The sequence below is a fragment of the Pleurodeles waltl genome, chromosome 9, assembly GCF_031143425.1.
Source record: "Pleurodeles waltl isolate 20211129_DDA chromosome 9, aPleWal1.hap1.20221129, whole genome shotgun sequence".
Lineage (NCBI taxonomy): Eukaryota > Metazoa > Chordata > Amphibia > Caudata > Salamandridae > Pleurodeles > Pleurodeles waltl.
In genome coordinates this window covers 354,113,086-354,185,174 of record NC_090448.1, presented here as the reverse complement: position 1 = coordinate 354,185,174, position 72,089 = coordinate 354,113,086, and positions in this window count along the sequence as shown.

Here is a 72,089-nt window from a genome sequence, read left to right as displayed (position 1 = left end):
CTGGGCATGGTCATTGGGCATAGTGGCATGTAGGGGGGCACAAATCAGGCCCCCCTATGCCACAAAAAAAAAAAAAAATACCTACCTGGACTTACCTTAATGTCCCTGGGGTGGGTCCCTCCAGCCTTGGGTGTCCTCCTGGGGTGGGCAAGGGTGGCAGGGGGTCTCCCTGGGGGCAGGGGAGGGCACCTCTGGGCTCATTCTGAGTCCACAGGTCCCTTAACGCCTGCCCTTACCCAGGCGCTAAAATCCGGCGCAAATGCAGGTTTTTTAGACCCGCCCACTCCCGGGCGTCATTTTTGCCCGGGAGTATAAATCCGACGCAATAGCATCGGAGTCATTTTTTAAGACGGGAACGCCTACCTTGCATATCATTAACGCAAGGAAGGTGTTCACGCAAAAAAATGACGCTAACTCCATGAACTTTGGCGCTAGACGCGTCTAACGCCAAAGTATAAATATGGAGTTAGTTTTGTGTCGAATTTGCGTCGAAAAAAACAACGCAAATTCGGCGCAAACGGAGTATAAATATGCCCCTTAGAACTTTGAATGGAGATTTAATTTTTAAGAAGGAGAACAGGAGTTTCTTTATGGAACATTTGTTTCTAACTCTCAGCTTCTGTATTGCTGTATTGTAACTGCGCTGTATCTAAATCTGTTGAAACTGAATCACTTGTGATATTTCACCCTGCCAGCTGCAGTTCTGTGTCTTTTCAATATTCTAATGGCACACATATATATTCGATTATTGATTGCAAACAAATCAACTTAATATAAATTTCCAACCCTGGTCCTTATTGTAGGGCCAAATAGGCTTCACTGTAAATTAAATTGTCTGTTATTGTAACTCTTATGTGTGTCTCGACCAACAAAAAAGGTCCATTGGACGAGAGTGTAAATTCATGCTCCTGCGCACTCTCACCCTGTAACTGGTTCCCAACCCAGAGATGGTAGATGTTTACTCTAACATAGATCTAGCTTAACAATCCTTCCGGAATGCAAAGTATACACCCACACATTTGGTGGGGAGTAGGGAAAGTCTTTTGCATGTAAAAACCAATAAAGAAAGTTCAATTGCACGACAGAATCCATTCCCTTATACTAAGTTTTTTTTTATCCTGGAGACTTCGGTATGGATGGAATAGGAACAAAAGTTCCCAATGGAAACCACATTTAAAGCTGCACCTGGTGCATCTGCCCATGATGATTCCGATCAGATTTGGTGAATTCCAAAATGTAGCATATCTTCACTGGCACGTAGAAGTAAATTGCAGACCTAATACTTTTGTTCATGAATAGGCCCTAGATTATATTCTTACTTTTGATATGTGATGTGGAATTTCATGCAAAGTACTACGTGCCCTGTTCTTCCAATTGTAAATATGTGATATGCAAAAAAAGTACGTAATGTACAAATTAAATGAACAGTGTGCTGATTAGTAATATTAAAATTATATGTTGCTGTTTTCAACCCACTCATCACACCACATTCTGTTTTCGCATTCAAGTTTCAACCAAATCCATCACGTATAATTTTCAGTACTTTCAGTACCTTACATTTGAGATGCAACTGCTCCCATGAAAAAAGGTCTCCATGAATATTTAACAAAATAAAACAAGCTTTGGCAAAGCCACTAGGTGTCACCATTGAGACCTATTGGCTTAGTCAGTGGTCTCTAGTCACGCTACACAGCATACCCAGTGCTGTTCAAAATGGCTAAATAAGAATAGAATGGCCATTGTCAAGAGCGCTTAAGTCATTTTTTAAGCTTGTGCACCACGCATGCGTGCTACTACAATATGATGCAGACATTTTATTTTTATTTATACTTAGTGATCCAAGTTGGATAGGCAAAAAAAGAAAAATAATGTGCAAATGTGTTTTTTTAAGGCATGAGCTGAAGGGGGCAAAATGGCGAACTTGGGTGAGGGAGCAACAACAACAACATGGTGGGTGCATTTGGGGGTAGAAATATGGGGGCACGAGTGCTGGAGCAAAACAGGGGGTAGTGAAGAGAAGCAACAGGAAGAGATAATGAGGAAGTGGGAATTGGAAAGCATCACAGAGTTCAATGGCAGAAAAAACACAGTGGGTGGGAATGCGAAACAATGAGCAAGATGGCGAAGGGGAGAAAGCAAAGTGGGAGGACACAAGAGTGAATGCAACATGGAATGGACAGGGAGAAGCAAATGGGAGACAGTGAGCAACATGGAGTGCAGAGGAAGAAAAGTACAAGAGGGAAACCGCTGGTAACCACATGCACTCTTGTGGAGTACTTAAACAAAAAGGTTAAAGTAGCAGTTGAAACACAAGCAGTGGAAGCATAGTAGCTAGTAAATCAAAAGAGATTATGTTCCATGGCAGAGACAAAAACAAGCTTAACAAGCTGGTACTGGCATAAGAAGCACACAAATTAAAGTGACAGGAAAGCCAACCAATGGTAAGCAATGGATGTGCTTTGAGTCCCTATATGTTCATTGTAAGCCCTCGAGGGATCTTTCACAACCAGACAGCTGCGCTAAAACCAGGCTTGACCTAAATAGAAACAAAGGTATTGACATATAATGCACCTCACTCTTTGTGCAAAAGGTTGATTAGCCTACCAATCTATTTTACCAGTGTTGTATACTATTCCAGCAGAAGGCACCAAGGGCCTGATTTAGAATTCAGCGGACGGGTTACTCCATCACAACAGTGACAGATGTCCCATCTGCTGAAATCTGAATCTCATCCTATCCTGTGGGATTTAAATTTTGGCGGATAGGATATCCATCTCCATTGTGACGGATTAACCCATCTGCTGAGTTCTAAATCAGGCCCTAAATCTCCTAAAGTATCTCCTGGGGCTGGAGTCTGTGCCAAGCAGACGAACCATGAAGACAGGAAGAAAGGGAATCAGTGGAGACAAATCAAAGAGATGATATGCACCCCCAGTCTCAAGTCAGTGATGAGCTATTTTGCCTGGATTGAGATGCTGTCAATTGCCCACCTGATAATCTTCCTCGATTCATTCAATTATCTTAATGTTGCTCAAACAAGATCATACTCCCTGCTTGCCTTTCAGAAACACGGGGACAATTTTAGGTGTATTTATTAATTTGTCTGCTATTAACATTGCTCTGGATATTATTATGCGTGAATTATAACAGCAAACCAATAATAATTATGCTATTCAATAATTTAGGTCATCTACGGAAGATCTATGGCATTGCCTTTTATTTCAAGTAAAGTTCAAAAAGGCTTTAGTGCTTATCAAACATATTTCTCAGTAATACCTAAAAAGAAAATGTCAGTGGGAGAGTGCCCTCACTGAGTTCATTAAAAAAATATGAATCGACTACATTGGTTTCAGACAATCAGTACTTGTATTTTAATTTTTTTAAATTGATGCAGTATTTGTTTCTGGTTACCAGTGGGTGTTTTTCCCTTGGCACCTATCCTGATATCATCTTAGGCAGTATCTTTGAGAGGGACTGCAAGTATTTGTCAGCCCCTTTGTTACCCTTTACGTTCTCAGTTAGAAGAGAATCTAAGTTAAAAAGTGATAGGTACTGAGGCCCTCATTATGACCCTGGTGGTGAGTGATAAGGTGGCGGTAAACCGCCAAGAGGCTGGCAGTAATTACTGCCAAATTATGACCATGGCGGTGATAACTCCCATAGACAGCCAATGTATCACACCAACTGCCAGGGTGGAAACAACACTCACGCGGTGTTAGTCGTCAACAGGCAGGAGGAAGACTAAGTACTTCCCACCATATTTTGACTCTTCAATCCGCAATTTTTTCTGGGGCATTTCCAACGCCATCAAAAGCTTGGCGGAAACGCATCACAGAAGAGCAAAGACTCACCATCAGAGACACAAGGAGGAACTGCGTCGCCATAGAACTGGAACTGCTAGTCTTCCCAATGCTCATCTATGGCATGCTCCACCTGGAACACCAGTGCCAATGAAGACGACGAAGGTGAGTAGAGCTGCCTAGCACACAAGGGAGGGAGGGAGAAAAACGAGAGTGACACACACACGCACGACACACACCCGACACACACACACACCATACACACAACCAGCTGCAGACAAAAAACAATGGCAACACGATACACGGCAGAATAATGCAAGGACAACAAGAATGCAGTAATGAGAATGCATTGATATAAACAGCTACAAAATAAACCAATTGTACGGGAAACAGATATGTATAAATGTACACAAAGGCCCATTGCCCAGTCCAATGTACTAAGGGCCCACATGGCACAGTCCAAGGCCCAACTTGAATCCTGACTTTTTCTGGATAGAACTCTGCAGGAGCATCAGTTTGCAAGTGGACAGGCACCTCAGGGGCATGGGGGACACATCAGCAGAAGTCGGGAACAAGCCCACTAGTGCACAGCCACAGTCTCTGGAGTGGGAGTCTTTCCCACTGGTTCTGGAGGGGGCTCCATGCCCATTACTCTGAGCTGGGGAGTGCAAGGCCACAGTCTGTGAGTGGGTGTCTTTCCCACTGGTTCTGGAGGGGGCTCCATGCCCATTACTCTGTGCTGGGGAGTGCAAGGCCATAGTCTCTCAGGTGGGGAACATGTCTACTGCTCCTGGAGGGGGGCCCATTGTACAGCAGTCCCTGGAGGGTGGCCTACATGCCCTCCGCTGGTGGTGATGGCTGCACTGAGTCATCTGGAGGTGAGGGCTGAACTGTGGTGGCGGGTGAAGGTGCCTCCTGGGCAGCCTCAGCTGGTAGTGAGGGCTGAACTGTGGTGGTATGGGGAGGTGCCTTCTGGGCAGCCTCTGCTGGTGGTGAGGGCCAAACTGTGGTGGCAGGTGGAGGTGCCTCCTGAGCAGCCTCTGCTGGTGGTGAGGGCTGAACTGTGGTGGCAGGTGGAGGTGCCTCCTGGTCAGCCTCTGCTGTGGTGAGGGATGCACTTTCTCATCTGGTGGTGGGTGCCCCGTGACCGCTGGTAGTGGTGGAGGTGTCACCCTGACAGCCTCCACTGGAGTCGAGGGCTTCTTCCCCTTCATGGCAGGAGGTGTGGGATCCTTACCCTTCCTGGTAGGGGTTGAGGGCTTCTTCCCCTTCATGGCAGGTTGTGCGTGTTCCTTAACCTTCCGGGCAGGAGCCGACAGCTTCTTCCCCTTCATGGCAGGAGGTGTGGGATCCTTAACCTTCCTGGCTGGTGGAGTGGGATCCTTCACTGACTTGCCACCACGGCTAGGTGGTGCCACCACTGTCCGTGTGGACTGTTTGGCTGAGGTGCTGGACTGGGTCGTTGGGACCCTGCTCTTAAGGGCAGGAAGGGGGGGAGGGGAAGGGAGAGGTCAAGTTGGGCAAGGAAAAGCTTCTTAGGGACGGTCAGGCGGGAGGAGTGAGTAGCTGTAGGAGGAGTTTGTTTGTGGGATTTGGGTGCAGGTGCATGGGCAGTGTCCTAATGTGAGGTGGATGGCTGTTGGGTGTGTGAGTGCTTGCGTTTGGGTCCTTTAGGAGGGGGGACATACAGGGTGGGAGAGGACACAGGGCACGCGTGCATGGATGGTGTGGAGGTGTCTGCTAGTGAGGTGTGTGTGCTGATTGGTGTGGTTATGCTGATGGTGGATGTTAATGCAGTACATGCAGGTGTGAGTGTCGATGAGATTGTGAGGTAGGTGGAGGAGGAGGGGGAGACAGTGGAGGCAGTGGATGTGGTTGTGCCTGAAACTGTCTGGTGTTTGCGTGAGTGCTTGTGGATGAAATGTGGTGCCTGTGTTTGACTGTGCCACTCTTGGGTGTTGTCTTGTGTGCATGCTCGTCTGTAGGTGTGCATGGGATGGGTTGGGGTTGAGGATACTGGGACTGGGGAGTAGTAGTTGGAGGGGGGCTGTAGGAACAGGGAAAATGGCTGCCATCAGAGAGGAGGCCAGAGCCTGAATCGATCTATGTTGGGCAGCCAATCCACCGTGGATGCTCTCCAGCAATGCATTGCATTGCTGCATCTGGGATGCCAGCCCCTGGATGGCATTCACAATGGTTAACTGCCCTACAGAAATTGATCTCAGGAGGTCAATAGCCTCCTCATTCGGGGCAGCAGGGCTCACTGAGGCAGGGCCTGAGGTGCCTGGGGTGAAGGAGATGCCCACAATCCTGGGTGAGTGGGCATGGGCAACTCGCTGTGGGGCTACTGGGAGGGCAGTGCTGGTATGGGGTGGCGGCTCTACCTGCAGCTGGGGTGGTCACAGAGGTGTCCTCCACCACAAGAGAGCTTCCATCGGAGGAGGTATCTGAGTCTGTGTTGTCATCTCCTGTATCCGCCGTAGTGCTACCCTTACCCTCCGTCCCACTGGTTCCCTCGGCGTCGGTGGACTCTGCCTCCTGGGACCTGGTGGATGAAGCTTCCTCTGTCACTGGTGCCCCTGCTCCTCCGCCAAAATATGCTAATGCACACATGGACAGGATGACAGAAGAAATAAGGTGGAGAGAGAGAAAAAGGAAACACTGGGTCAATTACTGCACCAACACCACAGTTGGCATACACAGCACCGTCACACACAGTGATCAGGCTTGAGCACTATTGTACGGCCAGTGATTTGGCTAGATGCCATGGCAAGATGAGGGCAACACACTACAAACTGCACCCCTCCTGGGACCCACAAAGCCCTGACTGACATGGAATGCTAACAAGCTAGGTTACCTGCATTTGCTGTACACACATTACCCTAGAGTTGACTCACGCTGCAATCTCTGACCTGGCTTTAGGGTCACCCACTAACTCACATCCACCACCCGGATCCCATGCCACCTGCCAATTATTTTAATAATGCCCACTGTACTCACCCCCTTGTGGCTGCTGTGATTTCCTCAAGCGCCCATCCAGCTCTGGGTAGGCCACCGGCAGTATGCGGGCCATCAGTGGGGTCAAGTTACAACGGGCATCCATTCCTTGTTGGGAGGCCGTCCCCAGTTGGGCCTCTGCGGTCTTCTGTGCCCAGCGTCTCAGGTCCTTCCACAGTTTCCGACAGTGGGTGCTCTGCCTGCCATAGACCCCCAGGTCCGCATGTCGTTGGCGATGGCATGCCATAATCCCTTCTTTTGATGGGCGCTGACCTGCAGAACACCATTAACGAAAAAATCAAGCCTGTCACACTTATGGGCCACCAATCCCATTTCCATCACCATTGGCACACACTTTGGCCGGCGCACACCATGTACACCACCACAAGACATTCCCCCCGATGACACGATGCTTGCACACACATCTCCATGAATCCTTCCCACATGAATCGTGCCAAAAGTGTACTCACCTGTTGGTCTGGAGGCCCATACAGCAGTCCGTACTTAGGTAGGACCCCATCCACCAATCGCTCCAACTCCTCCAAAGTGAAGGCAGGGGGCCCTTTCCCCAGTCACACGGGCCATGGTAGGTTCCAGACACAGGTCACAGCAGCACACGCAGTGTAAGTGTTCTCCTGTTGAAGGTCAGGAAACAAGTGAGGAATCAGATAGAATATGGCGGTCACGCCCGTGGTGGTGTACACCGTCAATACCGCCTTCTGCCATGACGCCCAACGTCTGTGGAGTTACCTCCCTTCTATCTATCCCTACATACAGGACAGGCAGTCGCCATTTCATGGTGGCGGACAATGGTCATATCAACCTTAACTGCGTCACAGCCTAGATTAGCACATACCTCACCACTCCCACTGTGCCATCACATAAATGCACTATGTGCACTGACGTTGTGGTTCCATTGTTCAAGGTGTGACAGCCTACACACTCTTGTGTCCCTTAGATACCTACTGCTGCATATGAATAGGAGGAGGAGACATACCCGTGTACAGACCCGTTGTGGACTTGGCTACACTGGAGGACAGGCACATGATACTCACTATAGACTGGACAGGGCCACTGAGCTGTGTGCCCAATTGAAGCCAGACCTGATATTTGCTATCCGTCATCCCACTGGGATCCCCCCTCTTGTGCAAGTGCTCTCAGTGTTCCATTTCAAAGTGACAGTGGGGTTGACAGCAGGAATGTCACCGCCAATGTTCTCAATCATGCTGGAAAGAGTTTTGTCTGCCCTGGTGAAACACATGTGCAGCTACATATCTTTCCCCCGGTGGAAGATTTGGCCACAGTGAAGGCCAGATTCTAGGCAATGGGACATATCCCCAATATTATTGGGGCAATTGACGGAACACATATTGCGTTTGTCCCTCCCACCAGAATGAACAGGTGTTCAGGAATCGGAAGAGTTTCCACAAATGGCGTGCCTGGCGGACCAGTACATCTCCCACATCAATGCTAAATATCCTGGGTTGGTGCATGATGCCTTTGTCCTGAGGAATAGCAGCATCCCAAATGTGACGGTCCAACTACTGAGGCACAGGGTGTGGCTAATAGGTGTGCCATGGTCCCCACCCACTGTATGTTAGTGTATGCCTTCAGGTGTCATCCCTATAGCATTGTATGAGGCTAAATGGTGTCCCTCAAAACTTGCAGGTTACTCTGGCTACCCAAACCTATCATGGCTGCTGACCCCTCTGAGGAATCCCAGTGCAGGGGCTGAGGAACGTTATAATGAGGCACATGGGCGAACCAGAAGGATCATCGAGAGGACCTTTGGCCTCCTGAAGGCCAGGTTCAGATACCTCCATCTAACAGGTGTGCTACTCACCCGGGAAGGTCTGCCAGATAGTAGTGGCATGCTGCATGTTGCACAACCTGGCACTCAGATGGCATGTACCCTTTCTGCAGGAGGAAGAGACTGGACATACCCCTGCAACAGCAGTAGACACTGAGGACAGTGATGATGAAGAGGCTGAGGATGAGGCCAACAGAATATCAGTTTTCTGTCAATACTTGCAATGACTCACAGGTGAGACAGTGCAACTGACCATTCCTCTAACTATTGGTCGATTCTGTGTGGCTTTAGCATGATGCCATTAACTTCCTTTGTATCTCAACTTATCGTCACCTATGGCTTGTCATTTTAAATATGCTAGTGATATCACAACTGTGTACTGATGTGCTGACTACAGACAGCAACAGGTCATTATTTCTATGCTCTCACAGTGTTTAGATCATTTGCACTAGATTTTACCGTTTCCATAAATGCACATTTTCAAAACTGAAAATACTAGTTGTCAAGTTGTGTTCAAGGGTGTTTATTGTAGAGCTAAGAAATTGAGGGAAAAGTGCAAAGGAATGGGGTGATGATGGAGAAAGGTCCAGGGTATTGTTCCAGTCTGTTTGTAGCACAGGTCCAGTGTCCAATGGGCCATAGGAAGGGGAGCAAAGGCAGTTTAAAGTGGACAAGGTGACAGGGTGGGACACAAGGGGGGCAATCATGTGAGTCTCAATTCCTGGTGGGGGTCTTGGCAGGTGTCTCTGGCTTTTTTCGGGGTCACAGAGAACATTTGTGGGGTGGTTCACCTTCTGCAAGGGGAGGGGTGCTGGTGGCCTGTGAGTCCTGTGGCAGGGCCTCCTGCCCACTAGCTGCAGCGGAGGTGGAGGGCTGGTCAATGGACGGGCTAGTGGTAGGGGCCCGCTGCTGTGCTGTTGCTTCCCTCATGATGTTGGCCATGTCTGCCAGCTCCCCTGCTATGGAGATCAAGGTGCTGCTAATAGCCTGCAAGTCCCCCCTGATCCCCTCATACTGTCCCTCCTGCTGCCTGTTCTCCTGCACGTTGTCAAGGATCTGGCCCATCGTGTCCTGGGAATGTTGATAGGCTCCCAGGATCTCGGTTAGTGCCTCCTGGAGAGTCGGTTCCCTGGGTGTGTCCTCCCCCTGATGCACAGTGGTCCTCCCAGTGTCCCTGTTGGCCTGTGCCTCTGTCCCCTGGATGGTGTGCCCACTGTCACTGACCCCAGGTCCCTGATTGTCTTGGGTATGAGGTGTGGCCTGGGGTCCCTGTACAGGTGGGCACACTGCTGATTGACGTGTCCTGGGGACACAGGTGTGGATACGCTGGGTGGGTGCTGTGGTGTTGGATAGTGGTGGGGGAGACTCTGTGGTTGACTGTGAGTGGGCTTGAGGGACCGACTGTCCAGTGGTCAGGTTGTTGGTCCAGATCCAGAGGTCCAGACTTACTGTCATCACTCGGGGCATCTTCTGTTGGGGGACTGATTTGTTGTGGCACCTCCTCTCCGCTGATATTGGCTTGAGCACCGGTGGGGATGTAAGTGATGTATTATGCTTCATGTCTGTGACATATTGTACATCCCTAGCTTCCCCTCTATCGTTGGTGTTGCCCTGCCACCTTTTGCTTGTGTATGGTGATGTATTGTGTATGCTGTGTATGCTTTGGTGATGGGTGTCCATGCAGGGCTGGGAGGGGTGTCCATACATTGGTATGGCATGCAGGATTTGGCATTGGGGTTAGTCATCTGCGTAGGTGCAGTGTGTGGGGTGGAGTGGAGTGATGGGATTGCGGATAGGGGGGTGTGATGGCATGCAGGTATGTGGGGTGGTAAATCTTGACTTAAAAGTGTTCAGTCCTCCGGCTACTCCAGCGTGTCCCCCAGGATGCAGTAGTGCCAAGACTTGCTCCTCCCATGCTGTGAGCTGTGGGGGAGGAGGTGGGGGTCCACCGCTAGTCCTTTGTATGGCGAGCGGGTGCCTTGCTGCCATGGAACGTTCCTTCCCCCATAGGTCGTTTCACCTCTTCCTGATGTCGTCCCTTGTTCTTGGGTGCTGTCCCACTACGTTCACCCTGTCCACGATTCTCTTCCATAGCTCCATCTGCCTTGCAATGGATATCTGCTGTACCTGTGCTCCAAACAGCTGTGGCTCTACCCTGACAATTTCTTCCATCATGACCCTTAACTCCTCATCAGTGAAACAGGGGTGCCTTTGTGGGGACATGGGTGTTGTGTGGTGTGTGTTGGTGAAAGTGTGTTGAGTAATGTGATGGTCTGTGTGATCTGGGGTGCGTGAGGGATGTATGGTTGTATGTGCTGTGTGTGTCTAGTTGTCTCTGTGCTGTTCGTGTCAATCTCCTGGCAGTCATTTTTGTTCGTAAAGGGTTGTGGGTAATGTGGGTGTGTGTTTTATAGCGCTGTGGGTGAGTGTGGTGTGAGTATGAATGTCAGGTGTGTGCTTTTAGTATTGGCCAATGTAGTGTTGTTTTGTATGTGGGTGTCCATTCTGAGCGCCATTATGTACCGCCAATGGTTTACCGCCGGTGAATGTCCGCCATGGCGATTCGTGCGTCATAATGTGGTGGCCATTGTTTTGTTGGCGTAACGGTATGGGTGTTGGGACCGCCACTTTAGCACTGACCTTTTGGCTGGTGGATTTGTGTATGTGGCAGTATTCTGTGCATTGGTGTGAGTGTGCCCTAATATGGCGAACGGATATTCACCACTGTGGTGGTATGTTGGCGGCTGTCACTGCGGTGGTAAGCAGGATTTACTGCCAATGTCATAATGAGGGCCTAAGTGTGATTACAGCTACTGCCTTTCATTTTTCTGGCCAGGTCATTCCATACTTGCATGGTTCCCTGGCATCTCTGACAGTTTCATTTGGCTTTAGCCCTCAGATGCAATATAAGTACTCGTGCCTCCTTGGCATGCCTACCTCTCTGTAAACTTTCTCCAACATCTCAGTTATCTTGAAGGCCCCCTGCTTAGATTAGTGGTATTGACACATATTGGTTATGGTGGACTGTACAACACAAAAAGATAAAGATTAAACAAATAAGCATACTTTGCAGCAGATTTTGAAATAAAAAATACATATATCACTTGTGTTTGGACATATCTTTGGAGTAAGGCATACGTATGGGGTGTTTTCACCTCAGATGGAGCTTCATTCAATGGAGACCTAAATAGGGGTTGGACAATGCCCATGTCAGGTCCGGGTTGGCTACCATGCGTTTCTTTCTTAAATAAACAATGCAAAAACAAATGGTGTTAAAGTAGCTTTATGCACCCTTTGAAAACCATTTATTTTTGCATTGTTTATTTAGAAGTGTGCTCTGACAAAGGAGCCTTTGCCTGCCACCACTGCCACTTCTCCTGCCCCATGGGACCACCTACCCACACAGGACCAACACCTCTATCTCCCAGAAGACCACCACCAACCCAAGAGTATCCACATCACTCCTCACCCCAGGAAACTCAACTGGCTCCCTATACAGAAAAGATGCCAGTACAGGACACTCACACATGCCTACAAAGCCCTGCACAAACTGGGACTATCCTACATCAACCACCGGCTGAACTTCCATCTTCCCTCAAGACACCTGCACTCTTCTTCACTCACCGTCGCACAAGTCCCCTGCATCCATCGCATTGCACCATGGTGCAAGTGTGCCTGCTTTTGCGCTAGGCTGCCAAAAGTGTGCCAGTGTAGGGGGAAAGGACAGGAATGCACTGTATTGGATAAAAAAAAAAGGTTAAGACAGAGAAAAAAGAAAAAAAGGAATAGATTAGATATTGCTATGTGTGAAAAATATAATATAAATGTGCTGCCACACCATGCATCACATGCCCTAAAGATTCACCATGCAGGGTCTCATGCTGTACCGAAACTTGGAGCAGGTTGATAATTGAAGCTAGTAAAGCACTGAATGTGTCCCAGAATACTAAGAAATCAGGACCAATGCATACAGTCAATAGTGTCACAAAAATGATGAGCCCAATCAATGCTTACACAAACCGTTTTTCTCTCTCTTCACTTTTTTTTTTCTTTTCTCCTTTTTTTCTTCCATTGTTTTTAACGGGTCTTGATTATATAGTCATTGACTACATATGTGCACCTCAGGCATAATTTTTCTTTCCTGATGATGATCCCAACAATCAAATAAGGGATCGAAACTTCGTTGACATTTAGTACTTGGACTATGTACAATAATATATGTTTTGACATGAGCAAGAATAATGTACAATTGTGACTTTAACTGTGCTTTCTGTCACATGGGTTATTCCTGAGCCATTAGGATTTATGGTTTTTGTTTCCCCAATATACTGTTTTCTTACTTAGAGTGGACAAATTACATAATGGCTGCAGTGGTCTATGTGGAAATCGGGGGCCAGGAGGTTATTGAGTGGCTGGTGTTCTCTGTTTCAGAGATGTTGTCTAGGCTGGGGGTGGATGGTTGGGGGGGGTCGAAATTGTTGTAGATGGTGGTGATCTTGCTGTAGACGTAGTGTGCGAGGGTGTCGCAGAGTTCCTGAGATGGGTGGATGGTGGTGTCTGTGACTATCGAGTAAGAGAATTCCTTGATGATTGTGAAGAGTTTTTTCATGTGGTTGGCTGCTGTGCTGATGCAGGCATTGATTGCTGCTCTTTTTGCTGCCTTGATGTGGTGGTGGTAATTGTTGAGGGTTGCCTTGGCGGCAGCTCTGTTGAAGGGGTCCTTGGTCACGTGCCATTGTTTCTCGAGTTGGTGTCAGTCACATTTGGAGTTTCTGAGCTACCGAGTGTACCATCTCGCTGGCTTGGAGTTGTTGTTGGTTTTAGCTGGTTTCAGTGAGGTGACTCTGTCAGCGGATTTGGTGATCCAGCTGGTGAAGGTTTGGACGGCCTGGTTGAGGTTGAGGTCCACAGGGTCTCGGGTTGTGTAGTGCCTAGGGTCTATGGCCATAGGGTCTTAGCTGTCTTGCCCCAGCTTCAGTGAGGAGTGCTGAGGGGCTTGGAGGTGGTGTGCTCGGAATTGGAGATGGTAAAGTGCATGATGACATGGTCGGTCCAGGTGAGTTTCGTCACATGGGTGAAATTGATTCTGTTGCTAGAAGTGAAGATGGCATCCAGTGTGTGTTCTACTTTGATTGTGGGTTTGGTGACCAGTTGGGTGAGTCGGATGTCGCAGAGTAGGACGTAGTGGAGGGAGTGGATGGCCAGGGTGGCAATGAGGTTGGTGATGGCATCGCAGAAGGCTGAGCATGGTCCAGAGGATCTGTACGGTAGGGTGCCTCGCATCTTGGTGTTGGCATCAGTCTGGAGTTGGAAGTTGAGGTTCTCCATGAAGGGCATTGGGTCGTTGTCAGTGATGGCCCATTCAATGGTGCCCTTAACGATGATGGTGATACACTGTCGTGTTTGTTGGTGTAGTCTTGGTGTATCATCTTGAAGGCATCAGGGCTAGCTGTGGCAATGTCTGAGTTTGAGAAGGATATTGCAGGAGAAATGGCAGTGTAGGAAGGTGAAGGGTCCTTTGGTTGATTGTGGGAAGGCTGTGAAGAAGCTGATGAAGGGGTGCCTGATGTTCCGGGCCAGGAGCTCCTTGGTGGTATAACGGTGCGGGTGGGAGGACCAAGGGTTCTGGAGCTGGGCACGGTCCAGGCACTGACTGGCGCAGGTGGGCTTGCCTTTAGTGCACCTTCATTGTGCCGGTGGTGCACCTGCTGTGTGTGTTCACTGTGCGGCCATGCTGCAGACTCCAGTATATGTCCTGGGAGGTGGAAGGGGCTGGGGTGGGAGGCGGGAAGGCGGGAGGGCAGAAGAAGCAGTGGCGTGAAGGAGGCATCAGCAGGGGCATCAGCAGATGCAATCAGGTTCACGAATGCAGGTGGAGCTGTCACAATCAGGCTAAGGAATGTGGGTGGAACTGTCACAATTAGGCCCAGGAATGTGGGCAAAGCTGTTGAAGTCAGGCTCAGGAATGCAAGTGAAGTTGTCCCAATCAGTCCCAGGAATGCAGGCTGAGCTGTCGCAATCAGGTCAAGGAATGGAGGCACAGCTGTCAGTGGCAGGCAGGAGGGCCATGGAGTGATGGGGAGCTGTGACTGGCCCATTGGGTCAGGCACTGCCATGTCAACTTGGAATTTAAAACCCCTTTCCAAGCCTTAAACTCTCTTTTTATTACATATAATGTCACACCAAGGGTAGGCCCTAGGTAGACCATAGGGCAGGGTGCTGTGTAATTAAAAAGAAGGACATGTACTTTTAAGTTTTATATGTCCTGGTTGTGAAAAAACTCCCAATTCTGTTTTTCACCACTGTGAGGCCTACTCCTCCTCTCATAGGTTAACATTGATGATTCCTTATTTCATGTAATACGCTGTAATTCCTGTTTGGGCGGAAGTAGATCTGACATGTTTAGCACCTATGGAATTGTAATGATAAATCCTCTTTAATGTTAAAGTCAGATTTATTGTTACTGTTTTGAAAACGTTTAGAGAGGCGACATTTTTCTGCTTTTAGCTCTATGTGCCTGCAGACTCTCTCCAATACAAGTTAGGGTGGGTGAAAGCTGTGCTTTGTGCATTCCCTCTAGATAGCCACATACAAAGGGAGCTTAGGTGAGACTTGATGGGCAAATCCACATCCTGATGAGATATGGTATAAGAAATGGACTTCTCACCCTCCCACTTCAGGACACTTTTGGACCTGTGAAGACTCTGCCAGGAAGAAGGACGGCCGTACTGCTAAAAGACTGACACTCTGCTGGATTGCTGATCTGAAGGAGTTGCTTTCATGCTGTGACGACCTGCTGCCTGCTCCGCTCCTTTCCTGGGTGAGAAGGACTGGACCCACATCACTTGAACCCAGAACCAGAGTGACTCCAAGGGCTTGCTAGCTTGCCTCCTAATTGAAGTATCAGGGACATCAAATATTTCTAAGTCACTTGTTACCACACCTGGACACTGCCATCTGTGAGTCTTGACCTGCCAAGTGGTGCCAATTCAGTATTGGGTCACCTGAAGTGGTTAAAAGCACTGCTCCGGTAATTATCCATGCATCAAAGCCATTGCACTGCTCAGAACAGTTGCATTTCCATGGATGCCATTGCATCCTCACTGTAGCAAGGATTGAGTGCATTACTGATGGATTGGCCAAAAGCCTTGATCTCCGACACATCTCCGACTTTGCGCTGTTCAGGGCCAATGTATTGCCTCCATCCTAAGGATCAACAACGACACACCATTTCCCTGCTTGTATCTACTTGAATGTCATCTCAAATTAGGCACTTTACAGTAGGCCAAGGCTGGTCTCTGTATCCAACCTGTGCTCCATCGCAACACCCCCGAACGTTTGGAATTGTCCTGGTCTAGTGCACCCATATAGCCCTGGTTAGCCCTTTAGACTTTCAAAGACCAAATTTCAGTTTATTTGTTAAAAATTCATAACACTAGTTCTACTTATTGGATTTTTGTTGTTTTGATCCTATTTTGTTCATTAAATTATTATATATTACCAGGTTTGGTATCTTTATGTGTGGTGTTTTCACTGTTTTACTGTTTGAAGTGTTGCACAAATTCATTACACATGACCTCTTAATTTAAGCCTGACTGCTTTTTGCCAAGCTACCAGGAGGTGAGCACAGAACAATTTAGGGTGTATTTGTGACTTACCTTGACTAGGAATGTGGTTCCTGCTTGGACAGGGGGCTACCTATGCCAACCAGGAACCCAATGTCTAACAATGAACATATTCAATGGTCCTCCAGTGTGGAATAGACTGTTCAGTGTTTTAGCCCTGGAAACTGCTGCTTGGGCCATAATCAGGACTGGGCTCTGGTTATCTTCTCTGTGTGTCCAAATTTCAATTCTCTTGTAAAAAAAGAAATGTCTTAATCACACAGAAGTGTATCTGAAGGTTGTTCTGTGTTTTTGTAGCTCCTATTAGTATCACTTCAGCTTTTCTTTCTTTGAATAAACTATTTAGAAGCCTTGTGTGGCATGTTGACCCTGGTGATGTTTTCACTGCACTATTCATCTCAATATCATACGTTGAGGCAGAGTGGTGGGATATGTCCTAGAAAGATCTACAGCAGATGAATTCCCAGGTGCTATGCTGTGATGCTTTCTTGCTGTGCATTGCTTCTGTAAAATCTACATCCTGAAATGCTGTTTGTGTACTGGGCCTATACTGCACAGTTAACTTTTTCAAGCTGTGTGACGTAACGTAGATGATAGACAGAATTGCCCTTAAAATGAATGCACTCCCCTCCTCATTTTGCAGATACATCCTTTTGTGACATGGGCTTCTGCATGGAGCACCAAAGAACTTCAAGAGATGAATGTAGGCTCATTTTACACCCATCCTGCTTTCTCAATTTGGAGCTGCTCCATGCAGCTATGCCTTGAATGACAGATGTCAATTGTGTGCTATCCAAACACATCTATCATCAATTGTGTTAATTTCATAGCAAGCCTTAGATGAAATGCCACAGTATTTACTGTCTGCCTCAATTACCTAGACATGCATCTTAGTACCTGTGCACCAACATCTCCCACTTTCAATGTGTATCTCGATCAAGTTCCTGAATATATACAATATTTGCCCCAGCCATTGCTGCTGCCTCCTCCTTTTATCCCATTTCCATTTTGTAACCTTATGCTCCCTACCTGCCTACAACATTTGGAGGGGGCCCTTCTTTGCCACAATTCTCCTATCCGGTGGCCTGCTTGCCATAGTAGTGTGTTTCTCTGGCTTGCACTCTCATTCCCTGTCCCTCCACTTTTACTGCTGTCAATCTGCCCTGGTGCCTAAAACTCTTCCTACCACTACGCTGCAGTGGTTTAAAGCAGCTTAACAGTGTAATCCTTATCTACATCTGAAATCAATAAAATGATAGCAATTCACCTTTCCTTCATGAACAACTTGCTAATTTATAGCATTTCGGGTGCCCAAGGCCGAGACACGGGCACTGTTTCTCTTGCTAAGCATCTATCTCATCCCCTTCTCTCTGCTTGCTTGCATGAAACTCAATCATCACAGCAGCAAGGCCAACCCTCTAGCAACTTGTCACTCTCCACATTGCACATACATTCTGTCCAGTCAAGGTCTACACTCTTCCCCTGTAGCTCATACGCCCATGGAGATATCCTTGTATAATCTCACCCATACCTTGTAATCTGTGTAACACCATCTGACTTTACTGAATATCCAAGAAGTAGCACCTTGTACAATCAGCCACATTCACCAAAATGTTTATGTACCCCATAAAACGCTTAGGAATATAATCTAAATTTAAGATGAACTACACCAACAAGACACACCCGTAAGCATGAATGTTATCCCTGAAATCTCTACACACAAACAACATATGAAATGCATGGAATAGCACTTTAAGGATCATGTTCTATACTCAACAAAAGAACACAACACAACACAAAACACACTCAAACCCAGATTCCCCTACAGAGAGGAATACGCACATTAGATGTTTGTTGACTATTCCACATTTCCACACAGACCAGGAGAACGAGGGAAACTGCGGAGAACTAGTCAGTTGCACATTAAGCATTTAACTAGACTAGAACATGTACCATGTGTTAGAAGGATAGCACTTGGGGGTAATATGGCTCACTTTCACGTGGAATCTTGGCTGGTTCCCCCATTGACAATGCAGCTAGACAACAGCCTGCTTACTATTTCTCAAAAATCTCACAAAAAACCTAATTTCTTCAGCCATGTCACAACACACATTCCAGATGGCCCAGAGACAGGTATTGATGGTCATTTAGGACATCCACATTGCTAAGGGGCCACAGCAGTGAGGAACAGAGTCTATACCGCACCCCAACACAAGATAAGAGCAGCTCACTCGTCACACACGCATGCCACCAAAATGTTTCCCACGTAGAGTCACAATACAGCACTCGGACAACCTGGCATTCCCCCACAATGTAGCATGCTACAAATCTGAATATGCATTTTGGCTTCCACATAAGGGTATGGAGCCCTTTATAGATGCTGTATACACAAAAGTAATACTTATTAGGTCCGGGAAAGGGGGAAACATCAACTGAGAGCTCAAGAGAAATGATCCTTTTCTTTGCTGTTTCAAAAGTACTGTGATCTGGGAGCCCATTAGACTTGTACATAAAGAGTCCATGAAAGTGTTGTATGAATGAGAGAGAGTGTGTTGTATTGTATCGTCTTGTACACGCTGAACTTTGTCTGGGGGACTACACATCCCAGATTGCTCTTGGACTCTGGAGGTGGCCATCTTACTTGCCCAGCTGCTCACACTTGCACCAACAATGAGCACTACAAAGTGCTACCAAGATCACGGCTGCGCGGGACGAGCTGAACTTTGCCTGGGGGACTACACATCCCAGACTGCTCTTGGCCCCTGGAGGTGGCCATCTTACTTGCCCAACTGCTCACACTTGCACCAACAACGAGCGCTATGAAGCACTACCAAGACCACCGCTGCGCAGGACCCGCTGAACTTTGCTTGGGGGACTACACATCCCAGATTGCTCTTGGCCCCTGGGGCGGCCATCTTACTTGCCCAGCTGCTCACACTTGCACCAATGATGAGCACTATAAAGCGCAACCAAGATCACTGTTTGTGAAATTAATTGTTAATTAGTGTGTCTTTTCATAATACTACTGTGCTTTTGGGCCAAAGAAGCTGAGTATTGACTATAATGGATCTGTAGCCTAAAATCGTGAAATCTTGCAATTGACTCTGTGGATCATCTAGGAAAGTGTTCTTCTCTTATTATTGTATTTGGCGTTGATCGCTGAACAAACTATTGCCTTTTGCACAGATTTATACATTTTAATATTTTTTTATGTATATGGTGCCTGAGTATTCGTGCACAAATTTTATGTTTACGTCCTGGGCCCAGTGGTATTAATTATTGTATCGATTTTATCCTTGTCTTAACTTATTTTTAATGTATATGAAATGTGATTTTTTTTTTGTGTATGTTTGTGCATTTATGGTACTAGCTTCCGAAATAAAGCTTATTTGAAGTGAAGTGTTGCATTGTATCGTATTTCATATTGTATTTAATGTAGTTTTGATTGTGACATTTATGTATACATTTTAAATATTGTATTTTGCATGATTAGTAAAAATGTAATTTTTGAAAGCGTACAAGCAGTGAAACTGAGACATAAATATGCTGTGTAACTTGACAGATGTCAGTGTTTTAAAACTGATGCACCCCACGTGATAGCTCAATATTAAAATGTTTTCTTCTACTGGGTTTGATATTCCACTTGTTTATCTTTCTCAATGGGGGGCATAGTAATTACAGTTTGATTCTATCATGGTTTATTGTATTAAGATGTTTTTTATCTTGTTTTTATTGTGAAGTTATTGTGTTTTTACTGTCGAATGACTGAATAAAGTTGATGAACTGTATTGTATTGTGTTATTTCACATTGTATTTAATGTAGTTTTGATTGTGACATAAATGCACACATTTTAAATACTATATTTGTCATGATTAATTAGTAGAAATGTAATTTATGAACATTTTGTAAAGAATCAAATACGAAAAAAAGTAGTAAAATGTACAGAAAAGTAATTATGTTTCAGGTCACTTCCATTAAGATTGAGTCCTTATAGTAATGTAGGTAGATTGAGTGGGTAGATTATTACTGTTTTGCTCTGTGTAAATGCTCCATTACATTACAATACATCACCTGAAAGACCTGTGTGACGTAAGTGATAGCTCTGCAGTCTTTAAACTCTATTTGTGTTTGGAGCACTAGCTGTCCTGTCCGTACGCTAATCTGCAATACCTGTTATAGAGCCTGGGGCCCTTTCACTAATTTTGGGGCCCAATAAATCTTTTCTTCTCAGTTATGAGGGGAGAAGAGTAACACATTTCAATTTCATAAAACAGTTTCTTTATAACTCATGATAGCATTTTGAGTCACTTCATAGGGTTAAGTGGGTTTTACTACAGACTCATAGTCAACGTTACATAAATGAGTCTCAATCCCATAGTATAAATATATAATATTATTAAAAGAGAATTAAAGCGTAACACAGTGTTAAACCTAGTTAGCATATACAAAACTAAAACTCCTCTTGCAACAATACAAAAGATCAGGAAAAGCATATGATTCTTGGTTACGAGAACTATACTCTCCCGCCTAACCATTTAAACTGAACTCTAACCAGCCTAATGCTAAAAATATTTGAGAAAGGTCTGCAAAACATAAATTCAGTAGAATATTCTGTTAAGAGAGGTGTGATGGCATGAAGCAACATGGAATATGAGCTCTATCCCTCAGAAGAGTCCCCTGAGCTCTAAAAATAGGGAATGGTCTGAATCTTCACTAACTAAGCCCTCCTTAAATCACAATTTCCCAGAACAAGGACATCACAGTCAAAGCTTCTCAAATTAAACCCTAATTAAAATGAATTGGAAGTTTCAGTTTCCAACCCCTGATGCATTCCATCTTGATACTCTTCTGTCTCAGAAAATTCAAAAGAGTTAGAACTGCCAAGCGTCCAGAACACTCCTCGATTCATCCTTGCATAGTTTGTCCCAGGCTTTCTTATCTTTCATGCACAATGAGCTTCTTGTTGACTCCGTCTCCACTCCTAACACCTGTATCTCAAAATAAACATTTAAAAAAACAACTCCACAAAGAATGTTAAGGGAAAAAGAAAATGATATGTGTAGACCTTCACTCCAGCCAAGTAAATATAATATAAATGTATTTTCAGATAATATAAATTCTAAACATTATATATAAAATCATATTAGACGAATATGCAAAATAATGCTGTTAAAATATTAGTTTCGAAAAGAGAATTATAATATGTTGGTTATATGTCATAACCGAAGATGCATACACTCACCTGCTTTGCAGTGCAAGAATTAAATGAACCTTATTAAATGTTACACAAAATGTGACCAACAATCTTGTGACCACGAGCAAATGATCACCCCTTCGTGATCTTTTTCCCAGAGATGCAGTGGCACAGCCAAGCTACGGTCTTTCACCTGTGTCACCCGAGCGATAATTCTGCAGCCATAACAGCCTTTCTATTTAGAAAGACAGCTCTACTGTCTTTACATGCTACCTGCAAGATCGGTGTGAATTAAACTGAATGTCTGCTATCTTTACCTACTCACTCCTTCAAGACTAGTGTTATATGAGCAATTGCTTTGCTGCATTTATACCCTTCTTTTAAGGCCAGGGTTGAACTGGTCATAGGGCAAACAGGTAGTCTCCAAGAGGCTGGGCTGTCTTTCTGGATGCTTGTGAGTATGTTTTATTGTCTATTGTGACGGTTAAGACAAACATTTCCTGCAGCAGGCACATATCCATGCAGACTTCCATACCTTGCAAAACACACAGCATGTCTTCACAAATTCAAAACTACCTCAATTCTCAAACGTGGGCCCCTTTGTGGTTATATAATCCACTAAGGGCCTCCTTTATTTTAGTGTCGGGGACTATTTTCTGTCCCAGTCCGACCATGTGTAAGGCCTCAGTGACCCAAATAATTCCTGGCCTATCTTTACACTCTAAATGGAAGACATTTGGGACTTGAGTGACACTGCATTAGACTTTATCTGCAAGACCTCCATGATCTGAGCAATTGCTCTGCGTGTAAATTGAGCAATAAGCCTGCTGTTTTTACACTATAGGATCACAAATATATAGCACTCATCCCATCTCGCCCTCCACCACCAAATGTTACACATTCAATAATGCACTTTGTGGCCCACAACAGGATACGTATTGTATTGTATAAAAGATACAGTACAGTACGGTTCTACAAGTGAGCAAAAAGCAGGCTGAAGCATGCATCCAGAGAGGTCTTAGTAGGAGCCTTCTAGAAAAGAAAATAGCACTTGCTGGCTTTTGTTTTTGATCAAAAGCCTCTTTCTAGAGATGAGAATAGAGTTAACTAGTGGGTAAGGTGTGAGAGAGCAGGGTTAATGGGTGGGTGAGGATTGAGAGTGAAGAGGATCAAGCAGAGGAGAGTAGAAGTAAAATTAACTTATGGAATCATGTGTAAAAGCTGCTTTTTGCAAGCAGCTTGGGCCAGATGTATCAAGACATTTTGCATTCGCACACATGGCCCAAGGGCATGTGTGTGCTTTACATGAACACATTGTTTGGGGGGGTGCATCAAAGAAGGCCTTAGGCCCCCAGAACCCTTGGATTTCCATTACCCAAGTTGCAAATTCCTAAAGGAAACTAGCAAATTAGGAAATGTAAAACTATTCACACCTATGGGCATTCAGGCCCGTAGGTATGAATGGAGCCCCATTCCCTAATAGCGATTCCCTAATAGTGATTGTGAATTTTAAGAAATCGCTACTAGGGAATTGCTCATTTCTTACATACCATTTTGCATTTCTCAAACAGTAATTTCATAAAAATTGCTATTTAGGAAATGCTAAACTGTACTTTGACACATCTGGACCCTTATACATAGGCAAAGCGAACAGGTGAGGGAAGGGCTAGGATAATGTTGAGCACAATGAGGACTACTGAATCGGTGCCATTCTGAGGTCTTAGCTGAAACAGTGGAAACAAGGCAAGTCTCCTTTCACCACATTGTCTTTTTTAGCCTGAAAAGCCATTCCCTACTAATAATGAAAGTGGAAGAGTTCTTGGAGGAGGTTCTAGAAGTACAGAGGTTTACCTTCTCACATAAATCAGAAAGAGCAAAGGTCTTTGGGGCCTAGCAAAAAGTATTGGTCTAGCATAAGAGTGAGGATAAAAAGGTAATGAGAGGCGGGCCGATTCACTCTTGTGCTGACAGGGCAGCAACTTAGCACTTCGCCTCTCATCCTTACATGTTCAGGGCACTATTCTGTCTAGAGTCTTACAGCCAGATGTGTCATGTATTTTTTCGTTTGCAAACGGCCCAACAAGCCATTTGCAATCGCAAAAATGCATCTTGGTATCTATCAATCCCAATTTGTGATTCAGTAACTTGTTACCGAATCGCAAACTGGAATTGTGACTACATACTGATTTGGTATTAAGAAGGGGAGTGTCAGGTGCGTCCCTTCCTAAAACCGAATGACAGAGGTAAGTAGGAATGTTTTTTGACCGAAATGCGGTTGCAGAACATTCACATTTTACCACCTACTTCAGGTAGGTGGTAACCCATTCGCAAATGGGAAGTGGTCCCAAAGGGACTCCTTCCCCTCTGTGAATGCATGTGAAAACATTTTTTAAGAGCAGGCACTGGTCCCATTAAGGAAAGTGAGCTGCATTAAAAAAAAAAAAAAGATTTCTTTATTTAAAAGCAATAACAAACATGGTGGTCTGCTGAGCCCAGCAGGCCACCAACCCTGTGATTGTAGCCATTCACAATGGGTCACAAATTGTAACCACCTCATGAATATTAATAAGGTAGGTTGAATTGCGAGCCATTGGGAATCGCTATATGAAACTCCTGAGTTCCATGCATTCAAATAGCGATTACCTAATTGCGATTCACAGAAAATCGCAATTAGGTAAGCGCTATTAGGGAAAACGATCCATCTGGCCCTTTGTCAGAAAATTATTATGGTGCACCCAGCTACTGCTCGTCCATCTTGGGAACTTTCAAAAGCATGAGAGGGGCCTAGGAAGTGAACAGCTGCTCAAAATTATTGCCCCTTCTGGCTTAGCAGGATTAGATGGAATCTGTTAATTTGAGAGATTGTGAAGTTTCTGCTCAGGTTCCCAACCTTGATTGCTCTTTTACTTCTTTCCTCTTTCATGTACCCTGTCTTTAAAAAAGGTGTATGACTATTGCTTGTGTCACCAGCTCCCACCGTTGCCCATTTGGCTTCATTTTATTATTTTGACAGCATCACTGCCTTGCTCACCTTCCCATAAGGATTACTGAGTCTTTTTCTGATTACACCCCATTTTTGTATACATGCACACAACACTGCTCTTCTGTCTAAACCTATACCACCAGTAATTTGTGAACCTATCTGTCACACCTTCTAGGCAGGAACCTCTATGTGAATGCTAAAGTGCAAAAAAATCAATAACTTGTAACCATACTCAATAATAACACAGTTATTCTTTCCACGAACAGACCATGCTAAATAGTGGTTCAAACATGGTGAGCTAATGATGGTCATTTTTAACCTTATTTTTGTGCATTTGAACAGGCTAATATACATTTATTATTGGATTTGGGCTATGCCAGGGCACTATATGCAGAGTGGTCTCCTGCACACCTAATTTATCTATAGCTGACACAGGAACACTTCTGATAGTTTAAGCACTTCTCTCTCAATTTCAATTTTATATTTACAGTTTGGATCTTGCAGAGAATCGAGCCTTATTCTTTGCAGTTGATTTTACTAGATTAAAAAAAACATGTCCTGCAAGATGCAGAAAAATCTTTGCAGTGGTGAAGGCCAAACTAAAATGAGAAACTTGGTGAACTTGGTGAATAGTGAAAAAAATCAAAAAATTGGTAAAGGATGGGAATAAATGGACATTTGCACACCTCTACAATGTATGCTGTGATTCTCAAGGCAGAATTTGGCCCACAACAGTTCAGTTTTCGAAGTAGCAGAAATTACACTTTTACTTCTTCATTACAGAAACAGTGGCATAACAAGGGTGCCATAGTCTTCAGTACAATCAATAAATTAGCCTTGACATAGCCAATAGGTCTCGTCTTTTGGACTTTATAAGTATTTAGGCATGCAGCTGTTAGCGCGTCTGACCTTATTTGGGTTCTTATCTTTAATTCATAAGGGGATGCATTAGAGGTTCAATGGACCTTTTGACTGCACTTAGAGTAAATCCCACAGTAGGACTCAAATTCAATACAAATCAGTAATGCTACCAATCAACAGTATTAATAATCTTTGGAGTCACTAATTCCACACACTATGACCCCTTCGGCCAGGAAAAACTACACCTTTCTTGTAAAAGTTAGAATGTTTATTTCCTTATATTAACAATGCTAATATCATGTTATTTAGTCTCAAAATCATATGGTATATATACAGAACAACGCTAGTTGACCAAATCTTCTAAAGAATCTCAATTTAACCAAATTGTGTATTATTATGCACTCTAGAGTCACCGTACAAATCAATAGTAGGACCAATTGTGCAATAGATATAGCATACATTTAGATTCAGCAACTGAGTTGCATCAATTATCTATTAATAGCAACCTTCTAACCTTTAGGGTCATCCCTCACTAATCTTCTGATTAGAATTGCATGTTGGGACTTCATGCAAAACAATTTTGTCAACATAAATTTGGAAAAACATCTAACTTTTCCTATATCAAAATAGCAGTTGGTACCTGGAAAGAAAAGACAAATTTTAAATCAAACACAATAACATTTGATTATACCTCTACTCAGTATGGATCAGCAGGCTGCGACAGTCTTCTTCAATTGGACATCAGTTCAGTCAGCATCTGCAACGGACCACGAAAGGGAATGGTTCAGAATCAGGGGACTCTAAGCTATCTGAACCGTTTGCACAGCAAAGACTAAGGATCAGCCTTCAGCATCAAAAGTTAAGCAATAAAGTTAAAGATAGAATTCTCTAAGATGCAGAATCAAATCGAGTACACCTCATCGGTGTAGAAGGAAAACAGGAATAATCTCATACCTCTCAGTGCAGTCAGGCTAATTTAAAATCATCTAAAACACTTCCCACGTTGCTATTGGTCAGAAGAATTGTATGTTTACATTTAGTTCAATGAAAGTTGAATTTTAAATCTAAGATATAAATAAACTGTCTTTCACATGTTGATGATTGGCTCCTCTTCTCCTGTTCCCTTCGTCGAACTCGTCAGGTAACAATTTTGTATCTCTCAGTCCTTCAGTCAGTGCATACATTGTTAGGTCCTGGGAACATTGCTTTCTCACACACTAAACTTTACATTGTTGCTTCTACTAGTACAAGATTTTCTAATAAGCAGTTTCTCATGAGAACGTTAAACATCTGCTAGCGTTTAATCAACTCAGTGAAACAATACAAGTATTCATTTTTCTAATCATCCATTTTATGTGAATTATTTAAACTTAACATGAGACTGTGCAACTAGGCCCAAGACCCTGCTAACCTCAGGCCTACAATTAATAAAGGAAATACATAATACAAACTCATCAGTATAACACATTACTAAATTAGTCTAAATGTGAGCACATCAATCCATTTTAATAAGCAATTAATAAGGACACTTCGTGATTACTGGCAGCCACTCAAGTGGGCACATTTTCCAAGTTTTCTGAATTCAATAAAAATTCTATACAGATTCAACATTCAGAATACATGGAACTTACCTACGAAAGACGAGCATTTTAGTAAAAATGGAGTTTAAAGTCCCGGTATCTGTAGATTTGACTTCTACTCAAAGGTGTAGTATTGCAGGGGTGCTCAGTTATGCCCAACCTTGGGTCAGTTTTTGATCTGGTGTCCTGCAAATGAAGGCTGTTTTTTAAAACAGCTTAAGTATAATCAACTAGTTTGTATAACGCACAATAGCCCTGCTTACTTGGTGCCATGCCAAGCAAATGTGCTGCTACTAACAGTTTAAAGTGCTTTGTAAGCTGACCAGGGTAAAGGCACTATGGAGCAGATACTTCTTTGGGACAGTCATGCTGGATGTTATTTATATTCAATTTCTCACAGGTAAAAAGGATATTTGCAAGGCCACCTGAGGACAATAATAATTGTGAAGAAAGGCCTAAAAAAGGACTGCCTGATCTCTTTCTCAGACACAGGGGCTAATTCTCAATTTAATGCCTCAGTGATTTCTAACAATGGACTTGGTTTGGCAACGTTAGCCCTTCATTGATTTACTATTTGAAGTCCAAGTTCTGTTTTTATTTGTGTGACATTTAAGTGTACAATGTCTGTCAAAACAGCTCTGATAGATTGAGAAGTCTGACACATAGTAAGAGATAAAATCTACTCTCTTTCGTGTTCTTTCTGCCACCTTTTTAGGTAGATGCAGCTTAATGAGCAAATACTCTTTTTACTGCATGTGCTATGTAAATGAAATAAACAAATAAATTCACCAAAACAGGAAAAATGGAAAAGACCTAAAATCTCAGAAAGGGGACATTCTCCTCATAAACAGGGCTAGTCCACTCGCAAGACAATATTGAGTCGTAACATTTGGCACCAACAAGTGCTCTAACTATGGGAATCTACATATTCCATTGCCTAGGGAGCCAAAGGCCTTGCACCAGCCCTGTATATATAAATATATTTATGTAGACTCTCAGCCACAGCCATGACTATGATGTTCTATGCGTTGTATTAATGCTTGCAAATGGGCATATTTTTAAAAAGGAATGCAAGCTAAAATGAGTAACACAATCTGGTCAACGAGGCAAATTCGATTCATTTTGTTTCAACAAACTGTCATCCATAACTCCCCCAAGCAACAGTTGCCAAAAGTAGTGCTGCCAATATGTGTCACATGACTGAACCACTCTAAGGGGAGTCATGTTTATTTTATTGCGCAACTGAAATCAAATGTTCTCTCCTCTCACGAGAAAAGTTGATACAGCTATGCACATAAATGACATGGCATGCATCAGTTCTGGAAAGGTTTGAAAAATCGTAACAGGGAGCCTTGAAGTAAATGCGAGACAAGCACACAAGCACAAACGACCTAATACAGAGTAGACAAACAAGTTAAAACTCCACAAAACAACCTGATAACCCAGCAGCCATTCTAGTGAAGTGGCCATGTGACCACTCATCATGCCAGGACTGCCCGGCTCGCCAAAGCCCACTTACTGACAAGATTGTCATCCAATTTGGAACAAACTGATTTTAATTAGAATGCTTGGTTTGAGGACTAGTTGTTCTTAATTTGTAAATAGAGCGGTGAAACGGTGATCACGCATATATTTGTGTGCGTAATATCACAGGTGGCTAGTGAATCTGTAATCCTCATTAGAGTTGGAGTTCGAAAATATCAAGTAATTTAAAGATTATATTATAATTAAAACAGTCATCGCTCACATTGGGGAACAAAAGGAATGTCTTTTGACCTTTTGTCTTCCTCTGCATTGCTCTCAGAGCCTGGGCTGCGCTTGTACCAACAGAGCATGCAGTGATGTATATCATAACAGGGTACAGGTCGGGTGGCTCAACTGCTTTGAAAGCACCAAGCACTGTAAAATTACATGGGCAGCCAGTTTCAAGTCTCGGCATTATCTCAAAATCCTAAAAGTATGAAACAATCTCTAAATTAATGTAAGGTAACTTGAGATCATGTTATGTGCTCCAATACCTTCAGGTCAAGGCTTGTTTTGAAGTAAGAGGTCCGAGCACTAAAAACAGTGAGAACGATCTCGATCTTTAAAGGCACAGCAAATATGACCAGATAACAAGGTTTACAGCCCTGTTTACAGCAGAGCTCGGAAATGACAAGTACTCAAGATGAAAGATAAAAGTAGTCCCTTAACAGATCTTAAAATGGCGACCAATTTATTTACAAAGTACTTGGTCAGTGCTCCATGCGATGAAACAAAAAAGAAAAGGGCAGAGCAAAGAGGAAGGATTGTCCTTTAGCAAGCAAGGATTTTTAAAGGACACTGCCTCAGAAAATTAAAATCAGTGGGCAGAGTTCAATCCCCACAAAGCTTATCACAACAGGGCACTAAGCGACAGCGCAAACACTGTCAAGGCTTGACCCAAAAAGGACCCCCTCACTGCTGTTTATGTAGTGAAATTCAGTAATAAACATTGTTTGGTGGTCTCAGATCAGTGGGCCCTGGTGCCACTTCACCTGCTGCATCATCAATTGTTTTTCTCCTCCACAGAGAGTCCACCTGATTAGAAACCAATTGCATGTGCAATTTCTGTCAACATTATAATGATAACAAATATAATTCTAATTAGAAAGTATGCAGTCGCCAATCACCTCTCTTGTCTCATGGATCTGATGTGGAGGTGTTGTTACGTTAAAGGGGACGTAAAGGAATGGCATCACAATCCTTCGAAATATAGCAGTGTTGCATTTAATCCATAGTGTAATGAATAGATTATCACAGCAGAGTGTCCAGCGTTGGTTAATGAGGGCAAGAGGCATGATAGCTTCTCAGACTATCCGTAGGAGATTTATTTACATGACATGAATCTAAAACGTAATCAGTTATTGTCAATGGTTATTGGTAATATCTAGTATAGCTGGGGCACTTGTGGACCAACATTGAACATTCCTCCTATTACACAAAGCCAAAGCATAGGATGCCCGCTCCCTCCCACTATATAGCTAATTTGTAAATAGGTACAGAAGTTGTGTACGGTCTACACACGTTTTTATCTTTTGTGGCATTTTCCGGTTGCTTTTGTGTATTGGTGGATTTTCTGTTGAACTTGTCAAAGGCTTTCCCAGTGAGTCTCCCACTTTTGTGAGAAGAAATTAGTAAAATAGAAATTCCAATGAGTGGTGAAACTATAAACCTACAAACTATAAATCAATGTTTTTCTATGGCAGAAATTATGTACCCATTTATTTTTGGGCTGGCCATATTTTAGTTATTCTCTTAACTCAATTCCCAAGACTTTATTTTTTATTTTTAACCATTTTCTCCATTTTTATTATTTAAAAAAACTATTACTCCTATCCTCCAATAAGGATCAAAGTTTTACTGTGAATAGGCTCAAATGAACAAACATATACGGCACTAGTTTTGGTCATGTTTTCTCTAAGTAGGATTTTGAAGAAGGGGGCCGAACCACTGTTTTCTCCACTATTAAAATTTGAGCTTGATGCAATTCAGTTTGCTTTGATTCCTATTGTGAATAGGAAAATGTAAGAATTAAGGGCTAGATGTATCAAGATTTCGGTTAGCGATTTCCAAATTGCGATTTTTAAGAAATCGCAATTTCAGAAATGCAAAAAGCGATGTATCAGTTTAGAAATTCGCAAATAGCGATTTCTTAAAATTCACAAAACGCAATTTGCGAGATGCAACTACTGAATCGCAAAAGAAATTGCGATTCGGTAAATGAAATTCGCAAACAGCGAAAACGGCAAACCGGAACAGCCTGATGACATCACAACCAGGAAGGGAGTCAGCCCATGCTGTTTCCAGGAGCCACACCCAAAGGAGCAGTGAGAGAGACACAGCCCAGCACCAGGGAGTCAGCATTGTGAGGAAGCCAGAATCAAACTGCAACATGGCCAATGCTGGCAATGGGAAGGAGAAGGGAGACAGGAAGAGGAAGCTGAAATTCAGAGAGAAAGAATTGGAGGTGCTCATTGAGGAGGTTGTTGGGAGCCATGACAGACTCTTTAGCAAGAGCTCACTCCAAGTACCTGAGAGTGAGAAGCGGAAACTCTGGTTTACATACAGACAAAAATATGCGCAGTGGGTGTTGTGCAGCGCTCTGTGGAGGAGATACACAAGCAATGGTACGACTTGCGGTCCCGTGACAAGGAGAGGGTGACCAGCAGGCTTAGGGAGGCAAGGAGCACCGGAGGCGGACCATCCACCCACACACCCTCCACCCCTATGGAAGACCTGGTGGAGTCCACATTGCTGCCATAATCTGTCAGTGGCGTAACTGACATTGACACCTCAGGGACACCCAGCACCAGCAAAGCTAAGGCCAGTGATTATGCGTATCCTCACATCTGCATGTACACATGCTCCTTAGGAAATAGAACCTAGCTTGATGCACAATGAAAAGTAGTCCATGTCACATCTTTCATGCAACACAACAATGCATTCTGGGAGTGGTAGTACACAACCCTAAGGTAACATAAATAGAAAGATAGTGGGCAGCCACATAGAGAAACCCCACAAATGACTCAGGGTGACACAATTTATTTGTACATATACAGCAACACTGTGGAAATCTGTGACAAATGCTAGAACTGACATGCTGCACATTATCCTTGCAGATGACTCAGTCCCTGCTGTTGCAGGATCAGAAAAAGTGGGGGAAGCAGAAGCACAGCCACAGTCATACTCAAATACAAGTGAGTCCTACAGTATTGTTCCGACTAGACACAGGGCAAGGGTGTTACCACTGCCAGAGTACAACCTGGACTCAGATGAGATGCCAGAACATGACTCCACACCACCACCAGAGCCGAGTCCCACAGGAAGATAGCAATCCATGCACCAGCGCCAGCACCAGTCTACTCCCCTCAGGAGGTGTCACAATGCAGGCAGACAGGGCACAGAAGAAGGAGTGGGCCCATCAATCTTTGGCGGCCTGGAAGCTTCCATGCTGAAGGTGCAGCGCCTGCAATGCAAACATTTGAAGTCACTGCACAGACCGTTTGTGTCTCACAATAACAATCTGGTGTTACAAAACAAGCACTTGGAGACCCTGATTGAAGGACCCCAAAGAGTTGCTGAAAACACCAAGGAGTTGACACAGGCCATTGGGGAACTATGCACAGAGATACGGGAGGAGCATGTCAGCCAGCGCAGGCACCATCACCAATATTTGGCTACGTTTGACAGCTTCTGTAGATCAGTCAATCGGCTTGCAAGTTCAACACCCTGATATCACGGCGTGCCGTTGCCACACAGGTAGAGATGGCACATTTCAGTAAGAATATTGCACAGGGACTGGTGCAAATTACCAACGTAGTGGGTGCAATGCAAACAGCACGCAGTGCCACAACCAGCGAACTGGGTGTTGGTGACAATGAGGAATCCTCTAGCCTCAGCAGTCTGACAGTTCCTGTGATTGATCTGAGGCGTCGCAGTGCCAGACACAGTACTGCAGGTGAACCTGCTACTAGAGGTACCAGCGAGGGCACTGAGCACTCAAGTGGAGTGCGTGTCGCGCCGCGCGGTGCGGCGCGAGCCGAGAGCTCGACTTCGGCCGGGCGTTCGGCTCGGGCCGCGCACCGCGTTATTAAGACGCGGCGCGCCCCCAGCCTCTCCTGCGCGTTTCGAGGCCCCAGATTTGCTTGGGGCCTCGTTCTTCCTTCTGCCTTTCACTGTCCCAGGGGTCTCTGAACCCTCTTACCTGTTTTTCTTCGTTTCCTTGTCCTTTCTTCTGTTTGCAGTCTGTTGTGTGCCTTTCTTTATGTCTTTTCCTCCTTCCCAGATTCCTGTGCTTTCCCAGCATTCCTTGTTCCCTATTCTCTATGGTTCCTCTACTATTCTGTTCTATATATTGTTTCCCTATCTAAGATGGTGTCCTTTTACTTCCTGTGGGTCACTTCCTGTTTGTTGGTATATAAGGGCTGTGTTTTTCCTCTTTCCTTGCGCTGCAACACTTTCTGCTCAGTTGGTGTCTTCGCTCCTGATTTCCTTGCCTTTTGGTTTTGGACTCAGCATTCTGTGTTTTCTGAATTTTGCTCCTTTTGGATTCCTGTTTGTTTGTTCTTGTTTTTCTCCAGGACTTTTCCTGTTTGGAGGTTTTTCCCCTTTGGAAGGGGTTTTTCCCTCTGGCGCTACTTTCTGAAGGGCACGGTCTGTTCTTGGTGTCTCCATTGCCTACAGCACCGTGGCTACCAGAAAGAGTCGCCCCTTTTTGGGCCAAAGCCGAACATTGAAGATTCACGCCACCAGATCTGCAAATTCCAGGCGCAAGCAGCACGTGAGTCGTGACAGATTGCAGCGCCTAACCATTCCGACGTCCTCAAACACCATGGATAATACAGTGGCGGCTGCTGCAGATCCGGAGCAATCTCTGTTAACCACGATTCAGCAACAAGCCCAGGAGTTGCAACAACTGCGTAATGAAAATGCTGCGTTACGACAGGCTTTGGCCCTCCGCACCAGTGATGTTCCGACAATCTCCGCTTCTACCCCTTGTTTCTCTGGTGAACCAACCAAGCTTCGCGAGTTCTTGGATGCTTTAACGGTGTATTTCGCCTTCCGACCTACTCAATTCTCCCACGACAAGACCAAGGTGGGTTACCTTATCAGTGCCTTATCCGGCCCAGCCTTGGCCTGGGCAACCCCGATGGTGTCCTCCGACGACCCTGTATTGTCAGACTATTCCGCCTTTGTGAGTCGCTTCAAACAAATGTTTAGCCGTCCTGGATTGGAAGCCTCCGCTGAAGAAGCCTTGTGCGACATCCAACAAGGCTCCCAAGACGTCCTGCAATATATAACCCGTTTTCGTCAGCTGGCGGCAGAGACCACTTGGGTGGAACGTACTCTGGTAACATTATTTCGTAGAGGACTCAAAGAAGAAATAAAGGATGAACTAGTGCATTCTACCAGAGCGGAAGATCTTCGTGGCCTGATGGATCAAGCACTGTCCATCGAATATCGTCTTCAGGAACGGAGATCGGAAAAGAAAAGGAGTAGAGGGTTTACCCAGCCAAGTAGCTCACGTGCATACCTGCAGCGTTCCGAGGAACCTCGCACTCCTGCTAGAGACATCGAAGGGGAACCCATGCAGGTGGATACTACCCGAGGTCCGCTCTCTGCTAGTGAACGAGAAGACAGACGCAAGAGAGGGTTGTGCCTGTATTGTGGTTCTGCTGGTCACATACTCCGTACCTGTCCAGTACGTCCGTCCAGACCTTCGGGAAACGCCACCTCCCGTCCTCTGTAAGAAGGGAGGGGACGGGATCTACAGCTATACCTTCCATCAGCTCCTTTAATGACAATACAACTGCCTTGTTCATCTTTCCTGTCCTGTTACAACTTCCTGACGGTCGTCAAGAAAAGACTATGGCATTACTAGACTGTGGTGCTAGTGGTATATACATGGACAAGACATGGGCTGCTGCTAACCTAGTTCCTACTCAAGCAAAAGAAGTACCCGAACAGGTACACACTGTGGATGGATCTTTGATATCCTCTGGTCCTGTAGACACCACTACCCTGATGTTAAGTCTACAGGTGGGAAACCATCAAGAACACATCTCCTTCGATCTTATTACGTCCCCTAACCATACCATCATTCTTGGAATTCCGTGGCTCATTAGACATAACCCATATATAAATTGGGTTACCCGGACAGTCTCTTTGTCTTCGCAATTTTGTCACGAGAACTGTTTTACTTCCGACAAGTATTGGTCTCCGAAAAGATCCTTAGCTACTGAAGGTGCCACTGGTATGTCCATTAATACGGTCCAAGGGGTCCCAGACCACTATTTGGAGTTTCAGGATATTTTCCAAAAACCGTCAAAACCTGTGCTACCTCCACATCGAGAATATGATTGTGCAATTCCATTAGAACCCGGCACAATTGTTCCTTTTGGGAGGATGTACTCCCTCACGGAACCCGAAAGGGAAGTTCTAAAGGAGTATCTGGACGAAAATATACAGAGTGGTCTTATTGTTCCATCGTCGTCTCCGGCTGGGGCCCCTCTCTTTTTTGTGCCCAAGAAGACTAAGGATCTTCGTCCGTGCCTGGATTTTCGAGGTCTGAATAAAATCACCATTAAGGATCGTTATCCTTTGCCTCTCATCAGGGACATACTGGAAGCAATCAGAGGGGCCCAACGTTTTACTAAATTGGATTTACGAGGAGCCTACCACCTTTTACGCATAAGAGAAGGCGACGAATGGAAGACAGCATTCAGGACCCCATTTGGCCATTTTGAATATAGGGTTATGCCGTTTGGTCTTACTAACGCCCCGGCAATCTTCCAGAGATTTATGGACTCAGTGTTTTCAGACCTACTTAATCAGACAGTCGTGATCTACCTAGATGACATTCTTATTTATTCTAGAAATCCTGAACTCCATACTTCCCATGTGAAACAAGTTCTTCAAAGACTTCGTGATCATCAACTATTTTGCAAACCAGAGAAATGTGAGTTCGACATAACGGAAGTCAAATATCTGGGCTATCATTTAAGTCCCACCGGCATAGCTATGGATCAAGAAAAGGTACAAGCTATCCTAGAGTGGCCTTCTCCTTCTACCATAAAAGAAACACAATGTTTCCTAGGTTTAGCAAACTTCTATCGACAATTCATTCTAGACTTTGCCAGTCAGACTAGCCACATAACTCACACCTTAAAGAAGGACAATTTAAAGAAGGGGTTTGTCTGGACTGAGGCTGCTGAAGCAGCCTTTCAAAGCTTAAAGAGAGCCTTCACCCAAGCCCCCATCTTAAGACATCCAGATACCACCAAGCAATTTATAGTAGTAACTGATGCTTCTGAGAGAGCCATCAGAGCTGTCTTACTCCAACGACAAGAGGATGATGGCCTTGAACATCCTGTTTTCTATTTGTCTCATATCCTTTCCACAGCTGAACAACATTATTCCGTACTTGAAAGGGAATTATTGGCTCTGAAAACAGCCTGCCTTGAGTGGAGGCAGTTTCTGATGGGTTCCAAGGAACCATTTGAGGTGAGGACAGACCACCGTAATTTACAATGTTTAAGAAATTTTGTATGCCAGAATAGTCGTCAGGCCCGCTGGGCCTTTTTCTTCAGTCAGTACGATTTTTATATTACATATATTCCAGGATCTCAAAACATTCTGGCTGATGCTCTGTCTCGCCGATATCCAGAGTGTTCTCCTTCCTCATCCCAGTATCTTCTAGAACCCAGTAAGATCATTGGAGTGGCTCAGTCTTTCCTGGAAGAAGTACAACAAGAATACGCCAACCTATCGGACCATGACATAGAAGAACTAAGACCATTATTGTACAAAAGACAAGGATATTTTTATTACCAAGACCTGATATTCCTCCCTACAAACAAGGTGCAAAAGAAAGCATTACAAATGTGCCATGATTCCCCTGTAGCTGGTCACAGAGGCATCAAGGCCACACAAGAATTACTTTCACGATTTTTTTGGTGGCCTACCTGGAAACTGGATGTGGAAAGATACGTTCAGGCCTGTCCCATATGTGCCCAAGTCAAAATACCTCACACCAGACCGGCAGGATTACTACAACCTTTGCCTGTTCCATCGGCCCCATGGCATACTATCTCTACTGATTTTATGTGTTCGCTCCCACCATCAGCAGGAAACCGGGTTATCATGGTCACAGTGGATTCTTTCACAAAGATGGCTCATTTCACTGGCCTAAAAAAGCTGCCTACTTCCCAAGAACTAGGTCAAATATTCATAGATCATGTCTTCCGTCTCCATGGACTTCCACATACCATAATCTCTGATAGAGGTCCTCAGTACATCTCCCGATTTTGGAAGCATTTTTGTAAAACACTGAATATGAATAGAGCCCTGTCTTCAGGGTTCCATCCTCAGACCAACGGACAGACTGAGCGTCTGAACCAAGGACTAGAGCAATATCTTCGATGCTTTTGCAATTCTACCCAAAGTAACTGGAGCACTTACCTCTCTTTAGCTGAATTTTCCTACAATAACTCAGTCCATAGTGCCTCCAAGGTCACTCCCTTTTTCTGTTCCTATGGTTTTCATCCTACCTCTTTCCCTACTTCTCCACAATCCAACTCTCCTCTACCTGCTATTAACTATTTCTCCAAACGCCTTCTCCAACTCCATAAACTAATTCGATCTAATTTGTTACATACCAAGAGGTATATGAAGAAGGCTGCAGACAAGAGACGTACAACCAATCCAAATTATCATCTGCAAGATAAAGTCTGGCTCTCCTCCAAATTCTTGCCCTCACGTCTCTCTCAAAACAAGTTCACACCTCGTTACTATGGGCCTTTCCGTATTCTCCAGTTGGTCAATCCTGTCACTGTCCGTCTTCACTTACCCCATACATGGAAGATCCATCCGGTTTTTCATGTTTCTCAGCTTAAACCTTATGTGCCTGATCCTTACTCACGTCAGTTTCCTTGTCCACCTCCTGTCCTTGTGAATGATGCTCCTGAATATGAAGTGCAGGAAATCTGTGACTCTCGTCTTTTTCATAAACGACTTCAGTATCTGATTCATTGGAAGGGTTATCCTCTCAGTGAATGTTCATGGGAAGATGCCTCTTCCGTTCACGCTCCTCTCCTGACTCAACGCTTTCACTGTTTATTCCCTCTTAAACCTGGGCCTTCGGGAGGGGGACCTACTGTCGCGCCGCGCGGTGCGGCGCGAGCCGAGAGCTCGACTTCGGCCGGGCGTTCGGCTCGGGCCGCGCACCGCGTTATTAAGACGCGGCGCGCCCCCAGCCTCTCCTGCGCGTTTCGAGGCCCCAGATTTGCTTGGGGCCTCGTTCTTCCTTCTGCCTTTCACTGTCCCAGGGGTCTCTGAACCCTCTTACCTGTTTTTCTTCGTTTCCTTGTCCTTTCTTCTGTTTGCAGTCTGTTGTGTGCCTTTCTTTATGTCTTTTCCTCCTTCCCAGATTCCTGTGCTTTCCCAGCATTCCTTGTTCCCTATTCTCTATGGTTCCTCTACTATTCTGTTCTATATATTGTTTCCCTATCTAAGATGGTGTCCTTTTACTTCCTGTGGGTCACTTCCTGTTTGTTGGTATATAAGGGCTGTGTTTTTCCTCTTTCCTTGCGCTGCAACACTTTCTGCTCAGTTGGTGTCTTCGCTCCTGATTTCCTTGCCTTTTGGTTTTGGACTCAGCATTCTGTGTTTTCTGAATTTTGCTCCTTTTGGATTCCTGTTTGTTTGTTCTTGTTTTTCTCCAGGACTTTTCCTGTTTGGAGGTTTTTCCCCTTTGGAAGGGGTTTTTCCCTCTGGCGCTACTTTCTGAAGGGCACGGTCTGTTCTTGGTGTCTCCATTGCCTACAGCACCGTGGCTACCAGAAAGAGTCGCCCCTTTTTGGGCCAAAGCCGAACATTGAAGATTCACGCCACCAGATCTGCAAATTCCAGGCGCAAGCAGCACGTGAGTCGTGACAGTGCGTGGATGAAAGAAGTGATGTTGAGGGCTACAGGGGACCACCTCCACATGTGTAATTAAGCCATGCTATGATGCGAATAGTGTGACACTGTTAATAGATCATGTCTGCCCATTATGAATAGCTATGTCCCACTGACACAATGTTTACCTGAAGTCAAGGTAATAAAGATGCTAACTACTGAGAAACATAATATTGAAGTGGATTTGTCATAACTTATGTTAAAAATGGTTGCGTGGGATGTCAGCACGTCTTTGCCTGCCTTCTGCTGCACTGGTCCTGTCGACGGGTAGAAGGCGTGGTAAGGGATCATCATCCTCATCTGAGTCTGGGTCCGTGAGTTCCACTGGTATACCCCTGGTGGTTGCTATGTTCTGCAGGACAGCACATGTGGCCACAATTTTGCATGTCATCTCAGGGCTGTACTGTAGTGCACCTCCACTCCTATGGATGCACCTGAAACGGCTCTTCAGCAGCCCAAAAGTGCGCTCCACCACGTTGCGGGTAGCCCTATGTGCAGCATTGTACTTTCTCTCTGCTGGGGTGGCAGGGCTCAGATAGGGTGTTAGCATTTAGGTGCACACTGCATAGGCACTGCCTCCTGAATGCACAGAGAGTACGATGAGTACATTTGCAGTATGACGTTATGCTTACATCAATGCATTATTGTGAACTATCAAATTACCTAGTAGATATCCTTCCACAAACTCCCCAGCTAGCAGTCTTGTGTGTATCCCGCTATTGCGAACGATGTAGGAGTCATGTGTGCTCCCTGGGTATCTGGCCACGAGATCGGTAATGATGTAGGAGGCATTGCATATCACCTGTATGTTCATGGAATTATAATTTTTTCGGTTGCAATACACATTCTCGCTGGCCGATGGTGGACAGATTGCTACATGTGTCCCATCAATGGCACCAAGCACATGTGGGAACTGTGCTATCTGGTAAAAATTAACTTTGGTTTGTTGTACTGCCTGTGGGGTGTTGGGGAATCTGATGTGCAGTTGTATTCTGCTCACCATGGCATTGAGAAATGCATTGAAAAATCTAGAAAGGGCACTCTGTGATACCCCTCCAGCTGCTGCTATGACCCCTTGATAGCTCCCTGAGGCTAGTAGGTGAAGGGAGCATAATTCCTGTACATGGGTGGGTATGCTATTGGTCCTGTGTGTTGTGCGCTGCAGCATGGGTTGTAGCTCAACTATCAGGTCAAGTATAATGGTTGAGCTTAACCTGTACTTGTCAAAAATGTCCTCCTCAGTCTGGTCAAAAAAGGTTATGCCTACTCTGAAAATGCACTCCTGTCTCCTCCTCTCTCTGCTCAAACCTGCCAAGATTCTCATTCTCCTCGCCATGACATAGAGTGCAGCCATTGTGGAAGAGGGGCTGAGGCATTCTGGGCCTGTTTATATAGGTTGCACCTGGTTACTACCTGGTTTCAGTTTGTGGTAATTTGCATGTGCAAACGGCCATTCTGCGAATAATCGCAAATTGCGTTTTTTGCTACATCGCATTGCGAAACCATTTTTGCGTGTCGCACTCTGTATCTCGCAAATAGCTGCACGATTTTGGAAATCGTTATCTGTGATTTGCTAATCTGTATCGCAATTAGTGCTTCGCTAACAGCGATTCGGCCTTCTTTTATTTATTTTTGATACTTCTCAGTCACCTGTCTAATGATGGGCTGAATGTGGCCTGTAGAGCCAATAGAGATTATTAGATTGACTATGAGATAAGCAGGAGTGCAGGTCATGATGGCTTTGTAAATGGTTTTGGTTTGGAAGATGGTGCAGGCTGACAAGGGTAGCATATGGAATTCCATCAGAATTGGGGTGATGTGATCATATTTCTTCAGGCCCTGGATGAGATGTGCAGATATGTGAATGATGCCCTTATGAGGTTCCAATGTAGAGACTAGGAGGCCATGGAGCAGAGTATTACCACCATCCCGCTGCAACAATATGAGAGCTTAAACAACAATTATGAAGTTACTTTCTGGAAGAAATGCTTTCACTTTCTTTAGAAGAGAGAGCTGGCACAAGGCCATCTTTGTTTTTGGCAATATATTCCTTAAGTGTGAGATTAGTGTCCACTGTGAATTCAGGTGACTTGGCATTCAGTGAAAGATAAGGTTCACAGTCATCAAGGTTCATGTCACTCAGCCAGGTTTACAGTATTTCTTGCATGTTGTACTTGTCAAATAACAGAAATTATGTCTCGGTTTGGTTGAGTTCCAGGTAGGCTCTGGACTTCCAGGTCTGAATGATGTGCAAGCAGTGTTGGAGGCATTGAATGTCTGGAGCAGAGGAGACTTTCATGTAGAGTTGTGTGTCCTCAATAAATTGGTGAATCTTGATGCTAATATTTGTGATTGAAGCCCCAAGGGCCTCCAGAATGAGGTTGAAGATGACAGGAACCAGTACTGAACAGAGGAGAACTCCGCAGGTGACAGGAAAAATTGGGATCTGGTTATAGTGACTTGGACATGACAGCCTGAAGCTTCTGCAAGAATACTGGCATGATTGAAGATCGTATTAGGGTTCACACATGATGTAAAAAGTGCTTTATATGAGGCGATTCGTATACAAGTTGAGAATAGTCTGGAGTCCATGATCATTTCCATTGTTTTCCAATTATATTGACATTGCTGGAGGTTCACTTAGTTCCTGAGGTCTGGTGGTTGTAGGCTGGTGTATGTTACAATCTCTAGGTGTTATGGTCTGTTTTACATTATCTGAGTTTAAGCTTCTTTCTCAGCATCTATTGGTCAACAAGCCAGAGGCAGTGTCTTAAACCTGAGGGGTTTTGGCCACTTAGGTGTTCAAGGTTCAAAATGTTCTGAGTGTCATTGGTCTAGTCCTTGCATGGTAGCTTGATCAACTTGATAAGATCTGGTAGTGGACCGATACAGAGGCTGAAAAGGAGTGGCAAAATGATTTTTATGGACATTATTATACCATCATTGTATAACTTACTGCAGTACTAAATTTGTGAAAATATAAATGCCAGGGCCAGAGGTATTTTCAGGTCAACTCATGCTGTTCGTATGGCTGGCTCTGCATTTTTATTATTTTTGTAGAGTATATGGAACCCTTTTTCTTATTTATGAGCTCAGCTCAAAAATAGGCAGAATCACTGTGTGGTGGACTGTCATAAATACGTTCCAGTATATAGAAATAATGCTGATGTCAAGAACTGTCTTAATCCCAGTGGCCCAAAATTTTGTTTGAGATACACCACAGAAAGAACCCTGTGGAATCATGGAATCTCTGAATGAGAATAATCATTGTTCTGAGTTAAGAAAGGAGAGCAAAGTAAATTTGAGACTGTCAAGAAACGAGGTGCACAAAGGTGCCAATTAACCATATTTGATGTTTGATAACAGAGAAACCATAGACCTCTATGACAAAATGTATCTCCGATGAACAGTCCCCATAAGGCAAAAATCTGACCATGAACTTGCAAAATTTAAAATGTGGATCTGGTTATGGAGAGAACTCTCTAAATCTTCCATTATCTCCTGAGTGGAACATTCAGGTTTCTTTATCAGTACCTGTGTATTTGGGAGAGTGGGTGCACATGAGGTTTTGTTGGACAGAATGTATGAGAGATAGATTTTTTGGGGCTGGTGGCTCAGCAGGATCTGGTGATTCAGTGGACTAATGATTACACTACATGACCTCATGGGCACAGGCTTGAATTATGGAGGGTCTTCTCCGTCTTTCATTCTCCCAAGTTAGATAAAATGAGAACTCTTGGGTTGGACGACAATACCATTTTGTTATACTGCGCCAAGAGGGCCAAAGAGGAGAATGTTCTCCTTACATTTGACATTTTATCTGTGGAAAGAATTATGGACACTCAAGACAGTATATGAAACTCTGTTGAGTATGTGGTTGTGTGGAACTACCTACATTTGGAAGTGAAGATTTGTGTGTGTACATTTTGTATCAGTCTCAGTGCACCAGAATATATGCCACACATATAACTGCACACATCTATTTTCAATTATTTGATTATTTATAGGATTTGAAAAATACTCCCTTTCCATACAGCATATGAGAGACATTTCCAGGTAAGAGGATCCCTGGATAGGGTTCTGATAAAATTTCAGGAGAGCTGGAATTTCCTGATCCAGTTTGACATGATGTTAGAGAGATGAGGTGGAGGGATTTTGTTCAAGTGGGCTAAATATTGTTAGCAATCACTATTGCAAGGCAGCAAATAACACATGAAGGTGCTCAGTCAGATGCCCTGTTCATGTGTACCACTATGAGACAAGGTGTTCTTATTTTTGGGACATGAGTTCACACTTTGGTCCTGGGCAACCTCAGTAATTGTTAAGAGTGGCATGTTGTAACTTTTTCATCTGATAATATAATATAATACACTGTTTGGAACAGTGTATTATATTATATTATCAGGTTAACTGGAGGGCATACACTGGACCTTAAATCCTCCTATCCCCACCTTCAGATGTAGTAACTTTTTCATCACCTGTTATGTCTGTCTCTGCTCCACTGTTGTATGATTCTGCATGAAATGTTGCTGTTTCACTTGGGTTGTTGGACCTGAGACTGAGCAGGGTAGCATTCTTCAGATGGGATATTCTGTAAAGATACACACATAACCAGCATCTGAACCTGATGTGTTAATAAAGATGATACCTGTTTGCTCAGTACAGTCCAGATTGCTTACTGATACAGGGACTGTGTTACAAGGCCCAAAGTGGGAATGCACTCTCTTACCACCTAGAGCAGCAGATAAAAAACAAATCTTTCAAGGACATAGTGAAACCACCTATATCAGGCCCTGATAATGCTCAAAGCTCCATAATTTCTCTTCTAAACAAGCAGGACACTGTTTCTTTAATCATAATTAATATCTAAAGAATCTTTCTGGCAGAAATTCCTAGAGGTCTAGAGAAGCATGGGCTACTTCCAGGTTTTGATGACCAAAACCATTATGTTAGCTTGATCAAATGCCAAACATAACTGGTCTAAATCTGAGGACTGCATTGGCCACGAGGTACACACTAAAGTTTCTTTGTGTCCCACACTCTGGTACCCTCAGAAAATGTCTGCATTTAAAGTTAGCTGTTGTTGTGGAATTTATTATTCACTCTTCCTTAACTACTTACATCAAGTCTGTTTTCATGTTTGAATAAAGCTAATTTTAGTTTTTACTGAACTGAGTCACACATTTTTAGTTTAGCTTGGCATAATATATTTACATCACTTGCATCAAGTTCTCTGGAATGGTCATAAGAAAACTTAGACACATATTTGTGGGCTTTTGGCTCAGGGTAGGCCAACAAGTCACCTTGATGAGCTGACCTGCATCAAAGGGAAAGGGCAGGAATGCACTGTATCTATGCAATGTGGTGTCTTCCTGCCGTTTCCCACCGCACAGGTGCAGTTTTGGCAGTCTAGGGCTAATGCAGACACCCTTTCACCATGGTGCAAAGGTGCCTGCATTTTAGGCAGGATTGTTTATGTGCAGGAACCGGCGCTTGGAGTGCAGAGTTATCCAAAGAACTCTGCTAGCCCCCCCAGCAGAGCGCACTCACCCAGTGCGCACTGCAGCCTAGTATGGGCTGCAAAGCGCAAGCGCAGACAGTCTGAGCTTGTGCTGTGCATCCCATAACTGGGCTGCAGTGCGCACCGGAGCAGAGGAGGGAGGCAGCTGCTGGAGAGGACTCGTTGTTGCAGTCGGACAACAAGGAGAGGGGGACTCCCGGGAAGACCCAGGTAAGTCCTTGTCTCTTTCTTTGCTTTGTTGTTGTTTGTGCACACTGGTGGACAAACAAGGACTGAAATGGCAGCTTTAGCTGCCTAAGTCCCTGGCTTGAATTCAGGCCAGGGCCGTAGGCAGCAAAGGAAAACTGCAGTTTCAGGCCTCTTGTGCACTGGCCTGCCCCGTGTGCACTGCACACAGGACAGACTGGTGCACAAAAGGCCTGAAATGGCAGCTTTTACTGCCTACGGCCCTCCTGAATGCACCTATCTCGGAAGCGCTAAGCAGGGTTGGGCTGACCCTGCTTAGAGCCTCTGAGATGGGCGCATTCAGGAGTACTCCATGGGCTACAGAACTCCGGATTTGAACTCTGCAGAATTCCGCTAAGTCAGCACATCACTCATGTACAGCTGCAATGCATCCGGTGCTCTTCTGGTACACATAATACCATGACTCCTGTTTATGTTTAACAGTAGGCGGCGTGTATCAATGCCTGTAATTTTGTAGGTCTACAATCATGTGTGCCTGTATATTGTTTGGAATTTAAGAAAATTAGTGTCCTTGAATGTGTAAGTTTGTTTGCTAGTGGTAGTTTGCGGTGTGCGCTTGCACTAATTTTTATGTACATGGACTTGGTTGACATGGAAAAGTCCCTTGCATTTTGATGTACGTTTACCCCTGCCCTGAGTGCACCAACTGTAATGATGTCTGGCTGTGTTATGGTGATTTATGTTGTCATAGTTGAACACACATGTGCACCATGACATAGGCCTGTCTCGTAGATCACTGTCTTTTGGGACTTGGAGATGTGACCAAAGCTCTACCCTCATGTGGTGAAAAGCTACTGCCTTAACCTTGAGCTAAACAACACATCCAAGATGGTGGCAGCATATCTTGCAGTAGAAGTGAACAGTCCCTTTTTACCTGTGTCACTGGAATGAGGTCTACAGGTTCACGCATTTAAACTTTGAATGCTGTGTGCTTAACTCAGCCTTGGCCTACGCCGGTTTGGTGTGCAGTGCTGCGCAACACGTGTGTGCTATACATGTGCTGGGTATATGTGTGCCTGTGAATGGCACAATACATGGATGGTGCAGTGCTTTGCAGTGTCTGTATGTTATATGCATAGGCTGGGTGTATGTGTGCCCTTTAATGGTACAATATATGAAGGATGTTGTGATTTTCAGTACTTGTGATTTATGCTGTGTTGGGTGTATGTGGGCCTCTCAATGGTACGATACATGGAAGATACTAGGTCCAATTTGGGAGATTCAGGGCTAACTGAATGAGAAGTATAGGAATCCCCCCAGACAAATTTGTAGATTGCTGTACTCATGAGCTGGGTTGGACACACAGTGGAGAGGGGAGAGCCAGGCTCCGCAATACACCTGCTCTTTGATTCAGAGAAAGGTCCCTTGGAAGGGGCCTAGGCATATTTCAGGAAGGAAATTAAGCTAATAAAAGAATCAAAAACAGCAGGGCTGAGGCTCATGGGTAACCTTTGATACACTTAGTAATTTGGCTGGCATCCAGGTGTGAACCTCTAGTCACTCTCATGGCTTCTGTTGTTTGGCTTTGGAGTCACTCCTATTCTGACAGACTGCTTTCTGGAGAAAGGTCTGGGCAGAAGAAAGGACACTTCAAAAGGAAGCAGTCCCAAAGGAGCTTGAAACCCCAAAAAGTGTCAATATTTAAGCTGCCAGTCAGTGTGTTTGAGGAGGAGGCTCTGCAAGATTTCTGCCTATGACCAGGACTCAGCCAAGGCCTGCCAGTCTCCCAGCTGTGTGACGGGTGTCACCCAGGCACCCCAAAACCATCTTCCCCTGGAGCATCAGTGCCTGGCTGCTTGCCAGGACCAGTGTGCATGTGAGGAAGAAGAGAGCTCTGAAGGGAGAAGGGAGTGAGGTCCAATGGAGGATCCCAGCTATTGGATCCTTTTAGCAAGGTGTGAGGAGACAGCTGCTGCACTGATCAGGCCATAGCCCATGCACAGGGAAAGGTCAAGGACCCCTGCATGCCAGAGGATGGCCACTGTGAAAAGAGCTGAGATGGCTGCTGTATGTATTGTGACATTGTCCCGTGCAGAGAAAAGATGAAAACCTCTTATGCCAGAGGATGGCCGCCGTGAAGTGAACCAAGATGACTGTTGCACCAACCTAGTTGTTGACCACGATCAGGTATAAGTAGGTGACCCATGTATGCCAGAAATGAGCTGTGACAATTGCTACACCGATTGGGTCATTGCCCATGTGCAGACTGTAATTCTGGCAACCCTGTATGCCATGGAGGGCTGCCATGAAGAGTGCTGCCATCCTGATCTGGCCACCATTTGTGTGCTTATCTATGTCTGTGACCCCATATGCCAAGTGGGGCCACCTTGAACATTGCTTCAGTGCCCATCAGGCCATTGCCTATGTATAGAGTGGAGTTAGTGACGCAGTATGGAAGAGGGGACTACTGCAACAAAGCAATGAGGGTGGCTTGGTAGAGACCTTCACTGTGTGGAGGAGGCTGCCATTGTAACCTGAGCAAGTCCAAGCACTGACTGAGGACCAGTAGCATTGCAATACCCCCTCCTCCCATCTGTTGGGAGGATCCCAAGAGATTTAACAAGCTTTGGAGGAGCATCAAGATCCCTCCAGCCACTGCCTTAGCAGGATCAAGTGTGAGAAACTCTAGGACAACTGACTGCTGCACCTCCAAGACCGCGTGTGAGGAACTTACCAGAGACAGCTTTAGTATCTGGGAAAGGGGCATGCTTGGAGACTTACAGTTGCTCCAATCCTGCTTGTGTGGGTACAACTGATTTACAAGCCAGGCAGCCCTAGGGGTACTTTCCTATCATATAGCGCTTCACCACTGGATGTTTTTGACTTTAATAGAGTCCAAGTGGTATGCATGAGACTCAGACTACTAGTGAGGTTTAACCTGAATGTCCTCTTTAGTGAATGGGGAATAACTGTCCCCACTACGAGAAGGAAGTGGGACTCATGGACCTGTCTACAAACTACTAGATCCCTGACCTAGGGTGACTGTGTGTATTGTTTGTGAATTTCTTATTGTATTCTGTGCTTGTAAATAAATACTCCTTTTCATTAATGCAAGTCTTTGCCTTAACTATCAATTATTGCTGCTGACATGATGTGAGCCTGTGTTCTCTCCCTGTGTCTACCACCACCCAAGGAGACTTGGACTGCTCAACCCGGGCTACCCCTAAGAGTCAAATGCTGAAGGGGTACTTGGCCCAATTTCTCAGGATCCATAGTATGTCAGCATAGTAAGACAACAGGAGGAAAATGCCTTAACCCCCTTGGTTGGGCCACGTAGCTCCTGCTTGTCCCATGGCCCCCTGAACAGGTTTCTGGCAGACTCTTTTTTATCATGAACACCTTGACACAAAGCCAGAGAGAGACAGGCAGAAAAGAGAACTAAAAAGAGGAAAATACAAAAAGTGTGACAAAGAAAGAAACCAGGAATTAAAAACCTGTGGGGTTGTGAAGAAACAGGTATGAAGTATAATCAAGCCTACAAAGCTTGGGTATTTTGTGGCCCCCACATTTGACAGCACTGGTGGTGGGCTTCTAAGAAACACTTTGGGAGCCTGCAAGTTTTTCTTCAAATTAAACACTCACTTTTGGGCAGGAGACATGAAAGCTGACAGCTTCAGTTAAGCAGAACAGTACATAGTAGGTAGGGTCCTCCTGCACAGCGGTGGTACAGTGGAAGTGAACTAGTAGTTCCAAATATCGAGAATGAATGTTCACAAAGTAACAATGCTTTGGTAAGTGGTGAAACCACAATAGTACAGGAAAAAGAATAGCAGAATTTGAGCTGCTTTCTGGTAAATCTAGGGGAGTCAATTAAGGAACAAGTGAAAATCTTTTCTTTTTACTCGGTCCCTAAGGCTTAATCAATGTGGAATAAGGGAACAACAATATGTCCCTTTCACAATGGCCTCAAGCAGCACATAAAAAGGAATGTGTGGACTCAGAGACAAATGCCAAAACAGAATGTAGTGAAACAGGTGCTCCACAGAACCAAACCACCCTCTCAGGACTGGATCTTTGCAGAAATGAGCACTATCATAAGTAAATAAAGAACATTACCTTGGAGCAAAAACTGAATACGATGCATTGGCAAACATTCAAGATATCTCAGAAGCAACAGAGAAAGAAAAGAAGATTATCACATTGATTGAGACAACAGTGATATACACTCTGATAGAAGGTGCCCCCACAAGGGCTGAAGCAGATGACATAAAATACTCAGCTTCCACCAGGATATCAAAATTGCTAGAGGTGTGCATAAAGAGGATCTCATATATGCATATTTTTATTTCCTTATTTGTAAGCATTTATAGAGCTCAGTCTTTGCCCTGAAGGACGCCAGGGAGCTGAACAACATGCAGGCGTTGACAATAGCTAATATTGAGTGCAGGTAATCTTAGCAATAGCAGAAAGAGAAATAAAAGGGTTAAACATAGGCCTGGGTGGAGTTCCAATTATGGCGGAGTCATTTTGGCAATTCTGCATTATTACTTGGTGTGAAATTACTAATAACACAATTACGCCTTCCCCGTAGAGTAATTTGGGGGTAAATATCCTACTGCAAAAGCACATCTAGCGAGTGGAAGTAGCTGCTTGTACTGCTATTTATTTTCTGTTGCATTTAGCGATATGTTCTTAGCACAAAATGCATCCTAACATCCATTTTGGATGCAAGGATGCATTTTGCATTAGGAAACAAGCACTACATGCTGGAATAAATTAGCAAAAATCCTACTCCCAATGCACATTTAGCATGTGCAAGCATTTGCTTGCGCTCGTTAATTATGTTCTGTTCCATTTAGCATTATTTCGTAGGGCAAAATGCATCCTCACATCCATTTTGGACACGATTGGTATTATTTTGCATAAAGAAATAGTGCTAAATGCAGAATTACACTTCATGTATAATTCTGCATAAATTAGCCGAATTTCGAAGTAATTCCGACTGATTACTCTACACGTAATCATGTAAATTAAATACACCGCCAGCTAAACATTGCTTGTACGATCAACAAATATAAAGAGTTACTCATTGGTCCTACAAGGGAGCCAATGAACAGTGTAAATCTAAGACACAAAGTTACCTTAGGAGAGATTATTTTGGAGAGATAATTTCTCCTAAAGAAGACCACCTTATACGTTTCAATGTTTTGTGGAAAACATAAGTCAGAGGAAAGATTTAGATAACCAGATGGAGGAGGTACATGGTAATATTTGATAAATGGGGGCGTGGTCTGGCCGGCCTGCAAGATGTCCGTCACCGAGTGAGGCTACTCGAGGCAGGAGAATAAATCCTATATTTATCTGGGCCACGGAGGCCACCCATAGCGGAATCCTATTGGGAAGCAGCCCATAATCTCATGGGCGACCCAGTGGAGTGAATTTTGCTGCCGGATGAACGCCAGAACACAGTAGCGCTGCCACGGCTGCGGGCGGACTGTGCCACGTGGTGGTGGGACGCTCTGATATGTCGGTTGAGGGGCCAGGGGAGCACCAAGGAGTAGAGGGAGGTCCTACCAGATGTGGAGAAGAGAGAAGCCCATGACAGACCCAGCACCAGGGGGGGAGAGAAGGCTGGTAAGTCCGGGCTCAGGCTGTGCTGGGCTCAGTAGGAGCAACGGCTCACTGGGCTCCCCTGGCCGAGGGTGGGGCTGGAGTGCCTGGGCCTGCCGGTGGACACGCTGGAGGATTGGTGCATCCTGGAGGCAGTGGGTTGGACATGTGATTCCGAGTGAGCAGCAGAGCCTGCCCGATCCTGCAGGATCGATGACGGTGACACCAACACAGCGGCCCGGACAGGAGGAGAGGATCAGCAGGCGGGAGAATCGGCCTGTTACAGGCCAAAAAAAGTGCAGAAATGATGGTGGAGTGGCGTAGCCATTGCCAGCGGAGGAAGGAGGGGAGCGGACCTGTGGCATTGGATCGGCTGTGTGGGGCGGATCTCTGCTGGCCGGTGAGGAGTCTCCTGCGTCCCTGGGGGGCCTGCCCTTTGGGGCACAAAGTGGGGGGCCTCCCAGATGACTGTGAGGCCTTCATTGCAAAAAACAGGATAATGGACAATATAAAGTGGCTGCACCTTGCATTTGATCTGTGACTGGCCAGGTGCAGGAAAGCAACTATGAGACACTAGGCCAAGGGAGGCTACTACCAACTCAAACATGGGGAAGTCAGACATAAGCAAACTAAACTCTCATTTGAAAACAAGAAGAAAACTGGGCACGCGAGTAGGACGGCAGAGGAGATGGACTTGGAGCAGTCTAAAGAGAGTGAGGCCCAGCTGACCATGATAAAAGCCATGTTTATGGACCTCAAACAAAGCCTGGTGGGCATTGATGCCAGTACTTGACCACCTCACGAATCAAATGGACCATTTGAAAGACAGAGTGGATGACTAAGATACCCGCTTAGAACAGGTGGAGTCCCGAACCTCAGATCTGGAGGATGGACGGCCCAGCCAGGAGGATCGCCTTCTCCAGATGGAGCGTGTGCTGGAAAAAATTTGCAACATGAATGAGCATATGGAGGCCCGCTCATGTAGAACCAACATCCACGTCTTGGGAGTCCTGGAGTCAATGGCTGTGGGCAGAATAGAGGACTACATACGGAGTATGCTAACTATGTTTTTTCTGGACGTGCTCATGATACGGTCAGCAGTGTTTTGCTGGAGTGGCGCTGCTGCTGACAGCACTGCCACCTTACCGCTGTCCGCTGCCATGACCGTCAAAGGTATTCCACCAGCCTTCTGGCGGAATTCCGTCAACGGTCATAATGCAGGTGGGCGGCTGGTAGCCACGGCGACAGTATGTTGGCGGCCGTAGCCGTGGCGGTAGGTGGCAGTTACGGCCAAAGTTGAAATGAGGGCCTCAGTGTCATAACGCAGCGGACTGCTGAGGCTAATGGCGCATACAGTTCTTGATGACAGGCATCACCTGGCCCATGGACACATCAGGCTGCAGGATCTCCTGCTGATCCATCCTTCAATGAGTGGGCTATACGGTCATACCAACACCTTGCTGGATGAGTCCTATTGACTGTTTGTACTTTGGGGTCTGGGTTTGTTTATGGGTATGGTTAGGGTGGGCAAGGGAGGTAAGGCCTGTTTGGGGGCCGACGTGGGTGGTGGCTGGGTTGCGAGCTGTTGTGCACAACTGTTTCTAATTGTTTCCCTGAAAACTTTCCTTCTCCCATCCCCGTGTGCGCACAAGATGCTGTTACCTGCTGTGCCTATCAGCGTTGCTGCAGGGATGAGACAGGGAGGAATATATGACGAAATCACATGTTTTCCCCTTAGTGAGATGCTTATCATGCAATGTGAGGGGCCTGAATAATGCTTGTAAAATGAGGCCAGTCTCTGCATATTAACAGCGCCATGCGATTGATGTGTGCATGTTACAAGAAATTCATTTAGCTCCTGAAACTAAAACGCGGCTGGATGGGGGAGTGTCAAACAGCTACCTATTCAAGCTATGTGCGAGGGTGGCCATAATTTTACGTAGGGGTCTACCATGGCGCACGGAGAGAGTGATCTGCCATCTGAATGGTCACTATGTAATGCTGCAGGGGCTGCTTCATCACAGGCCTTTTCGGCTCATTTTGATTTATGGTCCCAACACCGATGACCGAGAGTTTTTTACGGAGACTTGGCATATGATGAGTGCGCTGGGTCCTGGGACATAGTTGTGGGGTGGAGACTTTAATGTGACCCTCAACCCTGCAGTAGACCGAGATAGCCGCGCACGTCCCCCACACCAGGCAGCAACAAAAGTTCTGTTGAATATTATGGCAGCGCACGCCCTGGTGGATATATGGAGATCCAGGAATGGCCCACGCAGGGAAGGCACTTGCATTAACTCCATAAACAATAGTTGGTCACGCATAGATATGTGGCTCGGGATAAGGGATGAAGAGCTCTGAACTGGGAAGGTGGCACACTTGCCCCGAACGCTATCAGACCATTTCCCGGTGCTTATAGTACTGAGGATTCCGGAGGAGCTTGCTGGGAATTCCCCTGGTGTCTGCCAGGTGGGCCACTGCGTGATAAGGTTTTTAGGGAGGAAGTGCACACAGCGATAGTGGATTATTTTGATCACAACCGGGGCTCTGTCACGGCCGCCAGAGCGCTCTACCTCCTTGGGCCCGCGCCTGAAGTAGGGCACCCACGGTCTCTGTGGACACCCCAGGGCCACAACCGGCCCCCCTGGGTAGAGCAGAGCAACAACAAAGGCGCCAAGCGTTGCAGGGGGCCTCCGTTGAGGCTTTTTCCCCACCTGCGACATCTGTCAAAATAAGAACCAGTGGGGTGGGGGAGCCTCCAATGAGGCTTCCAGCCTGCCTGTATTCCTCACAGTGCGAGGGGGGGCAGCGGTACCTCTGTCGAGGTTTCCCACCCACCCGTGAGCCTTGCAACAAAGAGCAGGGGGCCTCCGATGAGGCCTACTCCCCACTCAGACAATTACTTCTGCACCTGACGCAGTGCTCGAGCCTCCGACAGTGCTCCCAGGTCGCAGCCGTGAAGGCACCAAAGTGGATGCCTGCCTGTGCCCTGGGGGCTCCTCTCTCAGCGCACCTTGCCCTAGGAGCACCACCAGGAGCAGGGTCGCTCCACTCCTCAGCTCCCGGTGCCCCGGGGACATACAGCACAGTGCACTTCAGACGCGCTTCGTCCGTGCTTTGTCCGACAGGCTGCCCATGTGCTCAACGGAGCGACAGAAGCGATTTCAAGGTGCTCAACCAATAAAACAAAAAGCACTCTCAAGGCACTTTAGCAAATTCAAAGAAGGTGCTCTCAAGGCCCTATGTAAGGAATGAAGCACTCCTCCTGTGCTTCAGTCCGGCAATTGCAGGGGGCAGGGGCGACAGCACCCAGCCCCTGAGGACACAAAGGGGGAGTACAGGGTGGCAGGACCCAGCAACAAACCAGCACAAAGGGGATACAGACAGTGGCAGTTCCTCCAAGAGACCCAGCAGGTCACCACAGCAGCAGCAGTCCAATGCAGTGCCTGGTGAGACACGCCCAGCAGCATTCTGTGTCCAGTTCCATGTATGTTTCAGTATCTCCTTTTTATGAGGAAACCCCCCTGTACTTATACTCAGTTTTGCAAAGGTTTAACAAAGAGGGGGACAGGAGGTTCCAGCCAGTTACAACTGGTTCTGCGAGTGTCCCCTCTCTCCTCCAGCACAGGCTCCAGACATTAGTTGGGGTTAAACAAGTCCTTGGTGTGAGACCAGGGTATAGCCTTTACAAATCATGTGTGCCCGGCCTTCTCTTCTCTCAGCCCAGGAAGACTATTCAAAATGCAGATACACCTCTGTGACACCTCCACCCTCCCTGTGTACAGGCTGTCTGAATAAAAAGGCCAACTGTCACTCTGCCCAGATGTGGATTGGAGTCAAGCTGCAAACACCAGAGTCATTAGCACAGGGAAATGCTCACTTTCTAGAAGTGGCATTTCTGTAATGATAATACAAAATCCACCTACACCAGTAAGCAGCATTTCTCACTACCATTACAACCATAACAAGCATGCCTACGCTACCCCTCATAAATTAGACAATACCCCCTAAACATAAGACAGGGCATTTCCAATGCAATCCTATGAGAAGGTAGCACTCACAGCAGTGAGACACCAAATAGGCTGTTTTGCATTATCAGGACAGGCCAGGCAGTAAAGGCACATGTCCTGCCTTCCACATACATAGCAGCCTGCCCATAGGGCTAGCTAGGGCCTACCTTAGGGGTGACTTATATGTAGCAAAAGGGGAGTTCTGGGCCTGGCAAGTAAATTTAGATTCAAGGTCCCTATGGTAGTAAACTGCGCACACAGACCCTGCGGTACCAGGCCCAAGACAGGTTGGAAAGGCTACTTCTGTGGGTGGCGCAAGCAGCGCTGCAGGCCCACTAGTAGCATTTAATTTACAGGCCCTGGGTATAGAGATACCAATGTACAAGGGACTTACATTGTGTCGAATAGGTATAAGCCAATCATACCAACTTTTAGAATGGAGAGCACCTGCACTTTAGCACTGATCAGCATTGATAGAGTCCTCAGAGTCCTAGAGTCAACAGCAAGAGGTCAGAAAAAATAGTAGGAAGGAGGCAAAAAGTCTGGGGATGAACCCACAAAAAGGGCCTGGTCCAACACATAATTAGCCCAAATGGAGCATTATGGGGTGTTACTCTGCCCACTTTCTTTCACTCCCCGCACACATATACTTGCAGGAGTGTTTGGAGGCCCAAAGAGCCACCGGCACCCAGCATGAGTCTGGAATCCTCTGTGCTCTGCCTTTGCTATCTCTAGTGGATGGGAGCAGTACATAGTGTACCTCCCACGGCAAAGTAGGCTCAGAGTGTAGTGAAGTACATTAGGGCCCGTGCTGAGTCTCCATTTTACATTTCACGTTTTAGCTTGATATCTTTTTCTAATGGTGACTTTTCACATGTTTTTACATTAACATGATAATGTACTGAGAAGCTACTGTATGTGCAGCTTATTCCTAATAACATTGCTGCCATGCTGTCTGCATGCTTTGTCCAAGGCTAGGCACATAGAATGCCATATCTAAGGCTCCAGATAAATCATTGGAAATCATCAACACAGTATCTTTGACACAGTGCAATATGAACGGTGCTTTTATTATATAAAAAACATCTGTGCCTATAAGAAATGGGCCTTTTCTGCAGAGACATCCCAAAACGTTTTGTCTTACTCCTCCTTTTTTTCTGACCCTGTTTTTGTTGGCTTTAGGGCTCTGTGCACTTTGTCACTGCTGACCAGTGCTGAAGTACATGTGCTCTGTGCCTAAAACATTGTAATAGAGGCTTCTCCATGATAGGGATATTTAGTAGAAAGTCCTTAGTAAAGTGCACTATGTGTGCCTAGGGCCTGTAAGTCAAATGCTACTAGTGGGGCTGCAGCATTGGTTGTGCCACCCACTACAGTAGCCTTTCAAACATGCATCAGGCCTGCCATTGCAGGGCCTGTGTGTGCAATTTAAACTGCCATTTCGACCTGGCAAGTGTATCCACTTGCCAGGCCCAAACCTTCCTTTTTATAACATGTAAGACACTCCTAAGGTAGGCTATGGTTAGCTCCAAGAACAGGGCACTGTGTATTTAAAAAGTTGGACATGTACTTTTAAGTTTAACATGTTCTGAGAGTGAAAAACTCTTAAGTTCATTTTTTACTATTGCAAGGACTATCTCTCCCATAGGCTAACTTCAGGATTACCTTGGAACATCTTTTAATGGTAATTTCTAATTGAGAAAAGATACAAAAAGGGAGTTTGGTGTCTCTGGACTCCCAATTCAAAAATACATCTTTTGGTAAAGTTGGATTTTGAATTGCAGGTCTGAAAATGCCACTTTTACAAAGTTGCCATTTTCCTACTTTAACCATTGTGTGCCTTAGCCTGCCTCCTATCCATGTCTGTTCTGTGTAAGGTTAGGTGACAGCTACCTTTGTGCATTCCATCCAGATAGCCATAAATACAGGACACTCAACTGATTTCCATCTGCATACTAATGGGTCTTCCTGGGCAGGAAGGCTAGACGGCCTCCACTTACACTTCAACGGGTAGTGGCCTGACACCACACAGAGGACTGATAACCCCCCACAGACGGCCTGGCAGACAGGACTGGGCTGAAAGGGAACTGGGGTACTTCAAAACCACTCTTTGAAGTCCCCTACTTCAAAGTCACATTTGGGTATAAGTACTGGGCCTCTGACACCATATATTCAGAACACTTCTCGACTGAGGACATTCTACCAGGAAGAAGGACTGCAGTATTGTCAGGAGGGACTGACACTTTACTGTTTGCTCTGCTGTGTTGGCCTTCTGCCTGCTACTTCTTGTCTGGGAGTAAGAGGACTGAATCTAATTCTCTACATCCTGCGATCTAAAGTTTCTCCAGCTTGCTTCCTGTTTCTAAAGTCACAGGGACATCAAAGACTTCCTCTGCATCTTGCTACCAGAACCTGGGCTCCTCTGCTGTGAGTCCTGCTCTGCCAAGTGGTGCCAAATCCAGTCCTGGGCCCTTGGAGGTGAGTGTGGCGCTGCAACACAAGAACTGATACAATGACTCTGGCGCGTCACTTGGAACCGAAGCATCCCACTGTAGAAATACTGCTCTTCCGTTGCCTGCACCAAAGTTGCGGACACCTCTCTTGGACTGTGAGATTCAATTACCCCGATTTACAATGCAGCCACAGCTTAGCCGACGCTGCATAGATGCTGTGAAACCTGTACTCATTGCTTTTGGACATCAACGCATCAACAACGTTGTCCGATCTGGGAATGACACAGTACCTACAAGTGTGACGCCTCCCCTCCTCTGGATCAATGCATCGTCACCAAGCACAACACAGCAAACATACTGTCAACAAGTCTGAGTGACTCCTATACCCGGCCTGCGCTCTGTCGGTTATTTTAGGATTCATGAAGGCATATTCATTTTAGCGTGGGTCTGAGGCCTCCGCCCTCTCAACTAGTCACTTGTCATTGTTTTTCTTTTATTAGTTTAGCAAGGCTTCATTTTAGTGGTAATCTCTTATTATATTTATCTGTTAGCCCTTCCATGCAGATATTGTTATCAATTTCTCCGCACAACATCTTATCCTGTGCTTACTCCACGGCTGCACACAATAGCTTACTGGGTATTGCCGGTCCAGAGAGTGCAATGTCTACCTTACACATAAACAATGCATTAACATGTCAGGGCAGGTCTCAGAATAACAACATGTTTTATTATAGAACAAAATGCTATCCAAACTAAGTCAGAGGGGACATTGCATGCTAAAGGCACCCTAATTACCTTACATGGAGATGTCAGTGGTATTAGGGAATATCCTCCTCAGCTAGATAGGTAATATCTATTTCTTGCTGTAGATGGTTCAAGTTTGAAATCTTAAATGGATTCCCCAATTGGTGTTTCTATCTCTGAACAAGCAATTCCATTAGAAAAATGGCAGACCAAATCAAGGTTGTAATTGCAGCAAACATGAGACTCCCCTTTCAATACACCTAAGTAAAAATGACCTCAACAAAGAGGAAAGAGAAGTTACAATTGTTGTTGAGGCTCACGCAGCATTCAGAACTGAAATGTTTTACTCTTGGGTCACCTTTCCAGCAGCAGATGGGAACACACAAACATTTCACCATCATACTCCAGCAAATGCACCCGCACAATACAGACCATAGGCATATTCAAAAATACCACTATCTTATCAAGAACACCAAAAATTAGCTTGATGGCACCATGCCACACATTCTGCAGAATGTTAGACCAGGTCCTTTAAGTAATGAAAGACCTAAATGGCTAGAATTGGCTACTTATACATCACACCCTAATGCAGGTGCAATTCCTGTAGTAGAAGTACGCCACCTGCACACCAATTTAGTAGAAATATATAGACAATTAATACAATTTGTAATGCAGACTTTGAATACACCCCAGCAAGATCTGCTCCAGCGCAACCACAAGTGGCCACAGCGGCCATTAATCCTGCTACTGTGCATTAAATTATGGGTAAACTACTGACCAAACATGAAGTGATTCCGTTTTACTTAGCGCCAAAAAAATTAGCACTTTGGAAGCAGTGTTCCCTCAAACGGGACCCCAAGGTGAACATGGAATTCTCACAATGTGCTTGCCATTTGGGATGGTTACCTCAGTGTACAACTGTGCCACGTGGGGTCAGTATTTGCTGCACTCTAATCTACCACACATGGTACACTGGCGCCTGTGATCTTCTGGAAATGGGAAAAAAATTCAGGATGAATATGGGGCTGTCCAGCCCTAGATCTGTGGATGCAATTAATGGGCTATTTTGCCACAGTATCCTTGATAATATTAAGTAATCTTAAAGGAGAAGCAGTAGCATTGGCAGTATGCCAGCAGCTCCGGGATATTCCTCTGCAGGATCAAGAATGTGAAATCCCAAAGATTATCACAGAGACCTATTCTAGTGTAGGTCGGAATAGTATGGGAGCCAGACCAGGTAAACAACAATTACAAGGTAAGTCCAATAAGGATTCCAGCAAGCAAGCAGCTGAGGGTTCCAAAGAATGCTGGGATAAACAAAAAAAAAATAAAGATAATGTAAAACAAAGAGGAGAATCTGTGCGATCAGAGACATCAGAAAAATGTTACAATTTAAGAACTAGAGATACTTTAAAAACTCCTCATAGATATCTTTATATTGATAAAAGCTAATCTCGTTCCTTTCAGGACTGATCGAATGAACACAGTGAGAGAGAAGGGTGTTCCGAACAATGAAACAAGTACATGAAACCAAGAAAAGATTCACAAAGCTCATCTGAACCTTCCACGGAAAAGGAAGAGAATCCTCCCCAACAGAAAGCACATTTTAAAAAGAAAAAAGTGGCAGCAATTTTGGCTAGAACTGCCACACATAATGAGAACCTTACTGAAGAGCAAGACATGGGTACTGACTCTGCTTAACAGTACAGCAAAGGTCACAATAGTTTGCGGGAACCTTCAAGAGCTTCTGGATGTGACGGCAACTAATAACATTTTAGAAGTCAAAACTGCAGACATGTGCATCTGCTCTCCAGTTAGGGTTTTACAAAGTGAAAATACAAATTGAGGGCGACATAGAGTGCACAATTAAAGTTATATTCTGGGAAAAAATATCATTATGTCAAGACAGTCTTTTAGCAGAAAAAGATCGGCTCCCACTAGAGGATGATGTCATTATTCCATCTTTCTCTGCCCTTGTTCCTGGAGAATTAAGACAGTCTTACGCAGTCAATTTGGCATTAGGATCGCAACCATATAGGATGGGACAAACACTCCCCCTACCACACAATACCAGTATGATTGACACCACTTACACAACCACAATACTCTATTAAACATAAGCTGAAGCACCACTGAGGGAAATACTCACATAACTTGAGTACCAAGGTGTAAAAAATCTGATGCATCACGAATGAACAACCCTTTGTTCCCCGTAGCTAAGCCGGACTGTTCATATAGAATAGTCTTAGATTACAGACACTTAACCAGTCACACACGCACATTTGCTATAGAAAATACATACAACACAGCACTCATAAACAATTTAGGGCCAGATGTAGCAATATACCAAATTGCGACTTGCAATTTGCGAGTCCCTGCGACTCGCAAATTGCAAGTCGCAATTTGGTATGCAGAAAGGTGTCCCAGACACCTTCTGCGAGTCGCCATGGGGTCGCCAAGACCCACCTCATTAATATTAATGAGGTGGGTCGCAATTTGCGCCCCCATAGTGACTCTGGGCACTCACGGGGATGGAGGCCTGCTGGGTACAGCAGACCTCCATGTCCGTGACTGCTTTTAAATAAAGCAGTTTTTTTTTTTCCAAGTGTAGCCCGTTTTCCTTAAAGGAAAACGAGCTGTACTTAGAAAAAAAAAAATAAACCTTTTGTTTTGGATTTTTTCAGGGCAGGCAGTGGTCCCTTGGACCACTGCCTGCTCTGAAAAAATATTTTTGGGTCCAGTCACAAAGGGGAAGGGGTCCCCTGGGGACCCCTTCCCGTTTGCGACTGGGTTACCATCCACTTCAAGTGGATGGTAACTGCGATTCCATTTGCGACCGCGTATGCGGTCGCAAATGGAATTGCATACCACTGCGACTCACAAATAGGAAGGGAACACCCCTTCCTATTTGCGACTCGAAAATGCATTTTGCAAGTCGGTTCCGACTCGCAAAATGCATTTCTACATAGCAAACACGCATTTGCGACTCGCAAACGGCGATTTTCGCCGTTTGCGAGTCACAATGTGTTTGCTACATCTGGCCCTTAGTGTGCAAAAAATCCAAAACAACTCTGGATACTGCCAACTTTTTTTTCTGCCAAAAGAGAGTGCCTGAAAGCAGGAATTTGACCACCGTCAGCGCGTTAGGCTTGCAAAGGAAATTTTGTCAACTCCCACAAGGGTGCAAGAACAGTCCTGTTCTCAGCAAGTGTAACATCCATGCTACATGACATTGACCCTGAGGCGTTATCCTATGTAGATGATATCTACCTGACAGATAATGACCTTTACAAACAGCTAAGATGGGTGGACCGCATTGTGTTGGGTTCCACTGAAAGAGGGTACAAATTTAATTTCAAGAAAACCAAAATTGCCCTTTTCCATGTCATGTTTTTGGGAGACGAGTTACCAGATGAAGGAAAGAGTCTTGCGCCCCACTTTCTAGAAAAGTGCACACAATTACGTCCACCAAACAGCAATAAAAGGCTACAATTATTTCTGGGCTTTTTCAATTTTGGCAGAACCTACATTCCAGATTATGCAAAATGCATAAAAGCACTTTATGGTTTGATATGTCCAGACTATTCAAGTAAATACTGAATAGTTGAACACATGCCTTCGCAGAGCATTACAGCAGGACATCCTTGAAGCAAACACTTACACACAGGTGAAAACAAAGCAAACTTGGTCATCAGAGTAATTGCTGGTCCCATCAGATTCGCCTATGTAACATTCAACATAGGCGATATTGTTCCAAAAGCATATAAATCACATTTATATTCCATGGCTGAACAGTGCTTTGTTCCCACTGACAACATGCTAACTGCTGTTCAGATGACTGTCATAAACGAGAGACCTGCATTCTTGTTGTGACCCCAATACCAGCCTTAGAGCATGTTTCCCAATGCAAAAACATTATATCCACGTTGAATCCAACTGGCTAAAGCGCTGATCCAAATCTTCAGACCCAAGAGTTCCTTCCATATGAACTTGAATACCCAACACATACAAACATTTTTCTTCTTGATCAATACCAAATGAACATCTACACTGATGGTTCAGCACAATGAGCAGCAGGCACAAAACAACTTGAATACCCAACACCTAAAAACATTTTTCCTCTTGATCAATATCAAATGATCATCTACATTGATGGTCAAGTACAACCAGAAGTAGCCACCAAACAATAATACTTGCCGCTTACGCAGTAGTGAGCGGATGCATGAGGGATGGCAAGTTCCACCCTCAGAACACCTACACACAGACCTTAGGGGACTGCACGGCACAACTAGCAGAGCTCAAGGCTCTAATATTGGCACTGGAACATACGCATCCTGAACTTCTAACAGCCATTGTGTGCAATTTGTATTATTGTGTCCTGTCCTTGAATGAATATCTGCATTACTGGCTCCAAAATGGGTTCAGAGATTCAAAAGGGAACACCATCAAGCATAGTCTTCTGTGGGGAAAGGAAGCTGATCTAAAGGAGACGCTACCAAATACCTATGTTGTACCTACAATGGGCCATCAACGTGTAGGAACACACATAGCAGGAAACACCCTGGCTGATGAAGCAGCCACGTCAGAAGTAGCCATGACTTCTGTTGCTGCGGTTACTCATTTGAGGACGAGGTTGAATGATGAAACACTGGCTGCTGTGAAGCTTTAGCTGACAGTAAGCTCCTTCCAATGACGTACCCTGACAAATATTCCTACCATCTCAACATCCAAACGTTTGCATTAGTAACAATTACAGGTGTGGGTGATCGTGTGATCCCCAAACAAGACAGGAGATTAGATCTTATAAAAGCAGTGTTTGAAGGGGTTGCTTCTGTCCATTCAGGTGTTGCGGCTACAATTTAATTATTGCAAAACCCTATTGGTGGCCAGGTCTATACAAAGAGACCATGCAGTATGTCCTTTGGTCTGACATCTGCCAGCAAATAAGAGAGTTCACAGCACATTGCCCACCGCAGACACCCCTCCTAATTTCCAACAAACCACTACAAAGTATGTACCTGCACCATTGTGGTTCCCTAACACCTGACAGTGCATACAAATACATCTAAGTCACTGTGGGTTCGTGCTCAAGATTTCTATGGGTATGGCCACAATGATCGGCTGACACCTGAACTGTTATTAAAGTTTTGCAAGTCTTCGTCAGGACATATGCAGTTGCAGCATTTCATTCAGACCAGAGCCCTGCCTTTGCCTTCAAGGCATTCAGGGACACCATGGCGACGATGGGTGTCCAACTCTATTCCTCATCTCCCTATCATCCCGAGGGAAATGCAGTGGTGGAGCGGAAAATGCAAGACTTAAAGTAGTCCTTAACAGTCAGAGTACGAGGTACAGTTCATAGTTGGCTTAGCCACCTGTATGGAGTCCAGAAAGCACTAAATAATCTGTCCAAAAGGTCCTTCGGAGGTCGAACCCCATATGAGGTTATGTTTGGCACACCTATATATAGCCCAGATCTTGATAAACCTGGCGCAGTGACGATAGAGACACCTTTTGACATAAACAAACATGTCACAGTCTTGCAGGAATTACAACAATTCTGTGATGAAAACTCATCTGAATGTCCCGCCCCCTTGAAAATGAGGGATTTACCTACGACACCTACCGGCTGGATTCCAAAAGTTGGGGATCTACTGGGTGAAAAGATTGCTGTAAAAAATAAATTTGGCCCTGCATATCGAGCACCAGTTCCAGTACTGGGAATACACAGTACCAGAACTGTCATTCTACCACCACTGCCTGGTTTCAATGAAAACCACCTTATATCCATTGACAATGTCAAGTTAAACCATGTGGACAGTTCTCCACGGTAGGCTATGAGGACTCCTGGGCAGTTCCCGAACCTCTCTCAATGCAAGTTAGGATGCGCCTCTTAAAAATTTGAGCAATAATGATGAGACTTCCCCAAGCTTTGGGAGAGTGGAAAATTATCTTTCATTAGTACCTGTCTCTACAGCATTGACACAAGATGTCCAAAGTTCTAAGTTATGTTTCTCTAACTCTACACAAGCATATTGAATCATTTACTACTAACCACCAAGAGATACATCTGACAGTTCTCCTGCTCAGACACTGGCTCCAGTCTTTGCAATAATTGCTTCTGTATATTTTGCGACCTCAATGACTCTTTTTCAAATTCTTCAGCATCTTGAACTGCAATTGTATTAGGATCATGTAAGCTAAACAATTGCCTTAAAACTGACTATCCGATTCGTCCATGGAACTATCTATGGGTCCTGTTAACTCTGCTTGCCTTCCTTCTTTAGATTGGGTTTGTCATTGGGTTTTTTCTGCTGCTACATGGTAACTATCTTCCTGAACGCTCTGCTGTCAAACTGGTGGATGAGGTTTGAAACCTTACCTATCCTCCCATAAGGTCCGAAGACACTTGAACTTTAGCTATTCCGATTCCTGATGGGATTTTTTGGGATAAAGTTCCTTTTGATAAATTCGAGCAGACAGAAATGTCTCAATTTCTGCATATATTTAAAGTTTCAATTAGTTATATAATAACGCCTAGGGTTGTTTCTGGTGATTGGGATGTAAAAACAGTTGATTCTATGCTTTCTGAGCATCAATACTATTCTGTGTTTGAAAGTGAATATGTTTACCAAACAAATGCTAATTATGGGGAAATGTTCTGTTATCATCATTTCGGACATCATTTTATACATAAAGTCAGAACCCCGAGAAATGTTTACAATTACAAACAATGGGAACATTGTCCAACTCCGCCAGTGGGGAGATCTAAGATATATGTGGAAAATGTTGTATATTTTCCGGGCATGATGTTAAAAATGCTGAGTCTTATTATTTTAAATTGCCCAATGTCCCGTTAACAGACATCAAATTAATTTATTCTGATTCCTTTGTTTCCCAGTTGGCTATTGGGTTGCTATGAACATTGGCTGAAGTCGATTAACTTAAACAGTGTGTGGGGAACTAGAATTTGGCAAATACAGGGAAGGGAAGGTTAGTTTAGACCATGCCTTATCGTGTTACAATTAATATTTTTAAATGAAACAATACAGCAAATGGGTTGTTTAGGCATAGCAAAGATTAAGGAATTAAATGCGCTCAACATTCCGTCACATGCTAAATTTGACGAATGGCAAAAGATTTTAAATGTTACTGAAGAACAGCTCAATGGGTGGGTCCAAAATGAAACATCTAACTCAACACTTTCCAGTTCAAATGGGTGGGTATAGTGGCCAGTGGACACAAATGGTTGTCATTCACATTTTGTAAACTCCTCATGGGGTTTTATAAAAAGTAGACCTGACCCTCAATACATCTCAAAACAACTCTCTGATATCATTACCACATACAGAGTGGGCAAACTATTTTAACAATGATTGAAATCTTCCACACTAGCAGCCATTAAAGAACACCTTAGTCTCCTTCAGAAAACACACTTACAAGATTTCTTGTTAGGTTCTGAAAAACCAAGCACAAAACACTTTTTATATGCAATATATAATGAAATTTTGAAACTTTCAAAAAAAGAAGCCGCCACCTGGTAGAGGCAAATAGATTAGGAAAACCTCCAGAAAGCACTAGTCATTGTAGATAGTGAAATTAGCACTTTGTCCACTGCATTTACGCATTAAACAATATTGTTTAATCTACAATTGACATCATACAAAATGATATATCATTCTTATACCATGTATGGAGTGAACTTCAGTCCATTATGCATTTAGGTTGGATGTTATAGATACTGTAAAGTGTTCACGTTCCAGGCAACACGTCAGCTCCAGGGACCTGTTTGCTGCGTTTAACGTAGCACGAAAGCAACAAATAATGGCTAAAAAAGAAGCAACACATATTATGTTAAACATAAAGAAGTTGAAAAAGTTGCTGTTCACTGTGGCAGGAATGCCATCTGCAGTTTGGTTAATACACAGGGTTATTGATCTGACCATTTCAACACTTCAGTTCACCTCGTGTTTGAAGCACTGTCACATGGGCAGGCAAATGGCTACCTAGACGGATACATGAGGTACTCTATGCCTTGTTTGGTCACTTATGGGTCCCTTTATTTTCTCTATGTAAGGCTTATGGCCTGCTCCTCTGTGGTTTGGTTCGTAATGGACGTCTCTGTTCTTCCTCTCCCTTCTTGTCTCAACTGTACTGGACCACAGTGGTTGTCATACCCCTCTGACAGAAAGGCAAAGAACCACAGGTAAGTTTATACTCTTTAATTTTGCCCATTTAGAAGTTCATCTTTATTTTCTTTGGATAGGGAGTTATTGACGTCTGTGTCACTTGTAGTGGATTTCATCTCCTCTATGGAGTTCACCATTTGTACAGTCTTGGGGAGGAGATCCTAACCATTTTCCAAGGATGTTCATGTGATATAACTGTTTTCAGTTTTGGTAGAGGCGTAGCTGATAGGTGACTCTTCCTACTCTCTTACCTGTCTCATAGGGTCCTTGCCACTCTTTCTTCATTTTGGCAGTAGAATTTAGTAGAAAGACCAGGGCCCAATTGCCTACAGCGAGTTCCCTTCAACATTTACCCTTGTCATGGAAATACTTCTGTCTTTCTCTAGGTTTTCCTGGGCTAGTGCTCTTAGTTTCTCTAACCAGGATTTGTGCTGTCTAGTATACTCCAAAAGAGAACAGGCCTCCTCTTCTGAGTCTTTTTCTCATGCTTCTTTTGTTATTACCAGTAGAGTATGCAGTCGTCGCCCAAAGAGCAACTCAAAGGAAGAGACCCCCAAACTACTTTGGATTTGTCTTTTTTTTAAAGAGAAACAGAGCAAGCGGGAGTAACTGGTCCAAACTTCTCCCATCTCTCTGCAGCATCTTCTTTAGAGGTAATTTGAGACTCCCGTTCTACCTCTCAACAAGGCCATCTGTCCGGGGATGTCAAATAGAAGTGGTCAGATGTTTTATGTTTAACTGTTTGGAAACTTGTTTCATTATTTCAGAAACAAAGGGAGTTCCCTGAGCTGTAAGGATCTCACAAGGCAATCCCATCCGAGGAAACACATCTATAAGATGGTGGCTATGACTTTTGTCATGGTCACTTATAAGGGAATAGCCTCAGGATACCTTGTAGAATAATAAACCATTACCAACAAGTATTAAAAACCGTTTGTGGACATGGGAGGGGTCCTATTAAATCCATACCAATATGATCAAATGGCTTTCCAATTATGCGTAATGGTTGTAGAGGTACCTGGGGTGGTTGATAAAAGTTCTTTTTCTGTCATATGGCACATTCCTGGTAACATTGTTTGACCTGTGCATATATCCCAGGCCAATAAAAATTCTGCAGAATGGACTGACTGGTCTTTTCCTTTCCAGAATGACCGGCTAGTAGGTGATAATGTGCAAAAAACAAAACTTGGTCACAATATCCTGATGGAACCAACAACTGAGGGGTATCAGTGGCCTTACCTAATCGGTAAAGGAGCCTCTTTTGTGTGTTCAAACGTGGATATGTAGGAGTAGAGGGGTATGGGTTATTCTTGGCACTTTGCCAAGCATGCTGAAGGGTGCTATCATTAGGTTGTGCCAGTGCAAACATTTTGACCAGTACCACCGGTTCTGGAGTAAGAAAAAAATTATGAACAAAACACTCTTTCATGATTTGTTGGGTCTGGGTCATTTTTTTCTGTAAAAGATTTCCTAACAACAACTCAAGAAAGTAGGGATTATCTGTACCCAAAATGAGATGTTCAGGGGAGGCAACGTAGAACCCCTACTTCGACAATGCTACTTACCCATGAGGGGCTGGAAAGTTTAAGCCTTGGGACTGTATATACCTTGGTGTCACCATGTACAGAACTTATCCTGCACCTTTTTGTTTGGAATTATTTGGGAAGGATGTACCCACTCTCGTCCGATTACCTATTGTCTACATCCAGGATCTAATAAAGCTGTTATGGTTGCCCCATTTGACAATAGACTCAAATAATAAAGGGGGTCAGTATCCTGGGCATAGAGAACAGTCTTGGGAATATACCCGATGTCCATGGGTTCTTCATCCCCCTTCTCTTTTCATCTTTTGCAGAAGCGGACGATAAGGCCCCACCCATCACATTCATAGGATTGAGGACCAGGGTTTACCACAGGCTCAGGTTTCCCTATCCTAATCTTGGAAGTTTCATTGGTGGTTTTGTTTGTCTTTTTCTCATTATTGTGGCTGGACATGAGGAAAGGTTTGGAAATCTTTTCAAGGTCAGGGGAATACCCTCGAGACTGGGTACGTGAAAAGGAAGTGGCCATTTCTACTGCATAGTTGAGAGTCAACCCAGCATATGGTCGTTACCAATTCTGTGTTTGAAATGGTAATGCTTCCAAGTATTGTTCAAGGTGGATTTATTTCCATGATTTCTTCCTTTGTTGATTCCAAGGGTTTAAGCCACTGATCTGCAGCATCCTTTATCCTATAAATAAAGGTCTTCGGATTATCTATGGGTGTACCTTTTTCCTTCCTAAATTTCAGTCTGTGAGTTTCCTCATCTGTGCCTAAATGATCCATAATAAATGGTTTCACCTCCCCAATACCTGTTGTCCCATTCTGGTTGACAATCTGATAGGCTGCATGTGCTTCTCCTCTAAGCAATGGTGCTAAATAGAAGGGCCTTCTTTCTGTTGGCCAGGCACTGGGACGTATAGATAGCTCAAAGTTCAGAAAGAACCTCACCTGGCCCTTGCTTAATTGATGTACAACTTGTTCTATCTTGTAGCAGACGGGATTCTGAATCATGCCAACTATACCACTTGTCACATGGGCAGGCAGATGGCTATGTAGATAGATAAATTAAGTACTCTACGCCTTGTTTGGTTACTTACGAGTCTCTTTATTTTCTCTATGTAAGGCTCATGCTCTGCTCCTCTGTGGTTTGGTTCGTAATGGTAGCCTGCATTCTTCCTCTCCTTTCTAGTCTCAAATGGACTGGACCACCGTGGCCGTCTCGCCTCTTGGACAGATGAGGAAAAAACCACAGGTAAGTCTGTAGTCTTTTATTTTGTCTTATTTTATGGGGGTGGGTGTGAGGGAGATAATCACCATTTTCTCTATCCTGTCACCATGTTGTCATGCTTGTTTCTTTTACTTGAAAACTTAGCACGCGAGGCTTGTTCCTATCTTCGAAATAAGAAAGTGGAGCCTGTCTCTCAGACTAGTGTCCCCTCCTCACAACTACCCATTTCCCACCCTCACACTTGCCCTGGCAGAAGCCCATGTACATGGGTTAGCCACGCTCCTCTGGGAGCATGGCGGGGCAACACAAGGGAACAGTGGCCTCCCGTCTTACATCACCAATTCTTATCTGGTTCCTGGAAATTTCTGACAGGGCGCTGGAGCCTCCCAAGTATCGGCTTGTCTGGTCCTTTGCCAGTTTCCCACGGTGTCTCAGTTTGGTGCTCCTCTCTCTCTCTCTTGTCAGCACTCCTTCCTTCTGGGTTCATCATCCTTCCAATTTCCGGCCACCATTTATTAGGGGGCTGATCAGTGTCACACTCAAGGCCTTGCCCCTCCTCACGTCTGTCTGTAGATGTCTTAAAGGAATGGATGTCCCACGTAGTCTGTAAGAAAAAGACAGCCGCATCTCATGTTGTGGAAGGAAATGGGAAGGGCCAGGGTCCCCGTCACAAGCACATTTCTGTAGGCAGATTTAAAAAGCTAGGAGATAGTTACATCTATGAGGTGTGGGTGCTACCCTTTACGTATAAATGTTTCACTGGCGTGAAAGAGTTTTTTTTTACTGGCAGTGAATGTAGGACTTCTGTAAGCCATTCAATGACTTGTAAACAGCTGTTCTTGCATGGAGCATGAAATGCTTTGACTGCAAATTTGGCTTGTTATCTGAAGGGTATTCCTGTGCCTTTGTTTCTGCCCGCGTTCCAGGTGCTCTTGAATGGGAATTATTCATTGTTGAGCAGAGAAAGTTGTGGGATGCAAGCCTGAATTGCCTATGTAGTTTTGGTCTCCAAATATTAACTTGTTGCGGAAATGTGCTCCCCCCCTACGGGAGAGATAAAAGTAGCAGAAATATAGCCTTACATTGCTACTTTAAATGTAGATTTTGAAATGCTAAAATCTGAACAGACTGAAAGCTCTTTTGTTTCAAAATCACGTGGTGCTGACATCTGCCCGCGAGACCTTAAACTCTCCAAGTGGTGAGCTCATCTGTAAAGATACAGGCCCTCATTTTGACCTCGGCGGTCTTTTTCAAAGACTGCCGAGGAACCGCCGTGTTGAAGACCGCCAGTGCAGGCGGTTGTCCATGCAGCGTATTATGACTGCTGATAGCCCTCCCTCCTTTTTTGGACAGAGAGCCGCCAGCAGCCATACTGGCAGTCAGCTGGGAAGTGGAGGTTGCTCCACCTCCACCGCCCCGTCATCAGAACACCGCCCACCGAATCATGTCCCATGATTCGGTGTGGTGGTGTTCTGGTGACAGGGTGCAGGTGGCGGAGCAGCCCCCATGGATCCCATCCCCTCCCGGAGGATCAACGGACAAGGTAAGTTGATTGTCCGTTAGGGGAGGGGGGTGTGGGGGGTGTTGTGTGTTGTGTGCGTGCATGGGGGTGTGCGTGTGAGTATGTAGAGGGGGTGTGTGAGTGCGTGTATGCATGTAGGGGGTGTGTTGTGTGTATGGGAAATGTGTGTGGGTCGGTCTGTGTGCATGTCTGTTTGCATATGTGTTGTTGCAGTGTATGTGTGCGTGTAGGAGTGTGTGTCTGTTGCATGTTGGCGGTGGGGGTGGGGAGGGGGTGTGTGTCTGTGCATGTTGGGGGGGTTGGGGAGGTGGGTCCTGCCACCTTTGGGGGGTGGCAGGGGTGTGGGGGTGTGGGGAGAGGACTCGGGGTGGGGGAGACCCCTATTAGTGCCAGGGAAGGAATTCCCTGGCACTGATAGTGCCTACCTGTCAGAGTCACCAGATCCTCGGGGTCTGTGCACGTTCCCAACACGTCCACCACTGAACAGCTCCAAGACTCTGATAGATAAATCACAGAGACTGAGAGATTCCAAGAGGGGAAGAGGGGATTAGGAAGGGAACAGCTGTGAAGGAGACATGTAGTAAGAAAAAGGTTAGAACACACAATATGAAAATTATGGGGGTCATTCTAAGTCTGGCGGGCGGCGGAGGCCGCCCGCCAGACTTCCCCCCTCCAAAATAGCGCTCCGCGGTCGCAAGACCGCTGAGGGTATTTTGCCTTTTGCACTGGGCTGGCGGGCGACCACCAAAAGGCTGCCCGCCAGCCCAGTGCAAAAACCCTTCCCACGAGGACGCCGGCTCAGAATTGAGCCGGCGGAGTGGGAAGGTCCGACGGGTGCAGTTGCACCCGTCGCGAATTTCACTGTCTGCAATGCAGACAGTGAAATTCAAAGTGGGGCCCGCTTACGGGGGCCCCTGCAGTGCCCATGCCATTGGCATGGGCACTGCAGGGGCCCCCAGGGGCCCCACGACACCCCATACCGCCATCCTGTTCCTGGCGGGCGAACCGCCAGGAACAGGATGGCGGTATGGGGTGTCTGAATCCCCATGGCGGCACAGCGAGCTGCGCCGCCATGGAGGATTCAGAAGGGCAGCGGAAAACCGGCGGGAGACCGCCGGTTTTCCTCTTCTGACCGCGGCTGAACCGCCGCGGTCAGAATGCCCTGCGGGGCACCGCCAGCCTGTTGACGGAGCTCCCACCGACCCTGGCCCCGGCGGTCTAGTACCGCCGGGGTCAGAATCACCCCCTATATCTCCTGAAATCAATTCTAGACCATGATTCTAAGCCTAGTCACTCTGAAAACATGAACAATCTAAGAGTTAAGTTTAAAATGACTAAGTTTCAAGATGGCCGGATACCTGTAGGGGAATCAAGATGAATTAAATGAAAACATTCTTATTCAAGTACTTTCCTTTACATGAGAATCAGAAAAAACATTCTGACTAAATTTTAAACCAGTCATATAAATCCTGTTTTGAGAATGTATACTAGGACCATACAATATTGCATCTAGAAACTCTGGCCTTCTGTGTACTCTTAACATTTTTCAACAAAAATTGTGCATATTGAAGATATATATATATATATATATATATATATATATATATATATAGTAAACACCATAAAAGGATTGTGCACCATGAATAACACAATATGGATTCAGGAAACAAATCACATAACTTGTCAACTCGAATATTACATAATAAATATCTTAGAATAGTGGCATACAATAAACAACATGAAATAAACTTGAGGAGAGAATTGTGCGTCTTGCTGATTCGAGTGTCACCATGTAAAATACCAAGAAATGGTAGCACGCAATGAATATCAAAGTCAAATCATCATTAATCGAATCGCGCGTCTTGCCAATTCGTAAAACACAATGTAAATGTCAAGAAATAACAGCTCACAATAAATAACAAGATCAAAGTACAATGAAACAAATTGTGCTTCTTTTGCCGATTCATAAGCCACCATGTAAATGGCAAGAAATGGTAGAGCACAATGAACAACAAAGTTAAATCCTAATGAAAAGAGTTGGCGTCTTGCCAATTCATAAAACATCATGTAAATGTCAAGAAATAGTAGCGCGCAATGGATAACAATGTTTAAACACCATAAAACGAATCCTGTGTCTTGCCGATTCTTAAGCCACCATGCCAATGTCAAGAAATGGTAGCATGCAATGAATAACAAAGTCAAACCTTTGTGAAACAAATCGCGTGTCTTGCCTATTTTTAAACAACCATATAAATGTCAAGAAATGGTAGCGCGCAAGTAATCTGTTACTCATTTAAGAATTAAACCAAGAATATGAAAATTCTCAATAATGGTGTCGGAGCAGTCTAACCACCGTCTTACCACCTGGAACAATGATCAACAATGAAGGATGAAGGGCAGAAGACTGTAAGATCCAAATATGCCGCCGGGACAGGAGCTCAGGAAGAAGCTGCTGCTCTGCACCGGGACCTCTGAATAGTGAGCACTGGGAGTTGGGCTGGCTCTCTTTTACAGAGTCTTGGCCCAGCCCAGAACCACGCCCAGGCATGTTGCAGGGAAAGTCTCTGGAAGGCCCTGGAAAGGGGCCACACCCTAACACACTCTGAAAACCTGCAGCAATACATTGCAAAGGAACAGTATTTGTAAGCATATTAAAAATACGTTTTCAGGATTGAACTCTGCAATGCAAAAGTTTAAACCACAACATATCAGCACAATGCATAAATTACGTTGTTTTGAGAGTGCTGGGTTTTG